Source organism: Lactuca serriola, chromosome 8 (assembly GCF_051521515.1).
Source record: "Lactuca serriola cultivar US96UC23 chromosome 8, Lser_US96UC23_V15, whole genome shotgun sequence".
NCBI lineage: Eukaryota > Viridiplantae > Streptophyta > Magnoliopsida > Asterales > Asteraceae > Lactuca > Lactuca serriola.
Window position 1 is genome coordinate 250,119,130 of NC_136415.1, and position 72,089 is coordinate 250,191,218.

Consider the following 72,089-nt stretch of genomic DNA (forward strand, 5'->3'; position numbering starts at 1 on the left):
TAATCATCCATACTTATATAGTGGGCTAATGCTCCATGGATTGTCAAGTTGGGCTAAAACCCATAAGATGCTCCATGGTGTATTTGTACCCATGGATCATGGAAATGAAAGGCCATGACAATTAGGGTTTACATGGTGTAACCCTAACTATATAATGATCTTATTCTTGGAGAAAATCGGCCACTATGTGTGAGAAAAAAGGGCTAGCCGATTTCATGAAGTGTGTATGTTCTCTCAAGTTATTCCAAGTGTATTTGGTGTTGTGTGAACCATTTGAGGTGTGACACTTGGGGCACTAGGCACTGAAGCTTCATGAAGACATTCTACATCAAAGAGGTATGTAATTCTAACTTGAGATATTCATATGTATCAATGTTATTATGCTAGTTACTAGTTAGGATGAATACCTTGGAAAGTTCATATTTGCATGTATAATAGAGAAAACATAGATCCAAGGTATTTAGGGTTGCATGTACACTTAGGAGTGTTAGAATGGTCAAAACCCTTCACTTATCACATAAAGTTGCAAACTTTACGTGCATGCATGGCTTTAAAGGCTCCAAATGCCAAATCTAAGCTCTTAATGGGGCTTCATGCTCAAGAAGGACCTCAATCACGACCAAAGTTGTAACTTTATGCTTCTAGAATCCGAAGAGGGTCCAGATCTGAAGTTACAACTTCAAATATAGCCCATAGCTCATCATACCAACTTGATATTCCAAGAAAACCCTAAAACTCAACAAATAGAGGAGATCTATAAGGAAAATGACGGTTTGGGTACCTCTGGATGATGATATTTGAGATGAGTGTTGATTTCCACACTTTAAATGCTCCAATCTCCTTCTCCTCCAAGTCTCCTCCTTCCAAAGATCCTCTTTTCAAGCTTCAAACACACAGAAGGAAACACACACACGAATAAGGGCTCTCAAGGACTCTTTAGAACTGTAAGAGGTCTAAGGGAGGCTAATGTCCCTTTAAATAAGGGTACAAACCCCGGGATTTAGGGTTTCATCTGCCAGCTCCTACTCACCGACTCCCAATATGGACTCGTCGAGTAGGTCACTTAACACGCGATCCCTCCCCGCTGCTACTCGACGAGTAGGGCAACCAACTCGTCGAGTAGAGCTTAACCCAATACATCTTATTTAAAAACAATACCTGAGAATCGGGGCTAATGTCCCTTTAAATAGGGGTACAAACCTCGGGATTTAGGGTTTCATCTGCTAGCTCCTACTCCCTGAGTCCCAATATGGACTCGTCGAGTAGGTCACTTAACACGCGATCCCACCCCACTGCTACTCGACGAGTAGGGCAACCAACTCGTCGAGTAGAGCTTAACCCAATACATCTTATTTAAAACAATACCTGAGAATCGGGGCGTTACAAAATGACCGTGTAAAATTCATAACTTCTATATACGGACTCCGTTTTTGTCTGTCTTTTTATCGTTGAGCTCCTATTAATGAGATCTTCGATTCTCATTTAGGTTGCATTGGCCAAAAATCGATCGATCTAAAATTCGAATTTCGGGTTATGCACTACTATGCCAAATCTTAGAAAAATCATAACTTCCTCATACGAAGTCAATTTGGGCGTTCTTTTTATGTACGCTCTCGGTTTAACGTATACTACAACCTCCATTTAGATATCTAAGGCTAAAAAGTAGTTTATCAAAAATTCACTTTTTACGTTACGCGGTGCTGTACTGGTTTAGCCGTAAAACTTCGACGAATTATAACTTCTTCGTTATAACTCGGATTTCGGCGTTATTTATATTTCCGAAATCCTTGCCACGACCACTACCAGTTTCTTCATATATATTGGGTTTATCTACACTTTTATTTTTGGCACTTATTTTTAGTTATATTTTATAAATAAGTATAATGCACATAAAATCACATAATTCACATAATATTCAAGTAATTCCTCTTTATTACTTCGAAGTGGGTTACAATGGTTGATCCTAACTATTATATCATCACATTAATGCTTAGCCTAGAAACACGGGTGTTACATTTATGGTGCAAATTTGTGTGTACTTTGTGGTGTAACGTTGAAGACATGTGTTTTTGGTTGGTTTAATCAAGAAAACCCCCATCACCACCGTGAGGTGGTGGCTGCCACCTCACGCCACCAATTAGCCGCCACCTTGGGTGGCTATGTGCGCATAGGTGTGAATTGGACTGTTATTTGGGATATTTTGATGTGTTTTGGTCTAGAATCAAAACCACCACCCCCACGAGGTGGTGGTTGCCGCCGCGAAACGCCATTGACCACCACCACCCGAGGTGGTAGTGGGTGGTGCCCGACTCATTAGACCGTAATTGACCTAAAAACTAAACCAATTGGCTAATTGGCTTGCGATTGGGCTTGAAAACCTAGTTAGGGTTTAGAAAACCCTAATTTTGGAAATGTGAGTTTGGATTTGTCGAGACCCGTGTTTTTGACCATTGGATTGAAGTTATGACTTATGCACAATAACATTGTATGATTGACCTAGTGGGGTGATGGACGTAATGGATTAAGTCCTTAATTGGTTAAGTAAGAACACTTAACCCTAATCGTCATTTTATGTGAAAAACCCTAATTATGTTTGGGCTTCAAGTTGGGCCTTCTTTTGGGCTTAGTTGTTTGGGTTCTTGTTGGGATCTGAGAACAAGTATATGGACTAGGATATTTGGATGGGCTTTAGGGTAAGGCGCATGTGAGGGATTTGGGCCCAATTTGGAAAATTGGGCCATAATTAGGCCTTGGTTGAATATTTGGTTATTGGGCCTTCAGAGTGTGAGTTTGTGCCTTGGTCTTGAACCAATCTAGATTAGGGGTAAAATGGTCCTTTTACCCCAAGTGTGGATTTATGGTTATGCATTGAAACCCAAATAGTTAATTGGGTTTTGTCTTGATGATTGACAATTCGGGGATCAGTCAGCCAACAACCAAAGATTTATTCGCAGGACTTCAGCAGTGCGAGGTGAGTCTCCTCACCATACAATAGGTCGAAGTCACCAATGTCGACCCATTTATTTATTTGTGATGATTATTGTGGATGTACTATAGATACATTATGTATTTATGTGAAGACCATGTGGGGGCTCCCATGGCAATTACTTATATGTGGTATGCTAGTTGATTGTGTGGTATGTGATAGGCTAGTTGTCTTTGTGATACTTGCATGGAGGACCCCGGGGGGAGCCCGTGGCACTTGGATATCAGACCATGTAGGGGAGCCCATGGCATTCCAAGTAAAGACCATAGGGGTAGCCTATGGCACATATGTGTAAGACCCTAGGGGGAGCCCACAACATCCTGAAGTAAGACCCTAAGGCGAGCCCACGACATCCTTATATGTTTATATGCATGACTTATGTGATTGATATGGTTTATGTGATTATGTGGATTATATAGGGTATGCTCTAGGAAACTCACTAAGTTTCATGCTTACAGTTTTGTTTATGGTTTCAGATATCATTGGTTTTGAAAGGAAGGGTCCCGCTTGTTCGCAGCGCATACACCCATGTTTTCCACATTATGTGATTTTGGGATGTAACTCTAATAAATGTTTTAATTAAGCAATGTTTTTGAATGGTTTGATTAAGTAACATCTATGTGTTTGACTATAAATAAAAATAAAATTTTTATCCTGGATTTTGGGTCGTTACACACAAGCCAGAAGTTGATGAATAATTTCTTGAATCTTCACTAGATCTACATCTAAGTTGTAAAACACCTTAAAGATTTTATATCATTTTCATATTTGAAGATAACTACAGCCCTAGCTTAATGGCAGGAAGTAAGTTCATGCCACTTTAATGGATTCTTAGTGAGCTTCTAGTTTCCTTGCTTCAAATTCTCTTCGATTCACCCACTAGATCTCTAAATTTTCTCGATTCTCCGTGGAGTCTCTTCCTTCCTTCTCTCATAAACAATTTCAAATGAATGTGGGGAGCCTTCCATAATTTATAGTTTACACCTTCTATTTCTAAAATTTGATCGATTCTTATCCTAACAAGAATTTAACTTACTAAATTCCTATTATTATTATTATTATTATTATTATTATTATTATTTTATTTCATATCTTGTCAAATATATTTTTCTACTAAAAATGTTAAAATTACTAAAAATGTTAAAATTACTAAACCATAAAGAGGATGTTACAATTTCCATTTGTTCCAGACTATATTTTGAAATGTTCTACATATTCCAGACAAGTTCTATGAATTTTAATCGATTGTCACATTTCAAAGTGTTCCAAAATAGGTTGAGTAGGGTTTTACTTGTAGTAATTGTTGGTAATGGTAATAATAATCATACAAAAAGCCTAAATACCACCAAAATTTAGTTATTTCCTATTAAAAACTACCAATAACATACTAAGAGTTACCCACATGTGCCACAGATGCTAACTACACAATAATCTATAAGAAAACGATACATACTCATAGATGCTTGAGCTCTTCACTCTTAGACGACATGCTTCAACAAAGAGGAAGTTCAAAATGCATTTTTTTCTGTAAGTATGAAATATCGACCGGAGAAGATGTAGTCTGAAATGCTCCTTCTATAATGACTGTCTAAATGATGTATATAGGGGGGACCATAGTACCCGGTCAAGTTAACCATATGGGTGACCCGATTAAGAATGGAGTTGGAATGCGACATTTAGACTATGTGGTTATTTTACAATAAATTAGAAAATTGGTTATTTTATTAAAATAAATGTTTAAAAAATTGGTTACTTCACCCAATTTCTAATAAAATAAATATTGAGGATATCATAAATAATGTTGTAACTAAAAGCTATTGTCCTAGGTCAAAACTTATTTGTTTAATTTGCATACAGTTTTTCTGTTCTTTTAAACTTATAAAAATTATATATTAAATATGATTATAAAAAATGATTTCGTCAATAATAATTTACCGTGACAGATTCATTTGAGATCTTTGAATTATGGAATTCTTCAACATATTTTAAGCATTTGTACTGAACCAAATTGGTTCATATTTTATCTTTAAATTGCCAAACAAAGATTAAAAAAAATATAGTTGAAAAGCAAATGACTTCTTAGGTGTTGTTTGTTTTTTCTGAGGCAAAATATCTGCAGTCTGAAAAAAAAAAAAAGACTGTTTATTTTTTTAATATCTACGGGCTACTAAAATAAACTAAAATCCAAATAAACTGATTTTTTTAAACTTCAAAGTGATTTTTAATATTTTTATGACTTTGTTATAAATAATTAATGAATCTAGATCAACTTTTATGTATTATTGTATAAAAAATAAAAATAAAAATGGTATGAATTAATGTATATATTTGATAAAAACTAACTTGGGTTGTAAAGTTATAACTAAACATTATAATTAGTGATCAAAGAATTTGATACATAAATAGATGAAAATAAACTTCTATTTTTTCAATTAAATCCATTAAAAACATACCATAAATATTTTCTCGGGAAATTGACGATTATTATTGTAATAAATCTTTATTTATAAATTTGTTAAAAATATTATGTTTGTATCGTCAAACGTTTTTTTTTTAAGTTTTGTAATTTTTTTTTTCAAATTGTTTATCATTAATAAAGTTGGAAAAAATATAAATTAAAAAAAAAAACTTAAAAAAATAAAGATATATATGTTTTTTAGGATAGAAGATGTCTAAAGATGTTAGAAGACTCTGGTCCACATCTTCACCAAGAAGAGGCCGCACAGACATTTTTAGGCCTGCAGTCTTCAAAAAAACAAACAGTCTGCGAAGGCTAATGTCTGCACGGCACAGATAGAAGAGGTCACGCAGATATACAGACAAAAAACAAACACTACCTTATTGTCTTATAGTTATTTGTAGTGTAATCAGGGACGAATCTTTATTAGGGAAAGAGGGTGTGTCCTCCCCTCCTGATTTTTTGGTTAGAAGTAACTCTTATACTTTAATTTTATACATATTAGATCCAAAAATATAAAATTTTGGGTATAGCCCCCCTCACTACTCACTTTTATTATATATATTATATTTTCGGCCCCCAAATCAAATGTTGAAGTTCCGCCCCTGAACGTAATCAAGTTTTTAAACACCTCTAAATTGTTTTATTAACAAGATCCATTAGTAAACTAGATGTATTTTTCATAATCATTTCTCGCACTAACACTCTTTAAAGTAAACAAGAATATGGCTTAAAAGTTAAAACAAAATTGTGGGTTTTACATTATGTAATTATGTGTGTTATAAATAGACATTAAAAACACTCATTTATTCATAGCCAAAAATGGCCTCAATCTTGAAAAAGAGTTGGACATTTCTTGCCTCTTGTTATTGTTGTGGTCACCGTTGTTTGCAATGGCCATTCCACGAAGCCTATCCAACCATGCCCGAGAACTAGATTTATTTTTTCTCGTAACATCCAATGCTTGATATTTGAAGAAATCATTTACAAATGTTGATTTATTATTTTTCTATAACTAACAACAGGTTTTTTTTTTTAATTAAGTAGGTTCATTAGGCCATTTTCTGTAACTTTTAACGTTGTTTTAAATAACCAGAGATTATATAAAATGTCCAATCTAATTTTTAATAATTCTGTTACTAAAGAAGCATAGATTTTTAATAATTATGTTACTAAAGAAGCCGTCCAATTTTATAGAGATATACTTTTTAAATTTTAAATTAAGTGAACTTTCATTGAATTGTTTAATATAGATGGAAAAAATTACCAAAATGTATCAAGATTTATAAACAAAGTAATTTTATTGCTACAATAAGATAAAATATTATATTTATATATTGTTTTAACAAATGAAGTAAAAATTATAATACAGTAACAAAAATAACTAACAAATAGAATGTTTTAATACAATCACCTTTGGTGGCTCACCCGATAAAGCTTGGCTACCCCGTAAAGGAGGTCTCAAACTCAAACCAAAGTTATCAAGATCGGAATCCTATATAAAATAAGATCCCTACCAAAAAGAGTTTAAAACATAAAATGAACATATTATGAATTATTTCAACTTTGAAGTGTTTTAATTAGACTATTAACTTTTAAGTGTGTATTTTGAATGGTATGATTTTTATTTTAAACAAGCTATTATTTTGATTTGTTGTAATTGGATTGAAATTGCATCGATGTTGGATGCATCTAATGATCTAATCACATACATTGGATAATAGAATAGATATCCAATGGATAAATTAGTCTAATTAGATGTGCTCTCTTGACTACAGCAAATGGATTGAAGTTGTTGGCAATATCAAAGATCAAGTGGATTAGTAATTTATGTTGACTTACATAAAAATATCCCACAGAATAAATATAAAATAATATTTAAATAAACTGTTGTTCATGTGAAATCAATATGTTGAAGAAATTAATTAATTAGGTGGCTTTTCCTGCTGAACCAAACAATTGCATCTTCTCTGCAACCACAGCTTTCATGGCTTCTTTAGCAGCAGCCATGACATGGACAAGGTCTGTATGAGCCTCAGGGCTTTTCAAAATCTCCATGTAAGCTTTCCTCACTTCAGTGTTCACATTGAACTTCCTAACTCCTAGCTCTATGCATTCCTATACATCATAAAACTCAATAATATAAACACCAAATTGGAAAATGAAAACTCTTATCATCTTACTCTATAATCATATATTATATACATACCTGGACAAGCTCTTTAGGCAATCCAGAGGCTCCATGAAGAACAAGAAACACTCCATTCTTTGAGGCCAAGTCATATAACTCCTGCTCAAAAAAAAAAGATGGAATTACGAAGCTGCTAATTGAACAGCCCATCAGGTGAAAAGACATAAATACCCTCCACTACCTTAAGTAACTTAAGCCGAAGGTTTGGCCCACTTGCAGGGTACTTCCCATGAACATTACCAATACACACTGCTAGAGCATCAATACCAGTCTCATCAATGAACTCTTGAGCCTATAATTCATATGGACCATGATTAAACCCATGTTTTTTTCTTATTAACAAAGTTGGGACATAAAAAAAAAGTGTTGACCTGATTTACATCGGTCAACTTTGCATCATAGTCTTCTACAGTCAAATCATCTTCAGTTCCAGATAATCTGCCTAATTCAGCTTCCACTGTCAATCCCTTTGCATGTGCTAATGATGAAATGTATTTTGTGTATGAGATATTCTTCTTCAAGGGTAGGTGTGAACCATCTACCATGACTGAGTCAACTCCCTGTGTATGAATTCAGAAATTAAATAAATAAACATAAAGTTGTAAAAATTAGAATATAGTGGATGAATTGAATAAAAAAAATTTGTCCAAATTTAAGAGAAGACTTACCAACTCGACAACTTCCATAAGTTCTTGTTTGGAATTACCATGATCAAAATGAACAGTGATAGGCACCTGAAGATCAATACAAATTTCAACTTTCATTTTTATATTAGGATATTTCAAATTTAAGATGCTATACTTACAGTTGCTTGTTCAGCAGCAGAGATGCAGCTTGCCACCAAAGGGTTTCCTCCTTGCTTTAGAGCACTAGGATGAATCTGTAGAAAAAAAAAAACAATGTTATAATATATAATAATTCAAATGAACTGTATCATATTGAAGGTAAATATTTCAGATTTTTAGAAAATGTATATGCCCCTAAAGCCACATTGAAGTAATGTATTTGTATAGCTTGTAGATAAAGTATCCAATACCTGTAATATAGCAGGACTCTTTTGCTCTTCTGCTGCAGAAATAACTGCTTCAACCCCTTCAAGATTATACACATTAAATGCTCCAACAGCATATCCTCCTTTTTCTGCATCCTATATACATAATAATATAAAAAAAAACATACCAAAATGAGCGATATAACATGAAAAAAAAAAAAAAGAAGAAGAAGAGAGAGGCTTATATTGCTTGTATAAATGGTCTTACAGCAAGCAGATCTTTGGTTGATGAAATTCTAACTGGTCGAGCCCAAGATTTGACCACTTCAGCCAAAGCCTTAGTGTCACCCACATTTCCTAAAACCAAGAAAATATTCCAAATTTGTTTATCGTAAATATATTTTTTTATGGTTTTTTTTTATTTCATGATATTATATATAATGAGGGTACTTTGGTATTTTAATAAAAAAAGGAAGAGCAAAATTAAATTCCTTCCTCGCTCCCCTAGGAATGGTGAAACCCATTAAACAGGAAATTCGAAGGAATTGAATTGTGTCAATTTGGAAACAAAACACGGAGTGGAATGGAATCTGGAATTCCAATTCCGTAAAGCAAACATACCTGGAAAAACAATGTAGGGAACACCTGGATGCCTACTTTCAGGGCCCAACTGCCACAAAGGAACACCAGCCAATGCTTGCCCAACTATTCTTGCACGTTTTGCTTCTAAAGCTTTTGTAGCAATATCTGAAGAAGTAATTCCACCCTACCAAAAAAAAAACTTTGTTAATATTACTTATTAGCATTTTCTCAGGTTTTTCAAACATGATATATATATATATATATATATATATATATATATATATATATATATATATATATATACCTTTGCAAGAATGTAACGTGGACTTGTCTTTATCCTCCTAACTATTTCCACCAGCCCTGAGCTAACCTTGAAGTTGATATCCAGACTCTCAGAAGGAGCTGAAGTTAATAATTAGCACTTAGAAATGATTTATTGCATTTAGCCCTAATAAAAATTCTTAAGCTACTCACTCTTCCCTGTGATAAGTTCCCGACTGGACATCACTAAAGTGTCTTTACCAGTCCTAAGGTAAACATCTGCCATGTCAGCTGCATCACTGATTTCCTCCTCTCTCTCTTCTGCTGACTTCATTGCAAGTTTATCAACAGAAACCTATACAATTACAGGAACAGATGAAATGAGTATGTGTGTTAGTGTATAGGTAAAGCAAATATGTAGCCTCTCAATCACCTCAATGCTTCTGAGATTATGATCACATTGCAACTTGAGCTCTTGGACCTGTGGATTTTAGGAAAATCAGTAATGATAATTTATTTAATAAAACTTTACATGGAGAAGGAATGTTAATTCGTCTAAAAAATGGACCTGTTTTGTGGTCTTTGGGACATATGAACCCACAACAATGAGTCCACCACTTTTTCCTTTACTGATTCCAAGATCATTAGGCAAAATTGGAGCTTTTGGAATAATTCCAATCCTAGCAGAAACAAAACTAGCAGCAGTTCGACATAGAAAACGTTTTCCCTTCAATTCTGCCTGATAGTGAAAGCACAAATCAATCAAACTACATATTTTTTCCCAAAAAAAAAAAAGAAAAGAAAAGAATTTTCATGTACCTGAGCCATACCAGCTGCAAATACAGCCATGTCTCTGTCACTAGCTGAATTAACTATACACGTGGAGCCCTGTTTTATGCAGCAAAAACATTGCATTCAAAAAATGAAAGTTTTTAGTTCATTTGGCTTTAAAATGTCACAAATCGGAAATCCATCTTGAACAATTAATGTTGTTAATTCTTTATCTATGACAAAAACAATTCTTATCAGTATTAAAAAATTTAAACTGATATATTTATTTACCTTCTGTAAACTGCAAAGATACTCACAGACAGCTGTTGGTCCTCCTTTACGTAACAATTGAATAGAGACTGATGAAACACTGCTAGCTGGAATACGTCCTCTTGTTTTCTCCTCAACCCACTGGTATCCAAATACAGTTAAAAATGTCAAATAGTGTACTTAATACTTTAATAGTATTTAACAGCTAATGAGGATAATGGAAAAGGATAATTGGCTAAGACCTCACGCAGGTTTGAAGATTTATAGCCAAATGAAGCATCTTTAGCAAACTCGGTATCTCCTGCAGGAATAAGCCTGTGTAATACAAGACATTTACAGTGTGAGGTTTGAAGATTTACACTTTGATTTATATTTTGTGGTCAAACAAAAGAGGTTTTAAAGTATAGTACTGATCAGAATCGGCAACATAATGTACATCTTCAATAGTGAAACGACCTCCTTGTAAGAAAAAGGGACAAATGATCCAAGCATCCATTTCACCAAGTACTGAAACAGCTGCATCTGGTTCCTATAAGAAAAAGGGAATACATTCTAAAAAGTTTCTTATCTTTTTGTAGTAAGAAAAAGCTATACCATGAAATGTGTATACTGACCTCAGGGAAATGGCCTCTTAATGTCGAATCACCACGTAACACCACTGTGTAATCGTTGTTTCCAACTGATTTTGCAGCAGTAATCAGGTTTTGACAAATGTCTGTAATCAATGCACTAGCCTGAATGAAAAAAGAATACTCAGTCTACACTGCATGAAAAAGAATATTAATGGTGATGGATGTGGATGTGGATGTGGTGTACCTTATCAGAGCTTAAGGCACGAGAGTTTGTCAAAATGAAAAAGCATTTAGGTCTACTTCTCAACTGTTCAGCAAGTGACTCCACATTCCTGCAAAAGAAAATTAATTACCAATACATATGGAACATTGATGTCTTGAAAACTAGAAAATTACCAATAGAATGTTATTAATTTAAAGTGAAGTGAGAGATACTCACCATTCAGTCAAAACATCAACATCATGGACAGTTTGAGTCCCAGTTGGATCATCATCAAGAACAACCAAAGTCTTCAAGTTATTATCCAGTTTGCGTATGTCATCCAGTGGATCCACTGCCCATTCAGATGGAAGAGATGCCAAGGTAGTTGTTTTACTAATCACAGCAACTTTTCCTTCTACTTTGACACCTGTTAGTGTCTCATAAACCTGTTCAAAATAAAAGGATATAGTTATGTGCTTTCATTAATTTGAGGTTGAATGTCCTAATAGAAAAATGAAAGTATAATGCGATAACTAGCTAGATTTTTGGAAATATAATGACTTAAGTAACTTACCTTAACAACAGCTGAATCATCTATGCGTCCCCACCCAGAAGCAGAACCTAGAAATGGAAAACTCCAGTTATATAAACATTTGAGTTCTATCAAAACAATTTATATAATCTTAGATCATTTTTGTCACATAAACTACCTGATAAGAACAACTGGAGTGCAACAGTAGAAATATGAAGTGGAACTCTACGTGATGCACATTCACGAGCCACAATACCCTGAAAAAAGTGAGGTAAAGAAATAATGATTAATTACAAAAGGTATCATCATAAGGTCAACTTTTTCAGTAAAAAAAAAAAAAAAAAAAAAAGAACAGTAGATGGATATTAGTCATACCAGATCCTTCACGAAGATATCAAGTGCAGATAAGGGTGTATAATCATTGTCCACCATGTGTGGAGCTCGATTCTCAAACATCCTGCAATAATGGAAACAAAACTTTCACAATTTCTACACATAAAATGGAAACTTAATCCCATTATGTTTATTAGTTAACCTTTTAAGAGGACATACCAAGATGTTCCTTCACTATTTTTTATGACATCAAACAAGACTCTTGTATCTAAACCTAATCGAGCTCCAAAGGCCATTGCTTCAGCTGCTGATGCTATATGAACTCCAGCTAGCAGTTGATTCACCATCTTTACACCACTACACAACAGAAAAAATAAGTTAACAAAAGTAAAGAAAAGTTTGATTGTAGGGGAAGTGAAAAGTCATGTAAGAAATAGTAATACCTTCCAGCTCCACAACCCCCTTTTATCACATATAGCTTCTCACTCAATGCTATTGAAATAAAAAAGGAAAATAAGTTATTTTGATCAGTCATAATAGTTGTAATAAGATTGATAAATAAAGGTTTAACATAACTCATCTGATGTCATCAAGACATGTATATTACCTGTAAGAACTGAACCAGCATGCTCAAGAGCTTCATCTGTACCTGATGCCATAATCTGTACAATGTATTTACAATTTAATGTTTGGAAACAAAGATAGATGTCGTGTGTGCAAAAGACATGAATGCCCTTCTAGGAAATAGCCCTAGAAAATTGTCCCGTGTAGAAAAAAATGCAGCTTAAAAGTGAGATGCATTCAGTAAAAAGACTAACTTACACACCGTAAGTGTGCCTTCAGAAGCCCTTATGACACCACCAGATACAGGGGCATCAATCAATTTCAGACCCTTATTCTCATCTGCAGTTTGTGGTGGAAAGATCATAATGTATACAAAAAAGGAGCACAAACACTTGACATGGTTTTAAAAAGGGTTAAATGCAAAAAACAGAAAAAACTTTCATAGATTTGTTTATTATAGCATCCTACTTTCATTTCTTCCTCGTTTTACTTTAAAAATCTACCAACTATAGCAATGTCATCCCAATACCAAAAAACAAAAACAAAAAAATGACTGCTATGATTAGGTAACTTTTCAAAGTATAATAATATCCTAATAAGAAAGAAATGAAAGAAAAATGCTATAACTTGGTAGAGCTTTTAAAGTACAATGCCTTGCCACACACCATATGTAAAAAGGTATTAAAAAAACCTACTTTGCAGGCGTAGCTCAAGCTGACTAACAAAAGCAGGAGAAACTGTGGATGAAAGGACAATAGATGCTCCAGGTGGAAGAACTACACAAAAAGGAGAAGCAATGTCAGTTTAGGTCACAAAACTGTAGGGTATAATTAGATATACCTGAAACAGCCCCATTAACACCATATAGAACACTTTCAGCTTGAACTTCATTTGTCACCATGACAATAAGAACCTCTACATCTGAAAGCCAAAAAAAAACACATACTTTGACAACTAGGATCCTACTATTTAACATAATTATTTAAAGCCCATGGAGTTTTTGTAACTTAAAATCCACCACTGAATATGAATCTCTTCTGTTACCTTTTGATACTTCTGCAGGAGAGCTTCCAATCAAGCCACCAGCCTTTTCAAACCTAGATAAAGTTGGCTTATACACCTATAATCCAGACAAAGCATAACAGTAAGGGAATCTTGAGCTTTCTATATGTCGGTAAAAAATAAAGTATATTTTCTATTTTGGTAAAGAGAAAAAAAGTATGTTGCTATTTCCTGCAATTTGCCCTTCATCTAAATACATAAAAGAAAAACTGAAAGGAAGGAAAAGAAGTGTTACATCGTATCCTTGGACACAGAAATTCGATTTCACAAGATGAGTTGCCATGCCAAATCCCATAGCTCCAAGACCAATAAAACCAATTTTATTTGGTCTTTGTGATTTTGTACCAATTTGCTTTGCCAATTGTTCAGGATTATAAGTTTCTGCATCTGCAGCATCCTTAATTTGTACTCCAAGTACTCTTTCCCAAACCTGCAGAAAAACAATTTCTGAATACTGACATGAATGAACATGGTTGATAGCAGATAGATGATAGTATAATCTTAACCTTTAAACCATCAAGACCATTTGCATCTCCATGTCTACAGCCTGTTCAATATGAACACAAACAAGCATCACTGATTATTCATTTGATTTTAGCATTCATATAATGTTATTAATGTAGAGCATACCTGCTAGGAATTGTTGATGAGCAGCAGCCAGAAGTGGAAGAGGAAATATAAGTGACTTGGCTGTGTCTAAAACAGTCCCCTGTAGTACACAAAATTTAATTTGGAGAAAGTAAGATGTCATTTCCTTCTATGTAAAGCTAGAAACATTGAATTCGGATAAGTTACCAAATCTTGAACTGAAGTGTTAAGGAAATCATCCTTAATTTGCTTCCCCTGTAATAGATAGGGGATGTAATTCTTGAAAATCCTGCATATTGGAAAGGAAGAAAGTTACCTGATGTATGATATAAGATCAAAGTTTATATAAGGTTTGGAATTCTTTAACATCAGCTATGAAACTACTTAAAAATAAAAATGAGTTCAGATGGTAATAGTTACTGAATCTACCATGAGTTTCCTGCAGCATTTGATATAATATCGTATAATATCCAAGGATGAATCCCAGCTTGAACGCCAAGAGAAATGGCCTCCACAGAAGAAACAAAATGAATGCCTTTAAGCAACTCAATTACCATATTGGATTTTCTGAAACGAAACAAGGAATCAGATCATCAATCATAGAAATCAAAAGCCACAAATGGAACCAGTTAACTTTAGATCTTTGGCCCAGTAGTATCAATCAAATCGATAATAGTTGTCATTCAGCAAAAAATTGCATAGATAATATATAATTTGCTTATAAATTCATAAACATTGTGTGTTAATCATTATTATAACTAATTCATATACAGAGTCTTCGCATCATTTTTACTATCCTTCCCCGATCATTTGCATCAACCTCCATCATTAACCACGATTAAGCTTTCATTTGTTACCTCAATCTTATTCGACAGAGAGGAGTGGTGGAGGAATTATTAGCTCTAAATTGAAGCAAACAAAACTGAGAAATTAACTAGATTGAGAAGCAGGGTTTGATCAAACATGCTTCGGTATATTCGGATAGTTAATCGAATTCTAAATACGAAAATGGAAGTACCTGGACTGATCGGAAGTGGTCATTTGCGCGAGGGGATCCATCTGTAGAGACGAATTCTGGTTGAAGACGAAGAGTGTTATTTGGAGTTCAGTAGGATTAAGGTTCTGCAAGTGGTTTGAAGTTGTTATGACTGGAGATCGACAAGAAAATCAATGGCAATGGTAAGACCCTAAAATCCAAAAGCTGACGTGGATTATCAGGTCAAAGACAAGGTAGTAGGTGTCAGCTACACGTGTGTTGCGTGCGGTGTAGTTTTTTTTTTTTTTTTAAAGGCAGTTTTTTGTTGGAGTTTTTTATATAAAAACGTTTAAAACTAGAAAAACTGATTTTATTTTAACAATAAAAAGCCGTTTAAAATTGTGTTTTCGGAATTGTATATTTATAACCCACAAAATTATTGAAAATTTTCAGTTTTTTAATTAACAAATTCATGAAAAAACTTAAATTTGAAACTCCTCATATAACTTTTTTATGATTATTATAACTTTTTTATTATTATTAGACTAACATTTTGTTAGGATGCAAAGTCATGTTTGGATGTAGTGTTTTAGGTTTTCCTCTTTATATATGTAAATGGGTTGAGTCTTTGCTATAAATAAGAAGTGAGTGGCTCTCATTATGTAAGAGTCCATTTTGGAGTGTTAGACTAGAGAGAGAAATTATATACAAACTCATTTGTATAATCATTCTAGATCTAATAAGAGCTTACAAAGATTTATTTACTTCTTGTGTTCTTGAATTTGTATGATGAATCACTAGATCTTTTCTAATTCCGCATATGTCATCATATTCAACACCACTACAATTGGTATCAGAGCGGGTGTTATTGATTTTCATCAAGAATTGATCTTTGATGGCTATTTTGATTTGGTGATTCTTATTGTTCATTGATCTTCGTGTTTTAGAGAGTTTTTGGATTCTAGAAATCGAATTCATCTTTGATTCTATTCATAATTCGATTTTCTTCACTATAATTCAAGTGATTTTTACTTTCTCTCTCTAGAAAACCCATTCAAAATCACTTTCTCTCTCTAGAATTCTTCAAGTTTTTGTGATCATGGTGCTTTTGGAGTATGATTCTTGGATTGTAATCATTGAAGGTGTGAAATACGAAGTCAACGAATTTCAATTCTATGGATTATTGTTGAAAGGAGGTTTGATTTCATGGGATTCTTTGGTTTCTTATGGAGGTTTGAAAGATGATCATGGAAGATTGATATTTCAAAAACTTTCGAAGATTGAATGTTTGTATGATCTTTCCATGTTCATGATAGCTCGTAGCAAGAATCGAGAGGAAGGAGAAGAAAGAGACTTGTTTAATAAGAGTTACATTTCTCTTGTTGAAAACCCAAGTGATCTTCAAGCTCTTATGTTTGTTGAAGATGTTCTTGATGATCATCATGTTCTTGATGTTCTTGATGTTCAAGAAAAAGGAGTTCAAGTTGATTCTCATGATGAAAAAGTTTTTTTCTCGATTGGAGTTCAAACCGATGATATTTTGTGTTCTTGTGATTCGTTTGAAGGTATGATTCCTTATCGGAAGCCGGTGATCCAAGAAAATCACAAATATCAAACTCCAAAAGATTTGATTCAAACTCAAAATGTTCATGTTGTTGAAAGTGGGTTTGTTCATGAAGTCAAGTCTTCAAGATGCAAAAAGATGAGAAAGAAAAAGAAGAAGAAGATGAACCGGAAGAACAAGCGGGTTTACTCACAAAAATCGTCATATGTTGTGAAGCCAAAATCCGTGAAGCAAATTTGGGTTTCAAAGCAACAATCTCCAAAGGTTGCATTGAATTTGAAGTCCAAACCCAAATATGTTGGTGGTTCTTTTGAAGATGTTCTTGGATCGTTGAAGAACACGAAGAACGAGTTGTACATCTCGCATAGTGGGTGGTACAATGTTCGATTTGGAGATTTTCTCATTCCGACAAAAGAACCAAGATCTTCCAAATTTGATTCGTTCGTTGAAAACGGATCTCGATTCGTCAAAAAGGTATCTCAAATTCTCAAATGGATTCCAAAACATCCATGATTTCGATTTGTATTTTGCGTTTTTCATTTTTGATCGATTTGACTCATTGGATCAAATCCGTTTCAATCTCGTTGATTGATCCAATTATTTTTTTTAAGATCAATTCAAAAATCAAAATCATATTCTCATAATTCCAAAATCATTCTCAAATTTTTTTACTGTTCATCTTATCCAACTTTAGTCCAATCAAAATCTCCATTCGTTGATTCGATTCAAGTTAGAAGCCCAAACTTGAAATTTGTTCACTGAGCCCATAATATTTTTGAATACTGTTCATTAAGATATTTGAGTCCAAATCGTGAAAATCCTTCATCTGATTCATTCAAAACGTCGAGAGGTGTTCGTCATCTGACTTGTACACCAGCTTTATCTGGTTGTACAATTGTGTTCTTCATCAGCATCAAAAGCTAAAAATCAAAATCTGATTTTCAGTTTATCGATTCAGTAAAATTGAAAATCGATTGGTATCGAGTGATTGATGATAGTCGATAGTTTGATGACCTGATTTCAAAGCCAGAGACTCGATTGATGTCGACTGGTGTTGATCGCTAGTTCTGTTGAAAGTCAAAATCGATTGAATCAAAACTCTATTTGAGTTGTAATCGATATTTACTTAGTAGATCGTTAATTGAATGCGACTCGTATTTGATTCAAAATCATATTGGATGTTTGCTTGATTTTGGTTGGTCCTTGAGTTCATTGTGTGGAGTCAATCGATATCATTATGGTCGATGTTCTTGTTCTTGATGATGGAAGCTATGATGTCGATAAGTTCGGATGATTCAGTAACAGAACTCGATTTTTTTTTTTAAATCGTTATATGTGAGATTGTTTGAAGATTGAATGATTGTACAATCGCTTTCCAAGTTCATCGACATGACGAAATTGAATTCAATGTGCGAAGGGTATGGGAATATGGAACGAGATGAAAATTGATTTAAATGTGCGAACTGGGAAATCAATGTTTACAACAGAACGAAACTTTGATTTTGGAAATTGAAGGAGAATGCAAAGTTGATTAATACTGTATTTCAGTTCGCATAAGGGTTGATTTGGGATCGATAGTCGATGGGTCTGTAAAAGCAAAGTCGACTGGGAAGAATACTCGTTTATGATTGGGAAGTCAATTGTAATCAATGATCGAAGCTTGGATGTCGACTGGATTGAATGAAAAGCGAATGAATGGCTGATGGATGTAATTTTGAAGGCTGTGATTTTGCGAAAATATAACAATCGAGTATTCGCATTTATGGATTGGTTTCGCATTTGTGTGAATAAAAAATTGGGTTCGCATATATAGAAGTGATATGGAGTTCGCATCTGGGAGCAGTTCGCATATAAAAATGTTCGCATTTGTGATATGGAGGTCAAAAATTCACATGTGAAGAATGAATATGTGAAGCACCCATTCAATGAAGAAGAAAGCTATTAGTTTCGCATTTGATCCTTTATATTTCACGAAATGACAAAAGTAGCCCAACTTCGCAAGTTTGAAGAACATGCAGAAATTTTCAAAACGAGTACCTGCAATTTCGCATTTTGGCAACAAATATCCAACTTCGCATATGGGTAATAAAAACTGAAAAAATTGCAGAATTTTCAATTTTGGTCCTTGCAGTTTGTGCGAATTTATGCTTTATGCCCGGTTTCGCAAATGGGCTAGAGTTTCGCATATTTGATTGTTTTAGGCGCAACGGGTCCCTGCAAGTTTCAGAAAGAGACAATATCTACCCGGTTTTTGAAAAATCTTGCAACTTTCACCCAAAAAGTCAAAAATTTTCATAAATTGAAAATTTTTTGTGGCTTTTTCGTGATTGTTTTTCCGTGCAAGATTTTTGATGATTCATTTTTGGTACACATCAAGGGGGAGTATTGTATTGTCTATTCCTCGGGCGCTTCTCATCCTTAGTGGGTTTTATAATCATTTTTTGATTATAAAAATGGGGAGAATGATTGGTATTCGAAGCTTCTCGGGTTTGTCGAATATTCATTTGCGGATTTGAAGACCGGTGTTACTTCGAGGGGGGGTTTGGTCTTAATCGCGCTAGCTCGTTGGAGATTAAAGTCGGACATCCAATCCTAACTTTGAGGGGGAGAATGTTAGGGTGCAAAGTCATGCTTGGATGTAGTGTTTTAGGCTTTCCTCTTTGTATGTGTAAATGGGTTGAGTCTTTCCTATAAATAGGAAGTGAGTGACTCCCATTATGTAAGAATCCATTTGGAGTGTTAGACTAGAAAGAGAAATTTTGTACAAACCCATTTGTATATTCTTTCTAGATCTAATAAGAGCTTACAAAGATTTATTTACTCCTTGTGTTCTTGAATTTGTATGATGAATCACTAGATCTTTCTAATTCCGCACATGCCATCATAATCAACACCACTACACATTTTCACAAAATCGAATTTGTCATTTGACCAATGAAGTCGAGTTCATTTGTTGCTCTTAGAAAGTCTAGCACTCAAAATAGGAATGTCTAATGATTCACACCCAAAAGACTAAAATCTTATAAACTTCTAGAGAGAGGTGAGCATGGGGGGATCCAATGTAGAGCCCGGGGTAGCCCGGGATACCCCTCAAAAAAATTTCGGTAGTGTAATTCTTTTTAGCAAAATTTCGATATGGTGTATATATATGTTTCCCTTCACTTATAAACCCAAACAAACATGTGGTTTGGTGGATAAGGTGCTAGCATATTGAAGTAGAGGTCTAAGGATCAAATCTCCCTCCTAACATGTTCTTTGTTTACCTTTTATTTTTATTTTCCAAGCTATTCTATCCCACATCGCCAAACACATGTAAATTTAGCCAACTTCGTCTATTATATTAACCTGTTATCTTCATGCTTCATTTGATATCTACTTTTATTCCCACATCGATTCAAGTATCAAAAGATACTTCAACTTCATGTTTATATAACATGACTTTAGGTTATCTAAGGATTCGATTAAGTTTTAGGTTTAAAACCGAAACCGAAGTACCTCGAAAAAAAAATTAGGCCCCTTTACTTTGAACTTGGCTCCGCCACTGGAGGTGAGAGAGGTTGGGAAATCCGAAATTCCAACCTTAGGGAGAGTAAATTTGGTTTTTCTAAAGCCTAGAGGGGTCTTTATATAGTTGTGGTGTTTTCAAGATAAACTTATTTGAATCAATTAAATAATCAAATTTAATCATTATTCATTGTAGCGAGTGCAAGTTTTGGAGTAAAGCGTGTTACAAATGTAAAAGCCTCAATCACAAGTCGTTCGAGTGTGAGAGATAGATAAAAATGTGGAATGTTATTCTTACCACAAGAAAGGTTATATCAGCACGAATTTGCCAAGGAAGAAAAGTGAGATGATATCTATGAATGCTAGTAAGAAGTCGGAATCGGCAAAAGTTGGAGTGTGTGCTTTTCAGTTGACTGTGTAAGAATCTAAATAGCCACATGATTTGGTGTCATGCATAATACCTGTGAACTCTCTTATAGTGTTTTATTTTATTCGGGTGCATATTTTTCTTTTGTGTCTCATGATTTCCGAAAGAAATTTGATATGCCTTTAGTAGTTATATATATATATATATATATATATATATATATAGTAGACGTAGCATGTTATGGTACATCAAGGTTACCCGATAGAAATAGACAGAAATATTTGAAGCAAAACTATTGTCGATAAGGGTGAAAGGTTCGATTTGGTGAATGGAATGGATTTGATTTCAAAATATCATGCAAAAAATTTCATTGATAGTAAGATCGTATCCTTGAGAACTTCAGAGGGAAATAGTGGTTTACGGAGAAAATAATTGTAGAATGCAAAGTATAGCACAATAGTTAAAGCTTAAAAGTGGATAAGTAAAGGTTGTGAGTCATTTTTAGCGTGTGTTTTGGATACAAGAAAAGAAAAGAAGAAGTTAGAAAATGTAAAGGTAGTTCGTGATTTTATGGAAGTTTTTCCAGACGAGTTGTGCAACGGCCCGGAAATCCTCCTATTAATGATGTCAACTTTTCGTTGCTTGAATATTAATTGTTGTAAAGCTATTTGATTCTAAGAGAGTATAAATGAAATAAGTTAATTAAAAGGGTGTTAATTAATACCTAAAAGATTTAATAAATATATTCAAAAGATATATGGTCTTTGTGGGAAGATAGGGTGTATGTAAATCATAAAAATTGTATAAATGATGTTTAAGGGATGAAATGTCAACTAAGGAAACTTAATTTGTCAAGTTATTAGGGTTAGGGGTGCTTAGAATTAAATTATGGAAGTAGAGGGGCTATTTTAAAAAATTGCTTATACCCCCCCCCCCCCCCCGCGTGGGGAATGGGATCAACAGGTTGTATAGGGTCGTCCGTTTATTTTGTGACTTGTTTAAATATGTGATCACGAAGATTCACATCTAGAAGCCCATGGGGCAGCGCCGTCATTCACAAAAGAAGAAAAGGATACGAGAGAAAAATTAGAGAAAGTGGAGCGAGGGAGAGATGGACGAAGAGAAGGAGAACCAGAAGGTTGAGGTTGCGTCGAGAGGAAGAAAGGCAACAGTAGGCTGTCAAAATTGAGAAGAAGAAAGGAGAAGAATTTGATCCAAATGAAGGCTTGGTTGTGAATCTCATTTGTTAGGTAAACCATTGAACTTTTCCTTCTTTTTTCTTCTTTTTTTTGTATTTGATTCAAACCGAGAATCACCATGGTCATTGCCCATGGCTACCATCCAGACACTTGTTTCTACCATTATAAGGTGGAAAATGGTGGTTTACTTTCCATCTTGAAAGCCTTTAATACGTTCCCAGGTAAACCTAAGAACTTAACTTGCTATTTGAGCCACAAGGAACTCCTAAAACACTTCAAGGCTTCTTTTATTTAATTGATAACTCAAACAAAATTTGTGGAGCACTATTTATAGGGTCTTGCTAAAAAATAATTCTAAAATAACTCAAATAGCTAGCAATGCGATCCTATAACAAATAAAGACTGAATTTAAAACATAAGTATCCTATTCTAAGCTAGTCCTGTTGTGCCTTTGATAGACTTGACCAAACCGACTTGTTTGGGTCGTAACATCACTCCCCTCCTAAACAACCACCTTGTCCTCAAGGTGAAAATCCGGAAATTATTGTTGTATCATGTCAAAAAAATTCCCATGTAGCCTCATAAGTTGGTAAATCCTTCTACATGATCAAAACCTCCCGTCACGGACCCCCTCCACCTGCTTTGGCTATAGCAAAACTTCCATATCCGTGGTCAGTGTAGCGGGTAAGCTGGGAAGAGCCAACTGATTCCCAATAGCCTTCTTCAATTGAGAAATGTGGAAAACATCATGTATTTTCGATGTTTCTGAAAGCTTCAAACAATAAACCACCTTACCAATTCTTTCCAACACCTTAAAGGGACCAAAATAATGGGATGGTAGTTTCTCATTAACCCGACGAGCCACCAAATGTTGCCTATACAAATGTAGCTTGAGAAAAACTTTATCCCCAACTGAAAACTCCTCATCTTTGTGATGCAAGTCAGCCTTAGTCTTCATCAGCTGTTGAGCACGCAATAAATACCCTTTTAAATCCCATAAAACGACATCTCGTGCCTCCAAATACTCCTTTATAGTACCTACCAAAGTCTGTTGGCTGACATAGTAAACCAAGTGGGGAGGATCTTGACCATACAGAATCTAGAATGGAGTGGTGTTTGTTGAAGTGTGGAAAGACGAATTATACCAGAACTCCGCCCAAGACAGCCACTTAGCCCATTTCTTTGGAGAATATGACACAAAACAATGGAGGTAGGTTTCTAAACACATGTTTACTACCTCTGACTGATCATCCGTTTGTGGGTGGTAAGCGTTGCTCCTCTTCAGCTTCGTACCCTGCAACGAAAAAGTTCACGCCAAAAAAGACTAAAAAAACTTTGTCCAGATTAGAGACAATGGTTTTTGGCATGCCATGTAAACGAACAACCTCCCTTAAAAAAACTGAAGCCACTAAGAAAGTCGTATACGAGTGTTTTAGCGGAATAAAATGGGAGTATTTGCTTAACCGATCTACCACCACAAAAATAACAGAATACCCATCCGACTCAGGAAGACTTGTAATGAAGTCCATAGTAACCTCCGACCAAACTTTATTTGGTAATTCAAGAGGCTGCAACAACCCGCTTGGCGCCGTGGTGGAATATTTCTAACGTTGAAATATCACATTGTGCGACCATCCTAGCTATGTCTCCCTTCATCCCGGACCAAAACAGCTCTCTAGCCATTTGATGATACCTTTTTTGGACTCTCAAATGCCCTCCCATTGAGCTGCCATGAAACTCGTGAAATAGATTTAGAACCCATGACGAGTTGCGGTTCAAAACTAGCCGACCTTTAAACAACAGTCGGTTGTTGTCACCGAAAACCCAGCTGGTACCTGTTGACCCGTACTAACACGACGTCTGAGATCGACTAACTCGGTATCATATTCAATATCCTACCACAGCCTTCCGCAATAAATCTTGCAACCCATCTCTTGTGCTTCAAACTCCACCTCATGCTTTCTTAACAACGCATCTGTTGCATTGTTCTCTCAGCCCGGGCGGTACTCGACGTCAAAATTATAGCCCAAAAGTTTGGACAACCACTTCTGATGATCTTCAGTCACGACTCTTTGCTCAAGCAAAATTTTTAGACTCCGTTGATCGGTTCAGACTACAACTCGTCGTCCGAAGTAAGTATGGTCTCCGTTTTTGGATCGCAAAAACGATCTCCATTAACTCGTGTTTGTACACCGACTTCAAAGGAGCCCTGGTATCCAAAACATGACTATAATAGGCTATTGGACGACCATCCTGCATTAGCACCGCTCCCAACCCAAAACTAGATGCATTGGTTTCCAACACAAATGTCTTATCAAGATCTGGTAACGCCAACATAGGAACTTGTAACACCCCGACTCCCAGGTATATTTTTAAAAAGCTTTATATATTCATTTTATTGAAGAACTCGACGATTTGGAGGCCCCAACTTATCGTTTCAAACCTAGTCAGCCCGCGTGATTTTATGAGGTCTACTCGACGAGTTGGAGGAACCCAACTCCACGAGTATAGGTTGTGCATGGAAACCCTAAATTTTAGGGTCTGCGCCCTATTTAAAGAACTTATGGGCCGTTTCTAGCCTCTCTCGTCATCATTACAGCCAGATGAAACCCTAGATCGAGTCCTAAACCCCCATTCTGTGTGTTGAGAGCTTGAAAGGTGTCATTTGTTGATTTTGGAAGGGAAACTTGAAGAGTGAGAAGCTTGGAACGTGAATGAGCTTGTAGATCCAGCATCTACATCGTTTTGGCTACCATTTTAAGGTAACAAGCTATTACCTTGATTATTCTAGTGTTAGATCTCCTTATTCCTTGGTTTAAGGCCATTTTTAGCATATATATGCTGATCATTTTCGGGTATTGGGCATGATCTAAAGTTGCAACTTCAAATCTGGACTCCTCTAAGTCCTTATAGTCATAAAGTTATTGAATTTATCAAGCTTTGGCCCTTCTCTTTGTCTTAAACCTCTCCATTAGCTTGGTTTTGGCATTTAAGACCTTGCATGTGTTGGATAAGGTGTCTAAGTCCGTAACTATATTTGGTATGTACTTAACCCGATTTAGCATGGTCCATTTGGGTTGCACTTCACCAGAACAATTTGGACTTTGAGAAGAGGATATGTATGATTTATTAATATATTATTAGTTATAATATATTAATATGAAATCATATTATTTAATTGATATTGATCAATAATTAATTTGGAATTAATTTGTGGTCAAAAGAGACTAATTAAATATAGAGGGATTGATTGTGTATATCATTCATTCTTATAATGTGGGCGAATGATCCATGATTCCTTATATTGGGCTTAACCCATGTGGTGACCCATGGATGCTTCATGGAGGTTAAAACCCATGGATCATGAGGAATGTGGAAAGTCATGAGTTACATGGTGTAACCCTAATGTGCACACCATATAAGAAGCCCTTTGGTTCAAGAAAATGGCACCTAGTGTATACACAAAGGAGTGGCCGATTTTTGTGAGCATTAGAGTTCTCTTCCAAGTTCCAAAATGTTAATGGTGATTTGTGATTCCACTTGAGGCATTCACATTATTGGTGCTAAGCTCTTAAAGCTCCAAGCAATAAGCCACAACAAAAGGTATGTTTCCTAACTTGTTTTATTTACTATGTATTAAAGTTTTGTATGCTAGTTAGGGTAATACCTTGGAAACTTCAAGTTTGCATGTATAATAGTGAAAACATAGTAGTTAGGGTTGCATGGACACCTTAGTAGTGTTAGAATGTTCAAAACCCTTCAGCATGCACGTAAAGTTTGAAATTTTACGTGGAATCTGATGGATTGTAGCCATAAGAACATCATATGTGCTCATGCAAACCCTAATGCTTGGATCTAGGTTTCTCTATTGTACATGCAATTCATCCAAGACTTTAAACCCTAGATCTAGCATGTGATAATCAATATTAACATAAGAATGGGGTTTAGATCTTACCTTGATTGTTATATAGCAATAACAATCTTAAATCTTCCTTGTAATGGCTTTAGAAAGCTTAGAGTCACAAGTGTCACTCCTCTAATGGCTCACAAACACCAAGAGCAAGAGTATGAAGAAGGAGTAGAGGAGAGACACCCAAAACTGGCTGGAAACCCTAATGAAACTCTTAGCCACGTTTTTGGTGCCCTAGGGATCCTTAAATAGTGAGGCTATTAGGGTTATCTAACAAGGAAACCCTAATTTGAGTGCTTAGGCCCTAACCAGGCCATGGACTCCCTCCTTAGAGGCCTTGGACGATTTCTAATGGGTTTCCCCATAGAATTCGTCCACTCCATCCTCTATGGAGTCCATTAGTCCAATATTCAACTATCACACAATTGACAGTTCTAGTCCCTTAAGTTTAATTAATATCTTTTAGCCACAAAATTAATTATTAATTAATTATTGACTAATATTAATTGAACAATATGATTTCCCCTTTAATATATTATTCTCATAATATATTAATAAATCATAATTAATCCTCTCTCTCCATAATTCATCCTATCAAGTTGCTTTGGTGAAGGCAACCCAAAAGGACCATGCACCATCGGGTCAAGTACATACCAAAATAGTTATGGACTTAGACACTAATCCAACAGTCTCCCACTTGGATAAGTCTAATAACTATTCTGCGTATGACTTCAGATCTTGATCCGCAATCATAGCTTTCAAAAGCCGCTGTCAACTCTGATCTTATCAGATACGCGTCCTTTAGATAAGGGATCATATATTCTTCCATTCTAGACATCGTATAGACTGAGACATGGATTTAAATCATTCTCTTTATTTATGTGTTGTTTCCCGATTTCCGATTTATGACGGCTGACAACAGACTACAATTGAACACATCAAATTAGTCTCGGCTTGGCCAAGCGCTTAGGGTGTCATCACTAAATCATCGAGGGGCCCACAGATATCGCTTTCATCCCACTTTGGATAAAAGGAACGGATAAACTTTGATTCAATGCTTGCTTGCACTCACTCACTGAATCACACACAACAATATGTTTTATAACACCAAGTTACTGGTACGTTTACATATTATCAATGTGTAACCGACTCGCAAGATACAACTCACACATCTCAGTTTCAAGAATATACGATGTTATCGTCTCACCAATCACTCGTGATAAACTCCATGAAGTGATCCAAGTGAGCGTGGGTTTAATCCAATGCTCAAATCATATTCATAAGCACTCATGAACGTTGTAGCAAACATTTTCTTATGTCTAATACACTTTAGACAATCCACACACCAATTCACGATAGTCTTCATTCATACATACTTCCAACATATGAACGACTGTGGACCGTTCGAATAATTTGATTATTCTGAAATAATTTAATTATTCAGGAAGTCAAAACATGCAAAGTGAAACACAAGAATAATACTAATCCCATATGGCCCCGAAATTTGGGTATAAATAAAACATTTTATTTAATTACCATATTGATTACTCATTATTTGTTGTTTCGGGTAATCAACTTCTTACTTGAATTATGACAACAATTGTCCCATGCTCTTAGCATGCACACTATCTTTACATATGGTCCTTACTTTGTGAAATAGTATAATTGAATAACATTTTCAGTCACATTCATTTCACAATTCCTAATCCATTAGTGTAAGAATACAAAATTCTTGCCACTACTAGAATATGTTAGATTCTAACATTTTATGCAACGATCATTTCATAATGTCACGACACAAAAGTCACCATGACTCGGCCAACGAAATTACAAAATGCTCTATTGGAGATTGTTACAAGACAATTCCATAGTCATGAAGTCTCATATTCAAAGTACATTCCTTTGAACATCCTTCTTGCATAAAAGTTTCTAATCTAAACATTGATTCTCGATATCCATATTTTCCATATGACAATTCATTGTAAATAGAATCTTATATATTCATAATAATGTCAATATGATCCATCCATGACTATACTTTCAACTGTTCACAAGCGACCAATCCTTGGCAAACCTTAGATTGTCCTTGGCAGTTGTTTAATTATTTTAGTCAAAACTGGTTCTATTTCCTTTTTCCCTCTAAATGCCCCAGGCATTTGGAAAATTTTTAGAACGGTCGAATATTATAGCATATGCAATTGATTCTATATCCGAAGTGTATGGGATGCAATTCATAATAAAAACATGATACTTTACCAGTTTCTTACTATAATATTGTCATAATATTTCTATTTGTCGTGTTCTAAAAAATTCGAACTATGAAGAGGGATGCTGTAATCATAATCGTATTTTGAGAATGCAAATAATAAATATACACCTGACTAAATACAATTAAATTTCTTGATCTAAGCTTTTAGATTGAAAACGACGTATAACATTCTCTCCCTTAATTATAGCAAAAACATCTCTTCAACCCCTGCAACCTTGCAAAGTGAAACTTTTGTTTTTCTATAATTAATATTGCCAACTTGCAATACTTAAATAATAATCATGCTCCCACTAACATGATGATTATATTCATTCCAGCATAACCCTTATGCTCCCACTAGCTTTGACACGTATTTAGGAACCAGCTAAACTTCTAGGAATCAATACTTATAGACTTCCAAAGTTCATTGTTTCTAATACGATATGCTTCGATAAGCCTTTATCTAAGCTTCTCAAAATCACACACCTTTCCTTAGACAACTAATATGTGTGTCTAAACTAATTTAGAACTTATCTTACTAAGTCCTAAATGTTCAGACTAATTGCCAAATTTCACAATTCGAACTATGAAAAAGGATGTCGTAATTATAATCAAATTTGAGAATGCAATTTACATAGTTGCTATCTCCTTAAAATCTTTCTTAGTGAAAGCATTCCATCACAATCATTTTCATGAAGGAGAGGAACCTTATGACACTTAGATTTTATGGTGTATGTGTTCCTATCCATGTGAATTTGCCATTACCATAATCGAAAGATAATGTTTGTGGCAAATTCAAACTCTTATGGATAGAACTTGTTCATTCTTAATTTCTTGCCATCAAGGGTCCCACCACTGCTTCCAAGTTATCTAGCAGCTCACCTATGCCAGTCAATGTACTTTCATTGAACAAGGTGTTTTCCCTTATGCAACCTATTGAGAATTCGTAGAACTCATATGCATAATCACTCAGCTGGATTGACACAAAATAAAATTTGTCAACACAATAGGTTACAAACCCCAAGTCGTGTGCTAGTGTTTAATAATAGGTTTACTCTTGATTAGTTCTTGAAACTTTTCAAGATCATTTAGACTCCCACTTACCTCTTGACATATAAGATTCTCTTATGAAGAAACATTTCTTCACAAAACAAATATCCAAGAGTTAGTGTGTGTCTATATCAAGACATTACACACATTTGGTTTTAGTTTGTCTTTGTCATCTCCATGACATCACAACTTATCAATTTCAAACATCAAGAGTAAGAAAACAATTTTCTACTTCACATTTGATGAGTGTGTGTCACTCAATTCACAATCTTGGAGTATGATTCTAAGACTTGATTTTGGAACAAGGTATGAATCAACCTTTTGATTTAACCATTTCAACAATTTATGAATCCTCTTCTTATCCATACCAGTGCACTAAGATGTCATTAGAGGATCAATTGTGATATGGTTCTTAATCATTAAGATGATCATAAAAATCGATACAAAAGTACTCTCCCTTCTTCTTAGATTGGAGAAACTTTTATCTTTCTGCCTAATTGATTCTTCTCATTCGTTCTGCCATTTCATTGAAACTTTTCAATGATTCAGAATTCAACTTAATCTTGTAAGCACAACCACATTTACTAGACTTTTAGTAAATCATGACGAATAGTCTTATTGTTATTTGTGGTGGGGTTGACTAGTGCACAACATTGTGTTCTATTCCTTTAGTCCTTTACTTGAATCACATACTTGTGTGATCAAGGAATTAGTCTTAATTTCCTAAGTACCAAGATTTCCATACATCACATGATTCAAATCATATGATTCCAAGTTTCTGTCCAATTGAAACTTGGGTGATGAGAATCTTTCCTTACTTAGAAAATTTTGTCACTACCATAAATAACATAACTAAGAATCACATCCATTTATAGAAATACACAAACATCTATTTTTTGATTTCATTGCAAGGATATACATAAATAAGATAAATCAAAATTTATTTTATTCATAAAAGTAGCAGAAAACATGTCCTTACAATGCAAGATTAACTGAAAAACTATGTAATCAAATATTCCTAACAATTCTATCATAACTTTCTAAGCTCAAAATCTGATCTTCGAATCCATGCGATCATGATCCATTTCTTCGTGATAAAACTCATCTTGCTCTTCCATCAAGCTTCCTTTCTTTTCACTGATCCTGCAAAACATTCAAATGCAATCTTATCACATTATGTATTTAGAATCAATGAATAATAACTTAATGGAGTTAGATAGTGGAGTTTACCTGAAGTAGAGCCATACGTCTTGACTCTCCCATCTCTTAGATCTCTCAGGTATACTGGGCAGCTTCGTCTCCAATGCCCCTTCTCTTGGCAATAAAAGCAAATTGACTCTTTTGGAACAGCACACGGAACTGCTTAAGACTTTGCCTTTCTCTTATGATTAAACTTTTTGACCATGGCATGCCTTTCATTGCCATTGTCTGTATCCATAGAGGTCTAGAAGGAAGATCCACCGATCAACTTTGCTTTTCCAGTGCGCCAAATCATTGCTGATTCAGCAGCAATAAGCAAATAGGTGAGATCGATGAGGGTCACGTCGTTGTCTATCATATAGTACTCTCTTACGAACTCACTATATGAGTCAGGAAGCGACTGAAGAACCCAGTCAACATCCAATTTCTCACAGACAACGGGTCCCAACATCCTTAACCTATCAATGTGTGACTTCATCTCTAGGATGTGTGCACACACTAACTTTCCTTCGTCATGTTTACTTGTCAAAAGGGCTTGAGTGAGCTTGAACTTTTCAAGCCTTTGAACTTGTGGGTTAGGAAGAACAATAGGAGAAGGTGGAGGAAGTGAAGCATGATCTCGTGTTCCTCGATCGAATCGTGGAATATCATCTTTATGTGGAAAGCTTGTTCCATGGGATTTGGGAAGACCATAGTTGTCATACTTTGACATCTACAAAACGGGAGAAAAATTCAAGTTAGTTGATTGATTGAGTCCTTAATAAATCACCCAAATGAGACATTAAGGCTAGGACCCAACACAATATTCCACAACTTGGGAGAGGGATGTCGTAACCCAAATTGCAAAATATTTGAAGGTAAGTGGATGACGATTCACTAATTTTTCACCATGAAAAATGAAAAAGAGATTAGGTTTTAAATGTATTGAAAAACTCCTAGATCTTTTGAGATTCATTGAACTTTTCAATGGCATGTTTAAATCTCGATATGCCCCTCGATTTGTGACTGGGATGCCGAGGATCACAAAACAGGGTGTGAATAACCATGCAAACTTACATGGTACCCCCAATGTTACAGTCACCTATTCGATGTGTCGGTTAACCACACACGCTCCACCGAACTATGGCAAACATTGAGTCACCCTTTGCTACCTTTGCTTAGAACCATTTAGTGTGCCAGTTAACCACACACGCTCCACTAACGCCTTCGCAAGGGTACAAAGTGTAATTTCATGGAATTGCATCAAATTCACTTTTGCCTAAAGTAACTAAGATTGGGAATTTTGTATAAAACATTTAGTTACTTTATACTTCATTATACTTTTAATGGAAATGGTTTGCCATATCATACCCGTTCGGCTAATGACCCTCCACCAATCAAGGAAACGGTGGGTGAGAGTGGACACCCATTAAACGGCCATTTTATAGGCCATAACCTTATACCCCCCTTATAGATAGGCTTCGTGAATGTGGCCTACTAACGGTAAGACTAGAAGATTAAGTTATACATATATAATATTAGGCTTTTAATGTTATATATAGTATAAGGGTGTATTTTACACTTTTAAAATACTAGGTGGTCTAATTTAATAAATTATACTTTTAATTTAATTAAATGTAAACCATATCACTATGGATTTATTAACTCTCTTTTAATTATACACTTAATTAATTTAATAAAACCATAAGGGTGCAATTTGAACTTTTTCAAAACTTAGGGTTTTAGAATTTAACATTTTAAAAATTAAGCTTTTTAATTAAAATTTAACATTTTACATTTAGTTTAATTAAATGTAAACCTTATAGACCTGAAACCTTGGAGCTTTATGAGTCATTTTGGGAGTCATGAGCTTGGAATGTCATTTTTGGGGCTAAATCACCATTTTGGACCATTTAGATGTTATATGTGTGTCAAGGTCCGAACTTTACGTGATTATCATGCTTGGGGAGGCCAGATCTATGATTGTATGGAACAGATCTGACCTCAGAAGTTGTTTTGAGTTTGTGCATGGCATGAACTCGCCGAGTCCGAAGAACAGACTCGGCGAGTAGTATGAAGGTTGCTCGTTAATCACTCAGTGAGTGGACTTGCTGAGTTGGGGGGAATGACTCGGTGAGTCAGGGAGAGTCAGGGGTCTGAGTTCAAGTTGGAACTCGCCGAGTTGTTCTTGAGACTCGGCGAGTTGAGTCAGGGTGGCCCTGCGATTCATGGCAGGTGGAACTCGTCGAGTCAAGGGAAGTACTCGACGTGCCAAGAGAGGATCTAAGTGAGTCAGTGGACACGTGTAGACTCGCCGAGTAGCCCTAGTACACTCGACGAGTCAGGTCAAAGTTTGACCGTTGACCTTGTTGACTTTTAGGGTTGAGTACAATTGTATTTATGAGAGTATTACTTTGTGTGATTAGGCGGAGGCTAGATCACACTTCTTCCAAGTCAGATATTTATCGAGACATCGAGGTGAGTCTTCTCACTATACGTTACCTAGAGTGGTACTATGCGATGACCAGAGGGTCTTATGTGTTATGTATGAGATCATGTGCTATGAGATATTTGTATGTTGTATGATGATATAGACCGGACCGGAGGGTCCAACGAGCTATGACCGAACCTAAGGGTCCAACGAGCTACGGGACTGGAGGGTCCCGCTGAGACACATCGACCGGAGGGTCGTATTATGGCCTCGAGTGGCGTATGTGTTGTATGTGGTATTTTGGGGAACTCACTAAGCATTTATGCTTACAATTGTTGTGTTATGTGTTTCAGGTACTAGTGATGAGCGCGGGAAGGCGCCGACATGATTTGTACACACACGCATTGGAGTTTTTGTAGAGATTCTGGGGAGATGTTATGTGACAATAACATTTAATACAATATGTTTGACATTATTTTATGAATGAATGAATGTTTTAAAAATGAAAAATTATTTTGAAAATTTACATTGTTACAAAGTTCGTTAGAAACGGACTTAGAATAAAGGAGTTATGACACTTTGAAGATATTGACATTTATGGCACTTAATGGAAAAAGTTGATGTGGAAAGGCCATGCATGCATTGGGACACGTGTGGGTACGCCCAGCGTAGGCTGGGTTACGTCCATCGTAATAGAGTAAATGATAGCGGGTACAAGGACGCGTACGCCCAGTGTAATAGAGTTACACCCAGCATACGCTCAGAGTCATAAAACCCTAATTTTAGGGTCAACCACTATTTAAAGAACATAAGGGATCGACCCTAGCCTCCTTATTTGTTCCCTTATCCTCAGAACAACCCTAGATAGTCGTTCCATCTCCATTGTTGGGTATGTTTGGCCTTGTGTAGCTTAGTTTGGAAAATAAAAGCTTAGAAGAAGGAAGAAGAGGTTGGCAAATAAGGAAACTTGGTGGATGGAGCTTGTATATCCGAGATAGCATCACCCTTTGCAACCATTTGAAGGTATAAAGCTTCTTGCTTGACATCTATTTTGTGTAGATCTAAGTGTTGTGAAGTTTTGACACCATTTCTTGTCCCCAAAACCCCAATATGATGCATAATGTGTTTTGGTTAAGATAATCTATCCTATCAGACCATAGGAGAGGTCTTGAGTGAGAAAAATGAGGTCCCAATGGCTTTAGTTGTCCCATGTACGAAGTAGGAAGGTCTTAATGGGTTAAGACTTTTAGTTAAGAGCTTTATAGACGTCCAAAATGATAAAGATTGAGACTTTATAAGTCCTATGCCCTTCTTGTCACTGGATCTGGCATATGGGCTTAAGTGCTTTAGCCATTAAGCACGTGGAAGGATTTTTGTTCAGACGCGCATACGCCTAGCGTAAATTGTGGAAAGCCCAACGTACTCGCCATTTTGCCTTTACGCCTAGCATACATGGGGGGTATGCCCCGTGTAATCTGTCTGTATGGATCATGAGTTTTTGGGCCATGGTTTGGGGCATGTTAGGGTATTTGGGCCTTAATGGGCCCTCATAAATCATATTATATGGGTCAAGGAATATAATTTAGGCTTATGGTGAGGCCCATTAAGGGATTGGGCCCAATGTAGCAAATTGGGCCATTAGTGGGTCACTAGTGGGCCTGAGAAGCTTTTCTAGTGTTGGGCTTTTCATGTTGTGGTTTTGGACCTTAGTCATAGACCATATGAACACCGACAAAAGATGAGCATGGAGAAGTACCAACATGGATCAGATTTCACACATACATAAGATTTCCAACAACATCCCACATGGAAAAAACATGGAGAAAAAAAAGCCAGACAAATTCCTATATATAATCTGATTTCACATATACATCCATAATCTGCTTTCACAATCAAAGAAATCCATCAGAATTTTCATCTGATTTTGTTCAGACATTTTATCAAATAGCTAACGTGCATACCAAAATATTACACTGTGATGCTTCGTATCTATCCATAAAACCGTATACAGCTCCAAAGTAGATGATATGAAGATGAGGACAACATCTACGATAATACATGGCAGAAAAATCGAACAAATAAATACATACCTAGAAAAAAATGGAACAGAAAAAAGGAGGAAAAAGATGGGGTTTTTCTTACCGCAGGAAGGAGGCCAAAGCTTAGCACGAGGCAGCGTTGCAGGGAGGCAGCAAAGGCGTTGGTCGGAGGTGGTAGGAGTTGTGGAAGAAATTGCGTATGGGGCAAGGAGAAGGAAGAAATCACGTCAAGGCTAAGAGAAGGAGAGGGAAACAATAGGGTGGCGGCACTCATGTCTGGTGGTCGAAGGCAGTCGCTAGTGTGGGGGAGGAAGTCATTGGAGTGGAGGTTATGGGTGTACGCGATGGAGAAGAAGGCGAGAAGAAGGCGCCTGCAAAAGAAGGAGAAGGGCATGGAGGGAAAATATGATGCTTGGTCTCGGTCAGTTGTATTTTATTAATGGACCGAGTCAGGAGGTGGGTCTGCAAAGACTTACCGAGTCAGATGAAAATCAAATATATCAAACATGTTGACCAGCCCGAGTCAGCCAAAATTGCTGACCCGGACCCAGTCAACAATATATCAAACACCCCCTAAGTGTTTTTAGTGTGTACTTGAAGTCATTGGAAGAAGGAAAAGCTTCAGGACACAAGAAGGAGCTCATAGATCCAGAATCATTGCCTCGTCCACGACATTGTGCTTGTATAAAGCTTGAACCTTGCATTATGGTCGTTTAGATCTCCATTTTGGAGTTCCTTGCTTGTTTTTTTGTCCAAATGATATGATTCTTGGGATTTTGTGCTTGTATAAAGCTTGAACCTTGCATTGTGGTCATTTTGTTGTCCCGATCTCCTCGGTCACAACCTGATAAGCACGCCCTAGAGCCTTCGGAGGCTCTGCTCGACCCTGACCCCCGTCAGTAATTCTCAAAGTGGCTGGCGTTGGGGCCTGCACTGGCCTGGCGGCCAGGAGAGGACACTGGGCCTTCATATGGCCCACCTGATTACAATGATAACAAAGTCGAACTCTGGCAGCTGGAGCCTGATGTCTGCAATCCCTGGCTATGTGGCCTTCCTTGCCACACTTGTGGCACCCAGAAGAAGAACGACAACTTCCTTCATGTACCTTGCCGCACTTCCCACAAGTGCGACTCCTTTGACCTCCCTGTCGATAATCAGCGCCCATCATCCGCTTCGGCGCAGGTTGTGACTGCACCGGGGCCTGCCTCTGCTCTCTCAACTAGAGCTCGATCTCCAACTCGTGCCGCCTGGCGGCCTCCTGCAACTCCAACAAAGTATCACATCTCTGAGTAGACACAAACTGACGAATATTTGTCTTGAGCATGCTCAGATACCGGGTCATCTGAGCCTTCTCCGAAGCAAACTCGCGGCAAAACATCGCCCTTTCCGTAAACATCATGGTGATCTCCGTCACTGGCTCCGAATCCTGCTTTAATTCTAAAAACTCATGATCCAATCTCTCCCGCTCCACCCGCGGAACATAACGAGTACTGAACATGTCTCGGAACTGATCCCAAGTAACCGTAGCCCGTTGCGCATTTGAATACGATCCCGTAGTCAACCTCCACCAATCCTTTGTCCCGAGCCTCAAAGGGTTCAGAGCACACCTCACCCTCTGATCAGCAGGGCATGAACACGTTGAAACATCCCTCCACGTCTAACAACCATCTCATAGCAACAATCGGATCCTCAACCCCATCGAAAGTAGGGGGCTTCGTATTATCGAAGTCCCGATACTAAAAGCCCTGACCGACTCCTCCTCCTACCGCTGCGGCTGCAGCGGCAGCCGTCTCTGCGAGAGCTACATAGCGCTCATCGAAGTACTCAACCATAGCGGTCTTGATCGACCCAAACAACTCTAGCAACTCCGCTCGGAACATAGCCGCAACCTCATCATGTAGGATATCACGAATCCTAGCATCCAACTCATCCATCCTCATCTGACCAATAACCTCGGGTGGTGCTGATCCATCCTGACCACCTTCTCCTGATCCCGATCCTGAACTGGATCCTGCCCCGAAGCGTGTCGTAACCACCATACTGCAGTACACCAAAAGATCGTCAGATACTCCTCATAACAGCTCGGGAAATAACTTCTAACCAACATCCCAGGGGTTGTGACTTCCTTGATACGTGTATGGGTCATGTGCTTTCAGTAGTACGGGGCCATACTACCTTCCACACCTACCCATATTTGTCTCCAGTATCACCACAATGCCCTAAACATATACACACATAGCAAACGCTCAATCCTCACTCCTAGAGGAATACTGAGTATCTCATAACTGGCCTCCCGACCTCTCACGACCCACAAAAAAGAACCCTAGGCTAACAAGCATCATGAAATCAGGCAATTCTATCATGCAATCCCTAAAGATCCCTAGCCTAGTACTAGCATGTCGTTCTAACATATAACACAATCAAATAACTTGTGTGGTATTTTGGGGTCTACTTACTGGCTCCGACTGATCGTACTCTCTGCATCCTCCTTTACTTATTTTGAAAACCATTTTTTTAAAAAAAATATCTCCTTCATTTGAGACTGGAGTCACACGAATGTTCCTCCAATTCACTCAAATCAAGGCTCTGATACCAACTTTTAACGACCAAAAATTTCCAAACAATTTAAAACATTTTAATCCATTCAAAAACCATTAAGTTAATACAACTTGTTTTCAAAACAGTTTTAAACATCAGAGTATCCCCAGAACCAAGTCACAAAATCATGAAATATGAGGAGCGGTACGATCACGCCTTTGCCTTGCCACGATCACCTGAGGTACCTGAAACAATAAACTGAAACCGCAAGCTCGAAAGCTTAGTGAGTTTCCCCTAAAACACCCATACACACATAACCATACATATACATCAATAAACAACATACTATGGGTCCAATCAACCGCTGGGTTGGAATACCCCAGACCCTCAACCATCGGGTTGGAATGCCAACATACTACGAGTCCAATCATCCTTGGGATGGAATACTCTCGGCCCACAACCACCGGGTTGGAATGCCCACACGCCTATACATACAATAACTACTATGGGTCCAATCATCCCTCAGGATGGAATACCCTAGGCCCACAACCATCAGGTTGGAATGCCATCATACTACGAGCCTAATCATCCTAACATAATGGAATACTCCTGGCCCACAACCATCGGGTTGGAATGCCCACATACTAGCAAACATGTGCATCTATCAAATAATCACATAACAGTCTACTGAAACAACATACTAGGGCCCAATCATCCTACCGGGATAGAATACCCTCTACAGTTATTCAAACATGCACACATCTCACAGGTAATCACTTACCAGCATACCGACAGTCCGAACAGCTACAGGTCACTAAGCATAACCACATCCAGTCTACCAGGATGCCAATCTAATCAACCATACTAGCATATAATCATCCTTTCTAGCAGAATACCAACCAACATATCAGAACAACAATTACTCAAATAACAATTCAAAGGGTCGGCCTTGGTGCCTTAGACCCTTGGTATAGTGAGGATAACTCGCCTTGAACTGCTGGTACCCTTCTGACTGCTATCTGACAATCCCCGCACCACTGCTCCTCTAGCGCCTCGAACTATCAATGTCACGATAACACTTAGCCCCAAAACAATATCCTTCTAAGGGTAAATTGACCATTTTACCCTTATGTTTGTGATAATGTTTATGTTTGTGTTTGTGTTTGTGCTCATGTACAGGTTCTTAAAAGTTAGGAACTTTGATATTGAAAAATCAAAACATATGTGGGCTAACATGCTTCAATGGAGAAAAGGATTTGGTATTGACAATATCTTTGAGGATTTTGAGTTCAGTGAGCTGAAAAAAGTTCTAGAACACTATCCTCATGGATATCATTGTGTAGATAAAGAAGGAAGACATGTTTATGTTTCCTGCTTTTTCTTTAGCTGCATATAAACGTAATGATTTATGTGCTCTTTTTCTAAAATATGTAACTGATTTTTATATGTTTCTTTGTTTTTGTAGTGAGACTCGGGATCAAATTCAAAGCCCTTGCAACCAAGTTGCAAGGCTGCTGGAACAACAACTGCACAAGCTTGAGATTAATTGTATAGGAGACTTGCTTTTCATAATTAGTGGAATTGTTGTTTTTTATATCATTTGTTTCTTTGAATATGTTTTTGTATTATTACATTATAATTTTCAATAACCCATGCTATTAATTGTTCCTTTTTATTGTTTGGTGAAGAATACTATGAACTATTTTGCTTTTATAAGTTTTATATTTGGTGGAGAGGTTATAATCAAGTTTTGTTTGTTTGACATGAGAGATCAAATGTTTTTATAGAAAAATATAATGTTATAAATTAAATTGTAAATTATTAAGGAATTATTATAAAAACTACTGTCGGAGGTTAATATAGTCATTTTATACTATCATTCAGATGCAAAATCAAACAACAAGTTTCAGTCAGAAGTTAATTCAGTCAGAACTTCTAACCAGTCAGCTTCTAACCCAGTTAGACCTATCAAACAACCCCTTAGAATGACTCGTAATCACTCACGATAGCTTTAGGGTTTCGAGATTTAGGGTTAGGGACTTGGAGGTTGGAAATGAGGCTAATGAGGCCAACACCTTAGGGTTAAGGTTTTTAAACAGGGTGCAAACCCCGAAAGGGTTTCATATCTGCCAGCCTACTCATCGAGTTGATGCCTCCTAACTTGTCGAGCAGGTCACTTAAAATACACGACCCTTATGATATCTACTCGACGAGTTTGGAGCTCCCAACTTGTCGAGTTGCTTTATAAAATAGAATGAGTTATAATACATACCAGGAATCAGACATTATAAAATTTTTTATAGTTGTCCTAAAATAGATTTTTTTTGGAAATCACTTCGTTTTTGGATGAGATATATAAAATAAAAGAACCAGATTGTAACTTCACACACTTTTAAAGAGTTTTACAAGTTCATCGTCACAAAAAATTTGCCGCCTATTTTTCTCTCGAAGGGTTTCTGATTTCAATTGCAACTTCACACACTCGCTGGTTACTTCTTGTAACACGGTTAATGGCATCGGCTGTTCCTGTTGAGATGATTGACGACGATGACGACGTAAGCTACTCCATAACCATATCTCTCGCAAAACCCCATTTCACTTCTGCCAACAATTCTTGATTTCATTTTTCGTTTTTCTTACACCAGGATTTTGATTGGGAAGCAGCCGTTAGAGAGATTGATGTCGCCTGTGGTGAAGCCATTAAACAATCATCATCTGGAGTTACTACTACTACCAGCGCAACCATATATCGAAATTCTAATTTACATACGGGTTCTTACCCTAAGATTGAAAACAACAAACCCTCTTCTTCTCGTCAATCCACACTTGATAGATTCATTGGATCGACAGGCTTGAAATCCACAAATCAGGATGCACGACATGATGCCCAAGATAAGGTTGAGTGCAATGACGAAAGAGTAAGCGACGTTAGCATTGACCCAGAGGCCGCAAAAACCTGGATATACCCAGGTATCTGTTTACTTTACAATAGCTTTATATATTACAGAGTTATCACTCGTTAATCCATTTGGGGTCTACTGATTTGTTGAATTTTGATTTTTGGGGCAATTCAGAACATCCATCATTATAAAAAAAACTAACCTTGTTACGCTTCCTTTTGATGTCAGATCGTATCAACCCAAGTTAACAATTAACTAGTTAATCACTACAAATAACTTGCTCTGATTTCTGCTATATGCACTGTTTCTTGTCCTTAAGTGATTAATCAAAGAACCCCCAATGCTAAATTGCTCTCCAAGAATCGGTTTTCTTTAAATGATTTGCATTCTGAAGCTTATACAATTGATCTTTAGTGGCAGAAAACGTCCCTGTTCGTGATTATCAGGCATCTATTACCAGAACAGCTTTATTTGCAAATACATTGGTGTCATTGCCTACAGGATTGGGAAAGACTCTTATTGCTGCTGTTGTAATGTATAATTACTACAGATGGTTTCCTCAAGGTGATGATATACTTAATTTCTCTTTGCAAGTTGAATCCTACATATATCTCTAAATCTAGAATGGGTGTTAAATTAGATTGGAAAATGTAGTTCTTATGCGATGTTGTATTGCAGGAAAGATTGTGTTTGCTGCTCCTTCTCGTCCTCTTGTTTTGCAACAGATAGAAGCATGTCATAATATTGTGGGAATTCCACAAGTGAGATTTCTTTTCTTCTTTCTTCATACATTGTCCAGTTTAGGTTCTTACATATCAGATTTGTCTTGTTTGCTGTTTTTAAGAAGTTCATATCAAACTGATTGCAGGAATATACAGTCGATATGACAGGTCAAACAAGTCCTTCAAAAAGATCAGGCCTTTGGAAAACTAAACGAATCTTCTTCCTTACCCCACAAGTTCTTAATGAGGATATAAAATATGGCAAGTCCCTTTCTCTTTCCCATTTCCAATCCAATACATGCCAAATGTAGTACAAGTTTTGTACATTTTAAAATGAGGACATGGTATTTTTTTTTCTTACAGAAAGTGTATAATGCAGGACGTTGTGATATGAAACAATTAGTGTGTTTAGTGCTTGATGAAGCTCATCGTGCAATTGGAGACTATGCCTACTGTGCAGTTGTACGTAAGGTATGTTCAGGGGTTGTACTTTGTGCTTTGAGATTGGTACATTAATTAAATCAAGTATGATTCTTTCACTTAGATTTTGAAATGTTGTGATTTCTTTGTACTCATAGTTGATGGCTGTTCCAGTGCATTTGAGATTATTAGCTCTTACTGCAACACCAGGATGTAAGTCATTTATCAATTAGCTCAAACATAAATAGCAACACACACACACACACTTGATAACAATATACTTACATTTCTTTACATATAATGACAATACCTAACAAATAAAGTTCATAATGTTATATGTGAGTATTCAGCCAAGCAAGAGAAGGTCCAACAAGTGATTGATAACTTGCAAATATCTTGTCTTGAGCATCGAAGTGAGAGTGATCCTGATGTGACTCCCTATGTGCATGAAAGGAAGGTTGATTTAATAGAGGTATATGCTAAACTTTGTACATTATTTGGTTACAATTTATGAGTTTTTGTAGCTCATTAAACAAAAAGCTATTTTTCATTCAAGAATGGTTTATTTCCATTCGAATGAATATCAATCAAATAGTACAAGTCACATTTCTTCCCTGTTTCCATCATAACAAACACTATTTTAAGGATTTTTTTTTTCCAATAATCATTATTCTTGCTATAATGGTGATAGGTTGAGATGGGAAATGATGCTCTTGAAGTAGATAAACTGCTAATGGATATAATACGTCCATATGTTTCAAGGCTTTCTCCCTTTATAGCTCTTCCAAAAAGAGACATAAATTCGGTTAGCTTTTGTCTATTTTAGGGCTCTTTTGAATCCCCAACTTATCTGTGCTCTTTTATAAGTACAATTTCTTTCATATGAGTGTTTCCAACTCCAATATTCAAATCAGTCTAAATGCAAGAAAGTTTCATAATGAGAATGTGCTGACATGGATCTTAATTTGGCAGTTTAGCCCATACGATTTTCTTGAGTCAAAGGAACAATTCCACAAAGCTTTGCCACAAAACATTTCTGAAATCAAAATCCGGGAAATAGATGGGATTTTGTTAGTCCTGATCACACTATATCATATAAGAAAGCTCCTTTCAGCTCATGGTATACAACCAGCATTTGATATGCTTGAAGAGAAATTGAAACAGGGGTATTTTTGTCCATCTTTTATCAACATTTTGGTTATTTGAGCATTAAAGAGCTTTTCTTTCGAGTACTATTGATGCTAAAATTGATTAACTTCCAGGAATTTTTCTCGATTCATGAACACGAAAGAAGAACTTTGGAAAGCAAAAGCTATAATGAAACAAAACTTGGATAATGGTGTTCATAGTCCAAAGTTTCAAAAGATGTTAGAAGTATTGTCTGAACACTTCAATAGTATGTCATTGGATCCTTTTTGTTTTACTTGATGTTGCTAACTTCTTGGATTACATTGACCTTTTCATGTGTATTCCCAGAGTTTGAAGTGATTTAATATTATTTTTTGGAGATTCTGACAGCTGTGCATATGCAGAAAAACAAGATCCCAAGAAGTCGAGGGTTATCATTTTTTCAAATTTTAGAGGAAGTGTAAGGTCAAAATATTCATTATTCTTAATCTCTAGTTCATTCTGATTTCTGCAATGAACATGATTATCATGATGCTGGAATTTCAAGTTATAAGATTTTAAATATCCATCTTAATATTTTCAGTGAGATAATGAAGTCATTATCTACCATTGGGCCATATGTTAAAGCTACAGAATTTATTGGCCAAAGCTCAGGTTAGTGATCTTTTCCAGTAATTATCTTCTTACATTATAGTGCAGTAGAAATCCAAATCCTTTGTGTTCCATCTTTTTGTAGAATTTTATGTTAAAAGGGTATTTTGGTATTTTTCACAAGGGGGAAATACTTGAAATTGAACTCCATGTGTTCCATGCTCTTATACTAACTAAACTACTTGCAGCTTTTCATTAATTCTTTTGCATAAATGGTGAATTTGCCATGCTTTCTTTGTGAAATACATGTTTTTTTTAGAGTAAATTACACAAATGGTCCTTATGGTTTAGGGTAATTTGCATGTTTGGTCCCTAACTTAATTTTTTTTTAACTTGGAATGTCTCTATTGTTTGTTTATGTTGCGCGTATTGTCCCTGTCTTACCTAAAAAGACTATTTTGCCCTTGATTTTTTAATTTATTTAAATAAACACCGCCCCAACCCCACCCCTCTCACATTACCTTACCTACCCCATATTTAAATAATAGTTTTTTAGGTAAGACAGGGACCAAACGTGTAACAAAAACAAATAGTAGGGACCAAGCGCGTAACAATAACAAACAGCGGGGACCTTCCGAGTTAAAAAAGTAAGTTAGGGACCAAACACTCAAATTACCCTAAACATAGGGACCATTAATGTAATTTACTCTTTTTTTTTTTTTTTTTTTTTTTTTTTTTTTTATAAATGTGGTTCATGAATACTGTTGATCTTGTATTACATTTATATTTTTGCACAGGTAAAAAATCAAAGGGCCAGACACAAAAAATACAGCAGGCTGTTTTAGAGGTAACAATCTCCAACTTTTATGCAGCCATTATCTTCTTCATGTTTTTTTTTTATGTAAATATTATTTTCATAATTTGTTATTAGAAATTTCGAGCTGGTGAATATAATGTTATTGTTGCAACATCAATTGGAGAAGAAGGTCTAGACATTATGGAAGTTGATCTTGTTATTTGTTTTGATGCTAATGTCTCACCTTTACGCATGATTCAACGCATGGGAAGAACTGGTAGAAAAAGTGAAGGAAGAGTTGATATCCTTTTATATTTTATACTTCATTTCATTATTTAATTATTCAAGACAAATTTTCATAATTGGTCCCTGTGGTTTGCAAAATATCGCACCTTGAGGACAACTATGAAAAACGTCACGCCACTCGTCCTTATGGTTTCGAAACCTTGCATGAACGCTCCTTTCCAATGTTAAAACTAACTTTTCAACTTTTATTTTTTATGAAAAGACCAATTTACCCTTGAACCAAATATGCAATATACAACAAACCTCAAGGGTAAATCAGATTTTGTTCAAGGGTAAATTGGTCTTTTCATAAAAAATAAAAGTTGAAAAGTTAGTTTTAACATTGGAAAGGAGCGTTCATGCAAGGTTTCGAAACCATAAGGACCAGTGGCGTGACGTTTTTCATAGTTGTCCTCAAGGTGCAATATTTTGCAAACCACAAGGACCAATTATGAAAAATTTTCATTAGTCAATGATACAATTGTTTCATAACTATAACATTTTAGTTATGTAGGGGGTGTTTGGGGTATCTTTTCAGAGGGCAAAAGAACTTTTGTGAAAAGTTCGAAAAAGTCAGGTTTCCCTGACTTTTCCAAAAAGTCAGTTTTCCTTCTTTAAAAAATCCAAAAGGAGCTTTTCCCAAACATCTTTTGTCTGTTATCTTTTCTCAAAAGTTCTTTTGCCCTCTCAAAAGATATCCCAAACACCCCCGTAAATTGTAAAAAGTTCCCTTAACATGCATACTAGTCTTAGCTTGTAAAGGCCAAGAAGTAAGAGGCTATTTGAAAAAACAATCAAACAGCAAATCTATCAAGAAACATATGATAAATGGAGGAACAAGTAGCTTCCGTTTTCACTCTAGTCCAAGAATGGTAAGATTATTATTATTATTACTTGATTACAAATTGTGTTTATTAATTTGTGTTTTTTTACAGATTCCAAATGCTTTTAGGCCTGAAAAAGTGCTGACTAAGCTGTTGATTGAAGAATATGTTCGACGTGGAAAGAAAGTGAAAAATGATGAGGCTATTCAGACACCAAAATATAAACTTAAACTCAACAACTTTGAGATTGATCTTCTTGCAAAGTATTTTCAGCCTTCAAGTGAAAACGAATGGAGGCCTTCTCTTATTGCTTTTCCTCATTTCCAAGCATTTCCATCAAGAGTTCATCAAGTTTCTCATTCTATGAGAACAGAGATGCTAATCGATACAATGCAAAATTTACAAGACTTATCTTTTGATAACAAGGATGAAGAAGAGACTTCAGAAGGCTACTTCAGAACTGAAAACATTGACATGGAGCATCATGAAGTTTCTCATTCTATAAGAGGTAACTAAAAGCAAAAAGTCAAAAATGGATTCAGTATGTTTTTGACATTTGGTTTACAATATTGCAGATGATGATGAAATACAGAAAGAACCTGAAAGTGACCTATTATCTCCTATGAAAAAACCTTCTGTTCACTCCTTTCTTTTTGGATCAGATTTTACATCCATTGATTCACTTGGACGAGTTATGATTCTTTCTGTTCCATTATTTTCTCTCACCAAAAATTCAACTCCACAAAACAACATCCATTTAGAGGATTTACAGACATCATGTGATATTATAAATCACGTTTTCACTACCCCTGTAAAAAGTGATGATGATCTTCTGGAATCTTCTAGAAGGAACATCACGGAAACCCCTCTTGCTGACACTGAGTCAACCGATTCGAAAGTTGCTGAACTCAGTCCTCGCCTGACAAATCTAATAATGTCTGGTGTTGTTCCAGAGTCCCCAATAGATAATAGTGATTATAAAGTAAAAGATAACCCTACAATGCCTGAAATCCCCATATCTTTGGTTCAAAATAAGAACAATGAGGGAGAAATACAGAATAATTCTTCAGAAAATTATGTTTCTGTTTGTAAGTTTGTGGGAGAAACACGAACTCCTGTGACAAAGTTGTCTGATGATATAAGTAGTAAAGATTGGATGTTAAGTTCTGGTGAAAAGTCAATTAGTCAACCGAAGTCAAGGCTTAAAAGATTACGAAAATATGGCGATATAAAAAGTGGGAATTTGTCAGATGTGGAAGAAGTTGTGGGCCATAGATCTTGTGCTCAATTGGATCGTTTTTCCAATAAGCGTGGTAGAGGTAATTTTTGCAAATTTTGTTATCCCTAGCTTTAATCAACCTATTAATCAAATTTGATTCTTACTATTTAAGTTGCAATAATAAGTTGCAATAATCACTTTTAAAATGCACATCAAAACATCCTCAGAATTCTCATATGATGCATATTTTTTGTTTCAGGTGACAAAAAGGTGTTAAATAATGCCAGAGTTTTTATCGAAGATGAAGCTGAGTAAGTCCATAGGATGATATTCTAGGGATATTTTTTTTAACAATGAGGGCGTTTGCACAGACTGGTTAGCAATAATGAGTCCCTGAATGACAACTTTTTGTCTCATTTGCATCAGCCAGACCTATTCTGTTTGTAACAAAAGCAGAACATTTCATCTATTAAATTGTTTGAAAATATTATTGAAGTTAATTAATAAACTAGGGTTGAATGTTGATAAAATTTCAGGGTGTCTTCAGAAGGGTCTGGTGATGAGGATGTTGACCATGGTCAAGATTCTTATGATGGCAGTTTCATAGATGACCGGATAAACCCTACAGTGGCAACCACACAAGCTGCTGAATGTGATATGATGGCCATTTATAGGTATGTTAACGTTCCTCTGAATTCTAATTCTTTAAATTTTCTATCACAATGTGATATTATCTGGCATGAAAGGTTATTTTGGTCACTTTGAAAAATCTACATGTAACTTCTTTTTGTTTGGGTGGCAGACGATCTTTACTCACCCAATCACCCGTAATCAGAACACCACAGTTCCCCATGGACCCTAGTCCTGATATAGACCCAATGCATGATGATGGAGGAAGTACATCCAGAACAACAAATCCTACGCACAACAATACCTATTCCACATCCGTCTCTTTCAACGCCGAGAGGCTCTCTTCAGCCACCGGAATCCCAACCACCACCACCGGAATCTCGAGCACCGCCACCGGAATTCGGAAAAGGAAGTTGAGTTTTTCTCATGGCGAGTCACTTCCGATTCGTAACCTAGAGAAGGAAATCTTAATAGATGCTGAATCAACTGCTGCTAAAGAGCCGCCGTGGAAGGCGGAAGGAGGAGCCATGGATGATTTTGATAGTGATGAGTTTTATCGAGATATTGATTTTGATGCGTTGGAGGAAGAAGCTACCAGACAATTGAGATCGCGATCGGAGGCGTCGGGGAAGGTGAATGATAAACCGAATGATCAAAACTTGGATTTTTTGGATTGTCCGTCTTTTGATCTCGGAATTTAAAGGTAATTTATGTCATTTGTTAGAGGTTTTTGGGTGCGGTGTAAATATTACTCGAATGTGGGATGTGTGTAATTATAAAGAGAAAATTATGGTAGTGGTGGTAAAGAGTTTGTATATTGCGATGAATATTTTGGACAGGATAGAAACAAGAATAAGATGCACTTTTTTTTTAACAGACTTAAATAATAGGAACATAATTTCATTTGAAAAAATTTTAGATTTGATAATAAGTCAGGAAAAAATTGTCATCATTGTGTTTTTTCTATCAATATCTTAGTTGTGTTGTTATCTTATAAGATAATATTTATTAATATCATTTATTAAAAAAAAAACAAGGCCTAAGATTGAGTTTTAACATGGACTTATAAGGTTATAAATTTATCATAGCAATAGAAAAATATTACTATTTTTTTTTTTTTTTTTTTTTTTTTTTTTTTTTTTTTTTAAACGGCAATCTAACCTATTTCTAAACTACACCTTAAATCCACTTATGTCTAGGACACGATTTGAACCCTCAACCTCAAAGAGGGAGGGCAACACCGGATAATGTTGAGTTACAAGCCCTTTGGTTACTAATTGAGTTATTTTTATAAATTTATCATAGCAATAGAAAAAATATTACTAGTTGGGTTACTTTTACATTTTTAGAGTTTAGATGGATTGCTAAGCCTTATAAAGTCTATCATGTAATTAATTAGTAATGGGAAAATGACTTGATAGGGTAAAATATTTTTTGAAATTTACACATTTAGTCCTTATTCTTTTTTTCTTGTAAAATAAACCATTATACTTTATTTTTTGTAACAATGCAATCCATGTGACCGGCTATACCCGGTATACCGGTCATATACGAATTTTCTTTTAGGGAAAATGACTTGATAGGGTAAGATACTTTTTGAATTGTACACATTTAGTCCTTATTCTTTTTTTGTAAAATAAACCCTTATACTTTATTAATATGTATACATTAGGTCATTTTCACCGGATTATACAGGTTTTGCTGATGTGGAAGCACAAGTGGCACTAAATAGCAATTAATTAGCTTAGTCACCGGAGGTGGGTGATCCCCCAACAATAAGAAAAGGGCGGCGACCCTTCTCTTTCTCGTCTCTCTTCCTTCCGGTCGAACAACAACAGCCAAACACCCTTTACCTGTTGTGTTTCTCCGATCTGTCTCTCTTTGCCTCCATCTTTGAGATATGTTGCCAGAAAAAAAAGAAAAAATCGACGAGGGGGCTACCAGAGCAGCTCCTCGCCGCCAATTACCGTCTCTACTTCCTCCTGCCTCCCCCTTCGACCTTGCTGTTTTTGCCATCATTCCTGATTGCTACTAGTGATGTGTAGGAACACACAAAGGAGTCACCAGAGATCGAGGTTCTCCCTCTTTTTCATGATGAATAAAAGTTGGAAAAATCTCGTTGTGGATATGTGGATACCACCTGGGTATTTCATTTCAACAAAATAAAAGAAAGTGAAAATGACTTGATAGGGTAAGATACTTTTTGAAATGTACACATTTAGTCCTTATTCTTTTTTTTTTTGTAAAATAAACCCTCCACGTCAGCAAAACCTGTAGAATCCGGAGAAAAGGACCTAATGTGTACATATTATTAAAGTATAAGAGTTTATTTTACAAGAAAAAAAGAATAAGTACTAAATGTGTACATTTCAAAAAGTATCTTACCCTATCAAGTCATTATCCCATTAGTAATTTTTACCTGTTGTTATTCCAGTGGATTTAGAGGTCAAAAATCACTTTAAGGTCAAAACCACTTATGACTTGGTTAAATAACCCAAATTGATGAGACTTAGATAATAATTACATATTACTCTCATATTACCCCAAACATTGGAGATTCTTTTTTGGCATCCTCACTAACAATCAACTTATCAAACATTAAACATATTTTACATCTTTAACCCTTTTAATTAAAGTTTAGTTTCAATTTATATATCATTTTATATTTTACAAACCTACTTTCAATCCTAATTACCTCAATGTAATATATATATATATATATATATATATATATATATATATATATATATGAATTATTATGAGAACTAAAAAAAACGTATGAACTCCTAATTAACTCATCATTTTTTAAAACCAAAAATACCGACTTTTCTTGAAATGGTGTGTCTAAGCCATATCTAGGCTCAAAGAAAAGATTTGACATTTTTTTAAAATTTATTTTGGAAATTTGCATGTATGCACAATCAACAATTATATGGATTGCGCATGTGTCCAATCAACTGTGATTGTGCTTATCGACAGTCCATGTCACACCCCAAAACCGAAAACGGCGGAATACGTTCCGGGGTGGAGGACGTCATGTACAGTATCATAACAATTGCATAATAGTAAAAGCAAGTGATGAAAACCATTTCATTAATATGGTGATTATAATTACAAATGTGTTCTGCACAGTTAATAGACACCAAAAGTATAACAAAAATAAAAGATGGGTCTTGTATATGCTCCATCTTCTCAAAAGTTGCACCAGTACCTGTCTATCTTTGACCTAAGGATACAAGTTATTTTGAAAACGAGTATCAACATAAAGCTGGTGAGTTCATAAGAATTTAGTGTCCTTGTTAGTATAAAAATATTTACAAACATGTAATATAAAACTGAAACTTGTGTTTGTGAGTAATAGAAACCCCTAGGAAATCCTATATTTCCCTGAAATGTACATCTGTAAGTTAAATCCTTTGAGTGTATAAAAGTATTTTCATTGAACCTTCAATTATAGAAATAAAGTAGAAATTCTCATTTAAGCAACATAGGTGAGGAGAAGTTATGCCTGCTAACTGTAGTAGTGTTGCAAACTTCAATTAGTAATAGATATTTATTTACTTCGGGATATTAGTTTAGACTTTAAGTCTTAGTGTATTAATTTGGATATGGATGTAACCCCTCATGTAACCAACTAATTGTTAATAGAGAGCCCGATGACCTTCCCGGTCATACGTGGTGTAGTGATGTAGTGCCACCCCTAGGCCTAGTCGGCTCGGACTGTAGTTAACAGTCGGGATGTAATAACGTCCGTCTTGTATAGATCTAATGTAGTGTTGCTTTCCTTCCGGGAAGCCCTGGTCACATGGAGTAAACGCGGTAGGGTGTCTTCTAGAGGGATATTGTGTTATATTCTGGATTAGTGTATTCTCTTGTGTTATAGTATAGTAGACTTTTAGTATAGTACATCGAGTGTTATCTTATATAAGCATTAACTTGTAATAATGACAGTTATGGTGAATATAGTAGTAATAGAGGTAACGAGCAGTAGTCTTAACTATACCTATTATAGTTAACTGGAGTGTATGATTCCATGCCTTTGAATAACAAAGGTATTGAATAAGTTGAAGACTTTCATATCTAACACAAATATATATATATATATATATATATATATATATATATATATATGATATGATATGATATATAACTAAGAAATCAACGATAGTCGGACGGATAACAGATACCCTAAGACCACATCAAACAAGAACAAGAAATAAGACGAGCTATCGGTCCTAAGTCTTTCAAGTCTTACTTATATAAATATATTAGTGTTGATATATTTTAAAAGAAAAGTAATTTAAACACAGTTTGAAAAATAGTTTAACAACAATTTAACCTTAAGAATGCATGGGATAATTATTTAAAACAATTTTATTGATAAGTAGCTAAAAGTATAGAAAAATCCCTTTTTGATGGTAATTTATGAATCACATATGATTTGATAATAAAACTTGTAGGATTATACTTGTATCCCCCCCCCCCCCTAAAACATGTAAAAACATTTGAAAAGGTTCATTAAGGGGTATGAACTCACCTGCAATGAGTAGATCGGGTGGAAGTGTCGGATGAGCGTTTGGTGTCAAGTAAAGACTTGTACACCCTTTATGACCCTAGTAACATATGAAGACATATGTTTACAAGTAAATAGCGATTTAAACTCTAATTAAACACATATAGACATCCTAATGTGAATAAAAGCTCTATGGTTGAGTGCTAGAAGGCTAATGGGTTTCAAGGAAGGAGTTTTAGGCCTCACTATGGATTTTACTCCTCACAAACCCACCTTGGGTGAGTTTACGGATGGGAGACCACCTCCCCCATGAGTTTACGGCCGTAAACTCATGGGAGGTGTGCAATTGAGTGATTTCAAGACCCTTGTGGCTCTAGAAGGGATTCCAAGGCAATGTACAAGGCCAGAGGGGTGTTTAAGGTTCCAAAAGAGCACTCCTTTGGAGTTTACGTTCCTAGGACCACTCCTTGGGAGTTTACGTTTGTAAGCCCCATGGCTTAGGCCGTGAACTCTTGGACACCCTCCATTCTTCGATTTTGAGGTCCTTGGCTCATTCCTAACAATTTCTAGTGAGGGTATAAGGCTATTTAGGGGTTTAAAGGTTCATTTGGCATGGTTTAAGGGAGTTTACGGTCTAAGCATATGCTTGGGCCGTAAACTCTTTTTTACCCTTCAAAAGATAAGATTTAGGTGTTCCAAGTCCGAAATTGTAAGTCCCTAAGTCATATATAAGCCTAAATGTGGTTTGGAAAGGTTTTGAGGCTTGATTTGCATGTTTAGAGGGAGTTTACGACCTAAGGATGTTCTTGGGCCGTAAACCCTCTTTCAAGCCCTCAAACTTGTTGATTCATGACTCAAACACTTCAAGGTTTAATCCTAAACTAGTTTCTAAGTCAAAAGGTGAGAATTTGGGCATGTTTGGCATCATTTTAGGGGTTTACGGCCTAAGGATGTTCTTAGGCCGTAAACTCCTTATCTATGGATTTCTTGAATAATTTTTGAGCTATAATGACATGCAATGGGTTGTAGAACAAGTTAGGGTACGGGAACTTACGTTTTGGAGGCGGAAACTTGCGGTTTTTGGAGAAAAACGACCTTGAGGAGAGAGAGTAGAGAGAGAAAGAGTGTCTAGTGTGGTAAAAAGGTCCAAAGGAGTGTCCACTCTCGCTTATATAGGGCTTGAGTGTTGTACTCGGTATACGACTACCCGATACTTATGTTAAACGAGGTTTAAAGTTTTACCCGGTTAAATGGTCGTAATTAAAATAAATTTTTTCCAACTAAATGGAAGGGTAATTCACGTGATTTTATTTATTTTATTACAGCGGTAAAAACATAAAATGAAATAAAATAAAACATTTATTGATTTGTCTACCCCAAATTAACGGAACTTTTATAAAATAAAATATTCTATTAACGGAAAACGTGTTATAACGATGGAATAAATTTTGGGTTGTCACAGTCCATATAATTGCTGATTATGCTCATCAACAGTTCATATGACTACTGATTATGCTCATCAACAGTTAATATGACCGCTGATTGTGCTCATCAGCAGTTATATAATAAAACAAAAAAGAAAATCGTCAATTTTTTTTGAGCTTAGATATGGCTTAGACTCACCATTTGGAGAAGATTGATGTTTTTGGTGTTGAAAAATGATGAGCTGATTATGAATTCGCAAGTTCTAACAAATCTTCTGGTTCTCAATATATATATATATATATATATATATATATATATGTTGAAAAATGATGAGCTGATTATGAATTCGCAAGTTCTAACAAATCTTCTGGTTCTCAATATATATATATATATATATATATATATTAAATTGAGATAATAAGGATTGAAAGTAATTTTATAAAATACAAAAGGATATAAATTGAAATTAAGATTTAGAGGATCTTCTAAACTCAAAAATTCATTAGAGCCCAATAATCATTTTCATCGTAAATTTTATTCACAAAATTTTGAAATTTTTGTTGTTGGATCCTACAAAATGATTCAAAAATCGTTATCTTTATGATGCAAAAGGATTCAACATCATAACTTCATAACCAGGTGTTTTCATTTCTTTTATTTGTTTTGTTCTCAGTGTTAAAAATGTTGCTAGAATTATAAACATTAAAATAAAAATCAATTATTTAAAAAGAAATTAAAATAGTTATAAAGAAGTTGATGATTGCCTAAAAACCATAATCTTTCATTCATTAAATATGATTAGGTAATTATATTTTTAATATTTTATTTATTTGACTTTATTATTAATGGTATGTTCCGCAAAACATCTCTCATCATAGATCTATTGTTATCGCTATGTTAACAATGACCATTATGTGAAAGTTGATTGACAAGAATCGCATCCAATGCCTAGATTTTTGCCACTTTGGCGTCACAACATATTCTGATGGGTGGGAAATAATGCATAATGCTCGACCGAATGCATATATTCCACTGAATGCTCCGCGTAATAATTGTAATATTCATATAATTGATGTCTCTGATAATTAATAAAATTAATTTATATATTATTAATACTTCATATTTTATTGTTAATAATAACATATTTCTAATAAAATAAAAATATCATTGTGTATAACAAAACCGAGGTAAATGAAAACTATGATTTTTATTTATGCTGTGTTTGGTAATAATTTATTTAAAATATTGATTAATTATTATGATTTTTTACTATAAAAAATTAATTAATTTGGTAATTGTGGTTCCAACGAGTTATAGCCTAGTATTATATATAAACGACTTTATAATAAAATTAAAATATGATCATATTTACGATCAAATCAAAATAATATAACTATATTTATATTTATGGTCATTTAAGTTACCTTACATTTACAATAAATACACTGTCTTTATTTCAGTGCGTTATAAATGAATACCACTACGATCAAATCAAAATAATATAACTAATTATAATATAACTATATTTATATTTATGGTCGTTTAAGTTACCTTACATTTACAATAAATACACTGTCTTTATTTCAGTGCGGTATAAATGAATACCACTACGATCAAATCAAAATAATATAACTAATTTACCCTATATTTACAATAAATACCCTATATTTTTTTCATTGCGGTGTAAATGAGTACCGTTACGATCCAATCAAAATAATATAACTATATTTATATTTATGGTCTTCTAACTTACCCCTATATTTATAATAAATACCATATCTTTAAATGAATACCACTACGACAAATCAAAATAATATAAATATATTTTCACGTTCATTTAACTTATCCTACATTTTTATGAGCTGTGCTATAAGTACCTCTTTTTATTTTTTACCCCAAAACTCAATCTAATCAACCATTTTTTTTGATTTGACATATCTATATATATATATATATATATATATATATATATATTATTTTTTTCCCTTTTTCTCCTTTTGTTTTTTTTGTCTTTTTGTTTTATTTATTATACTATTTTTATTATTTAAAAAAATTAAAACTTATTATTATTATTATTATTATTATTATTATAAAAAATTAAAACTCATTACTTGTCCATTAATATTGTCTACATAACACAAAAGTAAAAAAAAGCCAAAGTAAGTGCCGTAAATAATGATTTAAAGCCAAACATTTTGATTTGATTGGAATAATCTTTATCTTTTTCTTTAATAATAAAGAAACTGATTTGACATAACTTTAACTTTATACTTTATATAAAGGATTCATTCGATTCAATTCAATTCAACATTTGTTCCGTTCATAACAACATTCACAAAATTGTCGATCGTCATTCTTATGACAAGTTTTCAAACTAATCTGGTATGTATTTTTGATGGATAACTTTAATTTATTTATAAGTTGTTATATGTTATATTTGTAGTGAATTTTTTTTAAACTGACCAAGTATATATTTATATTTGTTAGGTGTTTAGCAATCGTGAAAATTTAAAAGAGTGGGTGCAAGAAATGACAATCTCATGGATATGTGGTTGTTACTAAAATAATAAAGACAAAAGGAAGTGGATATGTTTCAAAAATTATTTTTTTGTGTGATCGGGGTGGTGTACCTAGAGGTCCGGAGACATCCACCAAAAGTACACGTCCAGAAAACAAATTGTCCATTCAAAATTTTGCTTGTTACTATAAGTCGGATGATGTTTGGAGGTTAATGGTTAAAAACGATGAACATAGTCATGAACCTGCAATGTATATGCAGGTCCACCCATATACAAGGCGGTTAACCCCAGATGAATAAAAACGATTGAAGAAATGAAGATAAAAAATGTCCCCTCACATGATATTCTATCGACACTGAAGAGACAAAATTCCAAAAATGTTTCTACAATAAAAACAGTTTATAATGAGTGTTACAAATTTCAAATGAATGATCTTGGAGACCGAAGTCAAATGCAAGTTGTCTTCGGATTTTTGCATTCAAAAGCATATATATTTAACCATCGTGCAAATGATACAACCAATGCCTTGGAAGATCTATTCTTTGTTCACCCAACAACATTGGAGATATGGCGTGCATTTCCAATGTCAACGTTACTGGTGATGCTAATTTTGACGTAAGCTTGATTTAATCAATGTCAACGTTACTGATGATGCTAATTTTGGTTTCGAAGAGGGTGTGGAATTGTTAAAAGAAAACTATTCTTTAATATATTAATTTGTATAATAATGTACTCACAATTTACTTATTTATTAAGATGTTCATAAACATACTCGTGGACATCCACGATCGAGCATACAAAAATCCAAAAAGGTAGACCACAACACCCCACCCATACCAAAGCCCACCCCTTCTAATACTCGTAGACGTCGTATTTCTACGAATAGAACAAATAATATGGATACCAGTGACCTTGACTAAAATCAAGAACGAGAGAGGCATAGCGCGTATTCGTTTCGAGAACCTTCAATGTCTAACTCCTACTTTAACCAAGATCAACCATTTAGCACGTACTCATTTTGAGAACCTTCAATGTCCAGCTCATAGTTTAACCAAGATTAACCATTTTATACTTCAAACCCACTTATGAATGAAATTCCACATCAATTTAATCCATACATCCGAAACATTACAGATGTCAAAGGAGGTGGAAATTTTGGATTTCGGTCTATAGCAATTGCTCTTGGTCGTAGTGAACATGATTGGCTTCAAATTAGGTACGATCAATACAACGACTTATTATCACACTATCAAGAGTACGTTATGATTTATGGTGATGTTGATTTTGTAAACCGCATAAGTCACACGTTGAATTACTCTGGATTGGGTTTTGCGGTATTGGAGTATTGGTTGGTTATGCCAGACACTGGTATACTCATTGCTAACAGATATGGTGTTATTGTTATTTATATAAGCAAACAAGGTTCTTCAACATGGTTCCTACATCGATATGACCCATAAGACATACCAAATCCTGCATATGTCGTTATCGCCCACGTTCACCCTAACCATTATGCAATGGTTTATTTACAAGGAGCATATCCAATGCCTGATTTTTTGTCCAAGGTTCTCCGTATATACAAATCAGAACATTCGGCTGCATGGGAAACATTATTATAGTGTTCGACTAAATGCTTTCAATTCGCATAACATACCACAAAATTGTAATACTAAACCAATTAATATCTATGATAAATAAAGACAAACTTTGCTTTTGTTCCATTTTATATAGCCGTTCAAATTTTATAATGTCGCCCGAATTTTAAAATGTCATCCGGATTTTTTAAATATTGTCCGAATTTTATACGATTATCGAAATTTATAATAATAATAATAATAATAATAATAATAATAATAATAATAAAATAAATAAATAAATAAATAATTAAATACAACAAAAAACAAAATAAGGAAAAAAAAGACAAAAAATCACATTATGGGGGTGGAATTGGAAAAATAACGAGGGTAATTATAGCGTTAATTTAAATAAATGCCCTATCTTTATTTCAGTGTGATGTAAATGAATATAAGTATATTTACATGTACGACCCTTTAACTTATTCTATAATTTATATAGTATTTCTTTTCATGCCTAAAGTTTTACTATAAATGAATGTGTCCCAAACTTCATTTTTATTCTACAAAATTTTGAAAAACGATAGGCTAAGTAAAAAAAATGAGTTTTGGATGTAATATTTGCCATCGTTTGATGAGTTAAATGACGAGTTATGTTCGTTTATTATTATTAGGTATTTATGGTTTTATAAATCACTTATTTATATATGTATGTATTGATTAGACTAATGATATTTACGCTAACAATGCATCTCAAGATGACAATAATGAAAATATTTACTTCATCAGTGACACATTAGAATTTGAAACTAGCATGACATAAAGTTTTAGATTTATTAATATGGTTATTAGTCAATAATTTTACTAGCATCTAATAAAAAAAATATTTTTTTGGTATTTAATTATTGTCAACAATTAATAGACTGGGTGCAAAATGTGGGGCGTGGACTTAGTTATGTTATTGTAATAAAAAGATCCAACTAATCAAACCTTTTTTTGTAGCATTTATCTACATGCATAAAGAAACAGAATCCAACTACACTTGGGAACTAGAGTGTTTAAAATCAACAATAGATAGATGCATGTCTCTACATGTAATTTTCACATATAAAGACATGGCTTGCATGAAAGCATGCAATAATGTATTTCCAAAAGCTAAATAATCACTTTGTAGATGGGATATCAATACTAACATTAAGAGAAAATACAAAATGTTTTTAGTGCATCGTCGTTGTTGGACCTCCTTTTATAAAGGCCGGAAAGATTTAGTTGAATATGAAACTAAGGAAGCATACAATTTCAATCTCTTACAAGTCGAAAACATTCCGGTGGACTATAGATGTATTTATTTAATATATCTTTTAGATCTTGTGCTCAATTGAATCATTTTTCCAATAAGCGTGGTAAAGGTAAATTTTGCAAATTTTGTTACTTATGGTGCATTTCAACTGATTATTGCTATGAAACATCCTCATATTTCTTATATGATGCACTTAGTGCCAATTGAAACCTATTTTTTTGTTTCAGGTGACAAAAAGCTGTAAATAATGCCTAAGTTTTTATTGAAGATGAAGCTGAGTAAGTCTAGAAAAACACAACCTACTTTGATTGAGTTTTCTAGACATAGGATGATGCGATATTCTAGGGCTATTTTTTTTAACAATACCCTGAGTGAGACAAAAAGTCGCAATTTTTGTCCCATTTGCATCTGCCATACCTCAATACATACAAAGTACAATTTGTTTTTATTCTGTTTGTGAAAAAAACATAACATTTCTGTAACATCCATAAAATTCGAGCCAATTTAAAACTTTTTAAATCATTTAAAACCATTCAATTATTACAATTTGTTTCCAAAATAGTTTAAACATCAGAGTTCCCAGAAATCATAATCATCAATCGAGGAAGTGTACGGTCATGCCTTCGCCTTCTCGCGACCATCCACTGAACCTGAAATAATAAACTAAAACTGTAAGCCCGAAAGCTTAGTGAGTTACCCCCAAAATACCAATGCCATAAAGATAACCATATCATATAACATATAATTAACAGAACAACCATGTATCATGAGTCTACGGTGTGACTGGTCCGCCCGCACTGGGCCTTCAGTCCACCTGGTCCACTCTCTGAGTCTACAGTATGACTGGACCACCTGCGCCGGGCCTTCAGTCTATCTGGCCCACTCTCCGAGCCTCAGCACGTCTGGACCGCCCTCTCGGGGCCTTCAGCCTATCCGAACCGCTCGCCGGGCCTTCGGCCTAACTAGGTGCCCTCCTGGGCCTGCAGTCTATCCAGTCCATCCTAGGTATGTTGGCCTACAGCACAAAGCAGGATCCGCCTCAACCAAAAACCCAATCAAACAACCATGTGCACATATAACAGATAATCACATAACAGTCCATAGACAAACAACCCGATCTAGCAGATCATAGAACATAACAACATCCTAACCAGGATACCGACCTAACCGGTCACTAATCATAGCATCATCCTATATACCAAGATACCGACCTACACCAGGTCACTAACATAATACCATCCTAACTACCAGGATGCAGATCTAGCAGATCAATAAACATATCAAACAAACCAATATACAATCCGAGGAATGGCCGGCCTTAGTGCCTTAGACCCTGTTGATATAGTGAGGATAACTCACCTCGCAAGTAGCTCGAAAGGTAGCATCAAACTATTCCAGATGTTGCTCCAACTCCAACACCTATATTCACCAATGCCCCTTTGCTATCAAAATCCAATTTACCGAAATACCCTTAGAAGTCCAATAGTCAACCCTTGGTCAAAGTCAAAGTCAACCGCCAAAGTCAACAGTCCATGTTGACCTCAACTCGTGGAGTACAACCAGCCACTCGCCGAGTTCCTTGCATAACTCGCCAACTCGCCGAGTCACATGTGCGACTCGTCGAGTTCCTAGCGTCAGTGGCCGTAAACCCCTTGGCTAACTCGTCGAGTTCCCTATACAACTCGTCGGGTTCATACATGTCCAAAGGTTTGGAAAACCCTAGCCGACTTGCTGAGTTACTTGACTGCCTCGCCGAGCCCAAGGAAATCTTCATCAGACTCGCCGAGTCGTTCATCCGACTCGTCGAGTCTACAACTATCTTCATCGGACTCGTCGGGTTGTCTTGACACTTGCCGAGTCCATTCAGTCCTTCATCCATACAGAGGTTTTTTAAGCCATGCTAAGGCTCCATATTGTAGATCCAGTCCCTTAATGCATTTTTATCACGTAAAGTTGCAAAATTTATGTACATACAAGGTGCTAATGACCTAAATCAAGCTAAAGAAGAGGTTCTATGCCAAAGAGCTTCACGAACATGCTAAAGACTGAGACTTTATGATAAGTGCTTCTATTAATGTGATGCCCTATTCGGTATATGAATCGTTAATTGTTGGTCCTTTAAATGAAACCAATGTCATAATTTCACTTGCATATTAATCAAGTGTTTTTCCTTGAGGTGTCCTAGAAGATGTTTTGGTGCAAGTGAACCAGTTGGTCTTCCCGACAGATTTCTGTGTGATTGATCTAGAGGAAAAAGTTTCCTGCAAATCGGCTCTAATCTTGCTTGGAAGACCGTTTTTGAAAACGGCTAGAACAAAGATTAATGTGTATGTAGGCAGTTTAACAATGGAATTTGATGGTGAAACAATAAGCTTTAATATCTATGATCCTATGAGATATCCGTGTGATGTTTCGTCCTTGAACTTTGTTGATGTTGATGAACCATTTAACCCATGAATTCTTTGAATTGTCTAATGGTGATATGTTGGAGATTAGTGGCAGACTAGTGTAGAGCATTTGGGGTCCTGAGCCATGATGCTTGCAAATAGGTACACCTAATTTTATTATTTATAACCTAACTACCTTAACTAGCTAATTGCACCTAGGCAGTGTACCTAGTCAAAATTATAGAATAGTTGGGTAAGTCGGGTGTCGATCTCAGGGAACGGTTTTGACTAATTAATTTATCTACTGTTAAATTAACCTAATTTTAGAGCAAAGAAGGGGTTTTATCTGATTTTACAAGACCAGACAAACTTAAATCACAGAATTCAATCAATTAATTCAAAACACTCCTGTCTAGTTTGAATCCACTTCTTTATTTATGTTTAGCTAATAATTATGGATTATCAAAGTTGGTCACCAATTATTATGTAATTAGCAATTCAAGTCCAAATTTACTAATCTTTTTACCAATTCATGAACTACCTTGTATGGTCACACATAAGCAAAACACAGAATTAGTTATTAATTATAGCTGAGCTATGTAAGATTTATCTAAGCAAACACAATTATGGTCATAAATTATGTCCTCTAGCACAGCTAAATTAGTTACTTTTATCACTTATCTAAGATTTTGGTCGATCCTAGCTCTAGCAATTCAATGTTCACTAAATCACTAGGTTTCAAGTTCATGTAATTTAATGGTTACTAAGCTACACAGAACATGAATTTAAGAAACTAAGAAAATAAGATAACATGCTAGGTAATGATAATCAAACACAAGCAATTTACCAACTAATCAAATTCAATAGTCATTGAGCTAAAACATAATTCAGAAGCTTCATCTAGCTAGACAAGAGCTGCTAGATTCAACTACTCATAGTAACAAGTAAGCAAAAACAAATCAAATTATCAAACATGTTCATAACTATCAAACTAATTAACTAATTATGAACCTTTACTCCTTTTGATGTTGAAAGCCTTTTCCAGAACTCTTCTTCTGCTCAAAATCGTCTTCAGGTAACCTTCCAATCAGCCTAGAACTCCCCGAGTCGTAATGGGCAAGGGAATTTATAGTTTTCTGATTTCCCGAGTTCACGTTGTGAACCATAAGGATTCACGCTGTGAATGCGATCTTTTCGTATTCGACAAGAACTCTTCCACCCGGATGCAAATCTTCTGGAACAATCGATTCACGTCGTGAGCATCAAGTTACTCACGTCGTGAGCACGTCTTTTTGGTGGAATTTTTTATCCTTCTTCCCTTCGAGGCTCTAAAGTTCCAAATATTGTCAATTCTGGTCCCTTACTTCGAAAATGCCTTACTTTTGCTGCAAATTACAATTTATCCTTATAAGTATCATAATTCTATGCAAATAACCAAAATATTAATAAAAATGTAAATAAATATTGCCTAAAAATGTGTATAAATAAGGCAATATCAAAATACCCCACACTTGTTCTTTGCTTGCCCTAAAGCAAATCTAATTATTAAATCAAACCTTCATCACCAATATCACATAGAACGATCCAACTCAAGCTCAGCCATTATGCTAAGACCTCAACGCATGCATTTGCATCTAAAAATTTTCCTAAGTAACCCCCCTCAATTCTAAATACTCACAATCCTCATAAACACCCGCCCACTTCTTTAGAACAACGCTCATTTTATGCAACCCTCCGAATCCATCCTCAGAAAGCTTTCTAACCTCAAGGTATTTTTGTAAAGCCATCCAAGCATACATAAACTAGAGAATTACAACTTTTAGAAGATACCACAACTTGGAGCTCTTGAATTCTTCTTTTCTTTGATATTTGATCTTTGATTTCTTTGAATTCACCACCATTTTGTGTAACTTTCGTATCTTCAACTTTTGAGACTTCAGAATTTTTGATCTTTGATCTTCATACTTTGATACTTTTATGCTCCAAAATTCTTCAATTTGTTTACTTTTGGTAATTTCTCTCTCTCTCTCTCTCTCTCTCTTACATGTACTCACTTATATATATATATATATATATATATATATATATATATATATATATATATATCACTCAAAAACCAACATGCTTAAGCAGGGGCGCTTTACTTCAACCCTTATTGGTTAAGGTATTAGTCTACGTGCAATGACTACCTAAGCTTTCCTGGATACATTTCAGGTTTAGGCTGATAAACATATTGCATCCCTCAAACTAAGCGAGGTTGTGTTTTTGTCCCATGATTTCACTAGAATATAGGAGGCCACATTATGCACTATAACGTATATTGGCTCAACTAAACATTTGAGTTCTTATCAGATCATCCTAATGCAATACTAGCAACTTAAGTTTAAATTATTATTACTAGAACCAATTAGATTATTATTTCAAACCTATGAAGATTTTAAAATTTCCTATAATTTTTAGCAATTTACTTTTTCGACCCCCTACCCCACACTTATTACATACGATGCCCTCGTTGTATGCATAAAATAAAATTAAAAGCAATAAAAGGGAGAAAAAGGAACAGACTCCCCTAGGATAGAAGTGGCAAGATCGAACTCCAAACGTGTAGTTGACATGTGCATCTTGAATAAGGAACTTCATCTAAATAGGAACTTGGACTTGAACTAGCGAAAGATGTAAGTGAGCCAACAAGCGAAAAAGCAATGAATCGAAACTTCAATCTCCCTTAAGAATGGTGTATGTCTTCAAAATGTATAGAATAATGTGGGAAAGCATATGCCACTTTGTATAGTAGAGGAAACAGCCAGCATGCGCGTTATAAAAACCCCAAATATAGTGAAAATGGGAAAGTCACGATGTGAGTAATATAGGCTCACGACGTGAGGTCGTAGGAATGCAGATTCTGAAATCTATAATAACTCAACTCACGATGTGAATAGTGTATGCTCACGTTGTGAAAACTGGGCGAATGAAAAATGAAACTGCCCATTCTTCTTATTACTTTTGGCATCCCATTCCAATTTCTAAATTGATAAAGACACTTCTAAGTGCAAAATTTCTATGATTCCTTGCTAATCTCATCCTCTCTCTCAATTCACCCCACACTTATTTTTAATTATGGGTCTCGACTCTTAACTCTAGACTTGTAACGACCCTTGACTAGACGATCACGAATCTTGACTTGACTTTACTCCCTTCCCAAGACTCCTTAGCAAGCTGTAATCAAACAACCAAAAAAAATAAAGGTAACATAATAATAAACCAACAATTGTTCAACAATCCGTACAAAGTGTTCGAACCAAACAACTAAAACCAAATAAACTAGAAACTAAAAACTAAAATAAATAACAACCAACCTAGCGATCAATCATCTTCCTCTTCATTCCGAGCTCCACTAGTGCCTGCCCCATCTCCTCCTTGGCCTCGATACTCGCTCATCCTAGGGCAAATTGGGTAATGATACCCTAAATGAGGAGGCTGCTCCACATGGAAATGTTGCACCAAATTCTCCATTGCCCCATCAATCCAGTTCATGCTCAAGGAAAGTTGGTCAAAATACCCAGTCTTATCACCCCCAAAGTCGGGTCCTCCAGTGGGTGCTGATTGGCGAACTGGTTGTCCTCTTTCCCCTCGTCCTATCAAATTTCTTCTCCTCGACCTTGGTTGTGGTGCGGGTTGATCACCCTGCTGCTCACCACCATCCTCATCATACGAACCCAAAATACCCCAGTGAGTTCCATAATTTTTGACCACCCGCATGGTCTCCAAATAACCCATACTAAACTCATGTTCATCCATGCAAGTCATGGAACGAGTGATACCGGGAACAAGCAACCCATACGATCGGGCCAAACGGGTAATGAATTGCCCTCCACAAATAGGGCTCCTGGGGTGAGAACTGGCAACAGAGTTAGCCAGAAAGCATGCTAAAAAGTAGGGAATGTTGCAACACACTCCCGGATGCAAAATGCACCATAAAAAGAATAAAATTTGCTTTGTGACTTTGTCCCCATGACTTCTGTGATTGATGGATAAAGTGATAAATCGTTGTAGTACTCGCTGGATAGGAGATCGAATGCTGCTCTCGGGGGACACTCCGGAATTGAATATTTCAGAGGCAATATTATGCCAGAGATCAAAACCAGTGACACCATCTGCATTCCCTCTAGCTGCATCCCTCAAAAACATGCCAAACTCGGGAGTCATAACCTTTTGGGGATTATATATCTCCAGCCTCCAAGAAAATTCCATGAGGCTGCATTCCCGATACTCACCCCCGAGACGGAATACGAAAGCTTGTTGATAATGGGGGTCTTGGACATTCTCTTGGAATGTCACTGTTGAGAAAAACTCAACACAAAACTCCTTATATACCCGCTCTTGGATGCGAAAAAGGTTGAGCCATCTCAAGCAAGTGAACGAATAATCATTTCCAATAAATATTTCGGCCAGAAACGGAGACACCCTATCCATGAATCCAACTTCCCTCAACCGTGTCCAATTGATGGTGGGTGCAATTGCAATCTCCCGGTTGTAAAGCCACCCCAACCGATTGTTCCAACGGGTCAAGACTTCTCGGGACATCGTTGTTGGGAAATTGTAGAACGTTGTGAATTATAAGGAATTCAAGTCATGAGTTCGTCATCACACCGTGAAACTATCCAATTTCTGTAGAAATCGGGCCAATACAATACTTGGGGTTTTATGCTAGATCATTTCTAAGTACATTGCAGGCACATGTAGTAACGATTTCAACATTTAGGGTGTCAATTTTTAATATCTAAAGAAAAGTAAACCCTAACCCCTAAATCTAGCAATTAAAGCAATAATAAACAATGGGAAGAAGATTAATGTACCTATTTTGGACGATTACGTAAACAAAAGAGGATTAAAGAACATGTGTCGTCCGAAATCAAACAAGGGGGGACCAGTCGCCTCTTTCACTTCGTGGGAATAAAGAAATGTTTTGGTCAAATGGGTTCTGTGTTCTTTAATCTGTGGTCCCGAGTATTTTAGCATTCACGTCGTGAATCCTAAAAGGTTCACGTCGTGAATTCAGTCTGGGCTTAAAATCTGGCCCATTCAATCTACACCAAAATTGGACTGGACTAAAAGTAACAGGCCATTTAATTTAATAGAAGATGGGTTAATTATGGATCAATGATATATTTTCTGTTACATCCTGAACTCACGTCATGAATCGTAATAATTCACGTTGTGAATACGGTAAATTTTTTATTAATTCCAAATTTATCTATTAACTAGATTCTTAATTATTACCACTTAATTTTTAGGGACCTCACACTCAGTGTTTAATTATGAATATAGTGATTTGGATGATATGATCGATTTCCTAAAAACTAAAAATGCAAAAAGAAAAAGAAAGAAAACGCAAACCAAACTCGGGTTGCCTCCCGAGAAGCGCTTCTTTTTGAGGAGTCGTGAGCTGGACTCCGTGCCTCTTATGTTGACTCGTCAGAAGAGTCCACCATCAGGATCTTCTACTCCTTGAAACGCCTCTTGTAAGCTTGCATTCAACGAATATACGCCTTTTTAGAATGCTCCTTTTTTAGCCTTGACTTTGTTTCCATCGAGCTTACGTTTGATCCCTTGAGTCTTCAATTTTTCATCATTTTTAAGCTTCATAATATCCTCCTCCTCCTTCACCACTGGGCTAGTCACCTTTGATGCAACCTCCTCTTCATCACTAGACATGTCATCACTTTCCTTACTCACCCAAGATGTTGGTGTTTTATATGCAAACACCTCGAATACAAGTGGAACAGAAGCTCTTGGCTTGGTGCGCTTGACTTGCTGAATTGTTTTAATTTCTTCTTCCATAAGTTTCTCCAATTCTACAAGCTCATTGTCATCTTGAATATTGAAAACTTCACCTTGAACATCATATCCTTGGAAACCATCTTGTAGTCCAAAAGTTTCTTCTTCATCAACAACCCTCAACTTGAGCTTGGGTTCTTGAATATCGACAAGAGCCCTAATAGTATTTAGTAAAGGGAGACCAAGAATGAGGGGGACATTCACATCCTCTTTCATGTCAATCACTACAAAGTCAACTGGGAAAACGAATTTCCCAATTTTTACAAGGATGTATTCTACTATCCTTCTTGGGTGAGTCGCTGAACGGTTTGCCATGTGGATTGTAATCTTCGTAGCCTTCATCTTCTGAATATTTAATTTTTGATAGAATGAAAATGGCATCAAATTTATGCTAGCCCCAGAATCGGCTAAAGCATACATCTTCAAATTATTTCCAAACTCACATGGAAGAGTGAGGTGTCTAGGATCTCCCATCTTTTTAAGTATCTCTCCCAATATAGCCCTTGAGCTTTGTTCACTTATTATGACCTTGGAATTCCTCCTTAATTCTTGACGAGTATCTATTAAGTCTTGGAGGAAGTTCGCGTATTCTGGAATTTTCAAAAGCGAATCAATGAAAGGAGTATTAATAGGAATACCCTTTATTTGTTGAATAAACTCCAGATGTTCCCTTTCCAGTGGGCTAAGATGTGCTCGAGACGGGAATGACAAAGGAGGTTCATAAGCTGGAACATATACGATTTTATTTTGTTCAGACCAAGTCGATGTCGTGAGCATATCGAGCTCACGACGTGAATCTGGCGTTTCACCGGCTTCTTTGTTTTTGAGCTTGGACTTCTTTGGCTTTGGTTTAGATGGCTTTGGCTCCACTTCTTATGCTTCCAGGAACTCATAAATCGCCTCTTCTTCAGTATCAATGGCCATGATGTGAGATTGGGTCTTCTTTTCAGGAATCTGTGGAAACAATCTCTCATTCACCAAAGTTGTAAGTTGGCCAAGTTGGGTTTCAAGGTTATGGATGGAGGCTTGCTGATTCTTCAATGATGATTGCTAGTCTATCATCATGGCCTGATGATTCTTCATCAAAATTTGCTGTTCCTTCATCATTGTCCTTTGATCTTGAAGTGCTGCATCAACATCATCATGTCTTTTACCAGAAACTTCCATGAAACGAACTAACATGGACTCCAAATTAGTTTTCTTCTCAGCTGGTGGCTGATCCTTTTGATAGAAACCCCGACCAGTCTGCTTGAATTTCTCATCCTTCTGTTTCTTGTACTCGTCATATGGAAACCACCCCATCTTTGGTTTCCTCCAATATTCGTCATACTTGTCCCCACTTGAATAACAAACTTGAGCTTTTTTATTTCCAAAATCATCCAAATTACAATCTTTTGTCAAATGTGGGCAACTACACCTTTCGTAACCAACTCGAATTGCATGAATTGATTGGTCCATTTGGGTCAATTTCCTATCCATGTTATTAAGCATTGCCGTCACATCAGCCATCTCTTCAGTTTGTGTACCTCCACTGCCTTTTATACCATCACACCCTGGGTTGTGATACTCACGAGAGTGCTTTGAAAATTCTCCAATTAGCTCCTTGGCTTGATTTGGGTTCTTCTTCGTTAGTGGTCCTTGCAAATCAAGGAGTTGTCTAGTCATGACATTCACCCCATCATAGAATATCGACATCACTTGCTGAATATTGAGGTCATGTTGAGGACAATTCGTTAACAACCCCTTGTAGTGCTCCCATGCCTCGTATAATGACTCCCCCGGATTTTGCTCAAAGTTGGAAATCACCTTCTTGAGTTTAGAGATTTTGGAGGGTGGGCAAAACTGATCTAGAAATTTCTCATGCAATTAGGTCCATGTGGTGATTGTACCAGATGGAAGTGCCTTCAACCAGTCTTTTGCATCTCTCTTGAAAGTGACTGGTAGCATCCTTAGCAAAGCTGTCTCCCTTGGGATATTAGGAGTATTAAAATAATCCACAATATCATTGACCTCGTCTAAATGTTTGAAAGCATCCTCATGATCCTTCCCATAGAATGGAATATCCTTAAGTGCAGTAAGGATGTGTCCCTTTAACTCGAATGTGGCATTGGCAGGAATCATAGGATGTACTAAACCCGGCCCCACATCGTCTCGAATGCGCTTCTTGTAGTCCCCCATGGCCATCTCATCAATGTTCGCCATTTTGTTCTCCGGCTCGTTCTCGGGTTCACTCGTATAAAGTCCAAATTCTCTTTCTGATTCGTACTCGAACTCGTGTGGATTAGGAAATTTATCGAAGACTTCAAACTTGCTCTTTGAGGATGAACTCGATTCTCCCATTTTCTTTCCTGACTTCCTTGAAAAGGATGATTTCAGTTCTTGTAAAGGCGACTTCTTATTATTCTTTTTGTGCAGCGTAGACTCCGGATCTTCAAGCGGTGGCACCAAAGGTGTGTTGGATCCTATGGTCATCAACTCCTGCAAAACAGACAAAATAAAAACGTAAAACTGAACAAAAACCAAATAAAAATTTCCTACAGACTAGCCACCACGACGTGGTAAAGGCTACCACCTCGTGTTGTCAAAGAAAAGAAAAACGAAAAAAAAGAAAAAAAAAAGGAGAAAATACTGAACTCACGTCGTGAACTTAAGGTTCTCGTCGTGAGCCTAGTACTAAAAAAACTAATTTGAAAAATAACTTTTTGCAGGTTTTACCCCACAAAAAGGATCGATCAACCTAAAGCAAACAAATCAAACAAATCAAATAAGCCGTTCGCCGGCAACGACGGTAAAAACTTGATGCGTGCAAATAGGTACACCTAATTTTATTATTTATAACGTAACTACCTTAACTAACTAATTGCACCTAGGCAGTGTACCTAGTCAAAATTACAGAATATTTGGGTAAGTCGGTGTCGATCTCAGGGAACGGTTTTGAGTAATTAATTTATCTACTATTAAATTAACCTAATTTTAGAGCAAAGAAGGGGTTTTATCTGATTTTGCAAGACCAGACGAACTTAAATCACAGAATTCAATCAATTAATTCAAAACACTCCTGTCTAGTTTGAATCCACTTCTTTATTTATGTTTAGCTAATAATTATGGATTATCAAAGTTGGTCACCAATTATTATGTAATTAGCAATTCAAGTCCAAATTTACTAATCTTTTTACCAATTCATGAACTACCTTGTATGGTCACACATAAGCAAAACACAGAATTAGTTATTAATTATAGCTGAGCTATGTAAGATTTATCTAAGCAAACACAATTATGGTCATAAATTATGTCCTCTAGCACAGCTAAATTAGTTACTTTTATCACTTATCTAAGATTTTGGTCGATCCTAGCTCTAGCAATTCAATGTTCACTAAATCACTAGGTTTCAAGTTCATGTAATTTAATGGTTACTAAGCTACACAGAACATGAATTTAAGAAACTAAGAAAATAAGATAACATGCTAGGTAATGATAATCAAACACAAGCAATTTACCAACTAATCAAATTCAATAGTCATTGAGCTAAAACATAATTCAGAAGCTTCATCTAGCTAGACAAGAGCTGCTAGATTCAACTACTCATAGTAACAAGTAAGCAAAAACAAATCAAATTATCAAACATGTTCATAACTATCAAACTAATTAACTAATTATGAACCTTTACTCCTTTTGATGTTGAAAGCCTTTTCCAGAACTCTTCTTCTGCTCAAAATCGTCTTCAGGTAACCTTCCAATCAGCCTAGAACTCCCCGAGTCGTAATGGGCAAGGGAATTTATAGTTTTCTGATTTCCCGAGTTCACGTTGTGAACCATAAGGATTCACGCTGTGAATGCGATCTTTTCGTATTCGACAAGAACTCTTCCACCCGGATGCAAATCTTCTGGAACAATCGATTCACGTCGTGAGCATCAAGTTACTCACGTCGTGAGCACGTCTTTTTGGTGGAATTTTTTATCCTTCTTCCCTTCGAGGCTCTAAAGTTCCAAATATTGTCAATTCTGGTCTCTTACTTCGAAAATGCCTTACTTTTGCTGCAAATTACAATTTATCCTTATAAGTATCATAATTCTATGCAAATAACCAAAATATTAATAAAAATGTAAATAAATATTGCCTAAAAATGTGTATAAATAAGGCAATATCAAAATACCCCACACTTGTTCTTTTCTTGCCCTAAAGCAAATCTAATTATTAAATCAAACCTTCATCACCAATATCACATAGAACGATCCAACTCAAGCTCAGCCATTATGCTAAGACCTCAACGCATGCATTTGCATCTAAAAATTTTCCTAAGTAACCCCCCTCAATTCTAAATACTCACAATCCTCATAAACACCCGCCCACTTCTTTAGAACAACGCTCATTTTATGCAACCCTCCGAATCCATCCTCAGAAAGCTTTCTAACCTCAAGGTATTTTTGTAAAGCCATCCAAGCATACATAAACTAGATAATTACAACTTTTTGAAGATACCACAACTTGGAGCTCTTGAATTCTTCTTTTCTTTGATATTTGATCTTTGATTTCTTTGAATTCACCACCATTTTGTGTAACTTTCGTATCTTCAACTTTTGAGACTTCAGAATTTTTGATCTTTGATCTTCATACTTTGATACTTTTATGCTCCAAAATTCTTCAATTTCTTTACTTTTGGTAATTTCTCTCTCTCTCTCTCTCTCTCTCTCTTACATGTACTCACTTATATATATATATATATATATATATATATATATATATATATATATATCACTCAAAAACCAACATGCTTAAGCAGGGCGCTTTACTTCAACCCTTATTGGTTAAGGTATTAGTCTACGTGCAATGACTACCTAAGCTTTCCTGAATACATTTCAGGTTTAGGCTGATAAACATATTGCATCCCTCAAACTAAGCGAGGTTGTGTTTTTGTCCCATGATTTCACTAGAATATAGGAGGCCACATTATGCACTATAACGTATATTGGCTCAACTAAACATTTGAGTTCTTATCAGATCATCCTAATGCAATACTAGCAACTTAAGTTTAAATTATTATTACTAGAACCAATTAGATTATTATTTCAAACCTATGAAGATTTTAAAATTTCCTATAATTTTTAGCAATTTACTTTTTCGACCCCCTACCCCACACTTATTACATACGATGCCCTCGTTGTATGCATAAAATAAAATTAAAAGCAATAAAAGGGAGAAAAAGGAACAGACTCCCCTGGGATAGAAGTGGCAAGATCGAACTCCAAACGTGTAGTTGACATGTGCATCTTGAATAAGGAACTTCATCTAAATAGGAACTTGGACTTGAACTAGCGAAAGATGTAAGTGAGCCAACAAGCGAAAAAGCAATGAATCGAAACTTCAATCTCCCTTAAGAATGGTGTATGTCTTCAAAATGTATAGAATAATGTGGGAAAGCATACGCCACTTTGTATAGTAGAGGAAACAGCCAGCATGTACGTCATAAAAACCCCAAATATAATGAAAATGGGAAACTCACGATGTGAGTAATATAGGCTCACGACGTGAGGTCGCAGGAATGCGGATTCTGAAATCTATAATAACTCAACTCACGACGTGAATAGTGTATGCTCACGTTGTGAAAACTGGGCGAATGAAAAATGAAACTGCCCATTCTTCTTATTACTT

General features: G+C 35.7%; 2 protein-coding genes and 1 non-coding gene across 3 annotated transcripts; 2 read left to right on the forward strand and 1 right to left on the reverse strand.

The window, feature by feature from the left end:
• Positions 1 to 7,236: 7,236 nt before the first annotated feature.
• On the reverse strand, positions 7,237 to 15,534 carry LOC145065969 (ketose-bisphosphate aldolase class-II family protein). The gene is made up of 36 exons (XM_079013101.1): positions 15,382 to 15,534; positions 14,793 to 14,930; positions 14,571 to 14,652; positions 14,406 to 14,484; positions 14,282 to 14,322; positions 14,011 to 14,205; positions 13,758 to 13,833; positions 13,554 to 13,634; positions 13,409 to 13,489; positions 12,976 to 13,052; positions 12,757 to 12,811; positions 12,593 to 12,641; positions 12,369 to 12,506; positions 12,192 to 12,273; positions 11,995 to 12,073; positions 11,859 to 11,905; positions 11,522 to 11,730; positions 11,327 to 11,414; positions 11,125 to 11,244; positions 10,921 to 11,039; positions 10,753 to 10,825; positions 10,532 to 10,651; positions 10,289 to 10,357; positions 10,038 to 10,208; positions 9,903 to 9,950; positions 9,683 to 9,824; positions 9,513 to 9,610; positions 9,248 to 9,392; positions 8,895 to 8,983; positions 8,672 to 8,782; positions 8,441 to 8,515; positions 8,304 to 8,369; positions 8,007 to 8,195; positions 7,817 to 7,927; positions 7,654 to 7,734; positions 7,237 to 7,562 (listed from the first exon to the last, which is right to left on the reverse strand). The coding sequence occupies exons 1-36, from the start codon at positions 15,420 to 15,422 to the stop codon at positions 7,374 to 7,376; spliced, it is 3,654 nt and encodes a 1,217-aa protein (XP_078869227.1). The 5' UTR covers positions 15,423 to 15,534; the 3' UTR covers positions 7,237 to 7,373.
• Positions 15,535 to 39,759: 24,225 nt separating this feature from the next.
• FANCM (DEAD/DEAH box RNA helicase family protein) lies at positions 39,760 to 47,757 on the forward strand. The gene is made up of 21 exons (XM_079013308.1): positions 39,760 to 39,923; positions 40,014 to 40,338; positions 40,683 to 40,832; positions 40,947 to 41,029; positions 41,137 to 41,251; positions 41,370 to 41,461; positions 41,569 to 41,623; positions 41,761 to 41,882; positions 42,102 to 42,215; positions 42,383 to 42,576; positions 42,673 to 42,806; positions 42,943 to 43,003; positions 43,122 to 43,192; positions 43,927 to 43,976; positions 44,061 to 44,226; positions 44,955 to 45,082; positions 45,146 to 45,542; positions 45,610 to 46,353; positions 46,513 to 46,564; positions 46,790 to 46,927; positions 47,056 to 47,757. Exons 1-21 carry the CDS (start codon positions 39,879 to 39,881, stop codon positions 47,582 to 47,584), a joined length of 3,765 nt encoding a protein of 1,254 aa, XP_078869434.1. The 5' UTR covers positions 39,760 to 39,878; the 3' UTR covers positions 47,585 to 47,757.
• Positions 47,758 to 68,150: 20,393 nt separating this feature from the next.
• Positions 68,151 to 68,257, forward strand: LOC145071919 (small nucleolar RNA R71). The gene has a single exon (XR_013690881.1). It is a non-coding gene; the product is annotated as a small nucleolar RNA R71 (small nucleolar RNA).
• Positions 68,258 to 72,089: the final 3,832 nt, after the last annotated feature.

Excerpts from the sequence above, each read along its gene's own strand:
- LOC145065969 (XM_079013101.1), bottom strand. The coding sequence starts at position 15,422 with ATGGATCCCCTCGCGCAAATGACCACTTCCGATCAGTCCAG. Across the intron at positions 13,490-13,553 it reads TGTTAATGGGGCTGTTTCAG|TTCTTCCACCTGGAGCATCT; the intron begins GTATATCTAATT and ends CTTTTTGTGTAG. Across the intron at positions 9,951-10,037 it reads TCCCAAAGACCACAAAACAG|GTCCAAGAGCTCAAGTTGCA; the intron begins GTCCATTTTTTA and ends TAAAATCCACAG.
- FANCM (XM_079013308.1), top strand. The coding sequence starts at position 39,879 with ATGGCATCGGCTGTTCCTGTTGAGATGATTGACGACGATGACGAC. Across the intron at positions 41,030-41,136 it reads ATATTGTGGGAATTCCACAA|GAATATACAGTCGATATGAC; the intron begins GTGAGATTTCTT and ends AACTGATTGCAG. Across the intron at positions 44,227-44,954 it reads AAAAAGTGAAGGAAGAGTTG|TAGTCTTAGCTTGTAAAGGC; the intron begins ATATCCTTTTAT and ends TAACATGCATAC.